We start from the raw sequence: 55,204 nt of genomic DNA, 5'->3' as shown, positions 1-55,204 counted from the left end.
CTTCTGAGGGTCATCTAAAGAGGGAAGTTGGGCCGGGTGTGGTGGCTCACGCCTGTAATCCCAGCACTTTGGGAGGCCGAGTGGGTAGGATCACCTGAGATCAGGAGTTCAAGATCAGCCTGGCCAACATGGGGAAACTCAGTCTACACTAAAAACACAAAAATTAGCTGGGCATGGTGGTGGATGCCTGTAATCCCAGCTACTCAGGAGGCTGAGACAGGAGAATTGTTTGAACCTGGGAGGTGGAGGTTGTAGTGAGCCAAGATTGCACCACTGCATTCTAGCCTGGTTAAGAGAGCAAGACTCTATCTCCAAAAAAAAAAAAGAAAAGAAAAGAAAAAAATTGGCTGGACACAGGAGCTCACACCTGTAATCCCAACACTTTGGAAGATAGGGTCTTGCTATATTGCCCAGGCTGGTCTCGAACTCCTGGACTCAAGCGATCATCCAACCTCTTGCCCTCCCAAAGTACTGGCATTACAGGCATTGAGCCACCTCTCCTAGAGATGTGGCTCATGGGCCCCGTCCTTGGTTTTAAGAAGAGACTTGCAGCCAGGCACAGTGGCTCACACTTGTAATCCCGGCACCTTGGGAGGCCAAGGTGGGAGGATCATGAAGTCAGGAGTTCAAGACAAGCCTGGCCAATATCGTGAAACCCCATTTCTACTAAAAATACAAAAATTAGCCGGTCATGGTGGCGTGGGCCTGTAGACCCAGTTACTTGGGAGGCTGAGTGAGGCAGGAGAATTGCTTGAACCTGGAAGCAGAGGTTGCAATGAGCCAAGATCACGCCACTACACTCCAGCCTGGACAACAGAGTGAGAATCTATCTCAAAAAATAAATAAATAATAAGATAAAAAGAGACTTGGAAAGCCCAAATGCTTCCTGAATTGCCCAGAAAAGAGGTGATCAGTCTTTCAGCTAGCTGACCTGAATGTTCCTGCTTCAGCCCTGTCCCTGAGGAGTTGGGGAAGGGGCCTCTGAGGTCCAGCAGTGGCTGCCATCTAGCTCTGACCCCACCCTTCAGGCTCAGAGCCCCACAGAATCAGCTCCCCGCCCCCTCCACACCCAGCTTCCCTCCCCGGTGGCCTCGGCCCCTCCCGCCAAAGGAAGTGAGAAGGGGTTGTTGTAAGAGGAACTGAAGCCAGGAGTCCGGTGAAGGGGCAGAAGCAGGGCCATGCCCAAGCCGCCCCCAAGAGCCCCTTGAACCTGCACCTCCATCACAACCCATTCCAGTGCCTCCAGGAGCCCAGACACCCACCCTCACCATGGTAAGTCCTTCAAGGGTGGGCTCTGAAAGTGCCCAAGATGAGGGGCACCAGCCAGGTACAGGTGTCCTGAGAATGACCATCAGAAATTGGGGTGAGGGGAGGGGCATGGTGGACTTTTGTGGGAGAAGGTTTCTCAGTGTGGCTCAGGTGCCCCCAGCATCCCCTACCAGGAAGCAAACTCCCATCTGAAGGTGGTGGGGATGCCAGGGTGCTAGGCAGAGATCCAAGGAACAGAGCAGGATCTGGAAGACAGACGGTGGCCCAGGGAGAATTACAGAGTCTGCAGGGACAAGGACTTGCCCTTCTTTGCTTGCAAATTAAGGGACTCGTTTCCTAGCCCAGCTCGGTACCTGGTCTCCCTGCCTAGCCTCGGGCCAGTCACTTCCCCACTGGTGGCCTCGGTTCTCACAGATGTCATATTTGGAAGTCCGTCTAGATGCAGAAGTTGTTCTTCAGGGGTCTTTCAGTGGGAACATCCTCAGGGGCTGTGGGTTCTGCCACAGAGTCTTCGACTGAGACGGGAAGCTGTGTCTTTGGTGGTGGGCTGGAGTGACGTCCTTGCTGTGCAGGTGACCGGTGGTCACGCTGCAGCAAAGGTAGGAGAGGCTGAATGCGTCCATACTACCATTGGTGGCCATCCCTTATCCCAAGACAAGGATGGCAGCCAGAGATGCTGCTGCCTGTCCAGTTTGAGGTCTGTTGATGGTGGTAAGGGTGAGAAGATGGTTGTGACCATCAGCCTATATCTAGCAGTGTCATAGCACCATAAGACACAAAGCAAGAGGTGGCCAGGGCTGGCTACAAACCCCACCCCACAGCTCTCTGCTGTGCAGACCACTTCAGCTTTCATTTCTTGTCATTCTATCAGTGAGGATGAGAGCGTGTGGCTGGGACAGCAACCACTGCAGGATTCTTGGCAGGTACAGCTTACCAGGGTGGAGTCAGGGATGTAGGGCCAGAGGCAGAGGTTGGGTTCGTCTGAGAGACAACATCTCCACCTTTCAGAAAGCCAGTGAGGGCTGGGCACAGGGGCTCACACCTGTAATCCCAACACTTTGGGAGGCTGAGGCGGGTGGATCACTTGAGGTCAGGAGTTAGAGACCAGTCTGGTCAACATGGTGAAACCCCATCTCTACTAAAAAATACAAAACAAATTAGTCAGGCATGGTGACACACTCCTGTAATCCCAGCTACTTGGGAGGCTGAGGCCAGAGAATAGTTTGAACCCAGGAGGCGGAGGGTGCAGTGAGCCGAGATCACACCGCTGCACTCCAGCCTGAGTGACTGAGTGACAGAGCAGGCTCCATCTCAGAAAGAAAAAAGAAAGAAAGAAAGAAAGAAAGCCGATGAGAAATTGGCATCTCGGAATTCACACCCAAACCATCAGCTCGAGCTCGGAGATTGGTAAGGGAATTCTTCCAAGATGAGAAGCGAGCCAGGGAGGGGCTCAGGTGCTCAAATGGGCAGGGCTTTGATCAAAAGAACACAGGAAGTGATTTGCTTCTTGAAAGAAAAGCAACCCCTCCCCAAGGAAGCCCTGTGAAATGCTTAGTCAACAGTCTGCTTGGCAGACAAGGTCTGGGAGGGGCCAACCATATCGCAGAGGAAGACAGGAGAGAAAAAGTGGAGGAGTGGTGAATGCCAGGAAGATCGCTGGGGGATTCAGTGGAATAATGTTTGTAAAGTCCTTTACAGCAGAGGTCTCCAACCCCGGGGTCCTGGACTGGTATCGGTCCATGTTCTGTTAGGAATCGGGTCACAGAGCAGAAGATGAGCAGCTAGTGAGCACGCCTGAGCTCCGCCTCCTCTCAGATTCTCATAGCATCTCGGATCGCAAACCCTATTGTGAACTGCGCACACGAGGGATCCAGGCTGCGTGCTCCTTATGAAAATCTAATGCCACTAGCCAGGCATCGTGGCTCACACCTGTAATCCCAGCAGTTTGGGAGGCCAAGGCGGGTGGATCACCTGAGATCAGAAGTTGGAGACCAGCCTGGCCAATGTGGCAAAACCCCATCTCTACTAAAAATACAAAAGTCAGTCAGTCGTGGTGGTATGTGACTATAACCCCAGCTACCCAGGAGGCTGAGAGAGGAGAATCGCTTGAAACCAGGAGGCAGAGGTTGCAGTGAGCTGAGAATGCTCCACTACACTCCAGCATGGGCCACAGAGTGAGACTCCATCTCAAAAAAAAAAAAAAAAAAGCAGAAAGAAAAGAAAATCTAGGCCAGGCACTGTGGCTCATGCCTGTAATCCCAGCACTTTGGGAGGCCAAGGCAGGTGGGTCACCTGAGGTCAGGAGTTCAAGACCAGCCTGGTCAACACGGCAAAAACCCATCTCTACTAAACGTACAAAAAATTAGCCAGGTGTGGTGGCAGGCACCTATAGTCCTAGCTACTTGGGAGGCTGAGGAAGGAGAATCACTTGAACCTGGGAGGTGGAGGTTGCAGTGAGCCGAGATCGCGCCATTGCACTCCAGCAACAGTGTGAGACTCCATCTCAAAAAGAAAGAAAGAAAGAAAGAAAATCGAATGCTCCCTTCCACTATTCATGGAAAAATTGTCTTCCATTAAACCAGTCTCTAGTGGCAAAAATGTTGGGGACCATTGCTTTACAGAGCAGATAACAGACGGTTGATCCATAGTAGCTGCCATTGGCTGGAATGACCATTCATTTCTGGATTTAGCAATGGGAATCGATGGAGGTGACGATCGCAGTAACTGAGAAGGAGTGAGCCCCAATTGCTGTGAGAGGTCATTGTTGGGTTGTTGGTGTCATCAGTCGTGCTGGTGATTGTGGCTGTTTCTTATCGCCTGGCTCTTGTGGGTGGGCCGGTGGTGGTGGTTGGTGTTTAATGCTCATTGGTGGTGGATTGTTTTCAGCTGGAAATGTTAGAGATCCTTAGTGACTGGTGGAATGACGGCCGTCAGCGGTTGCTGTTACTTGGAGACTGGGATATTGGTAGTAGCATTTATTTATTGTTGGTTTCTGGTAAGAGGATGATCAGTAATGGCGGTGCTTGTTCAACGTTGAGTTTGAACAGGTAAGGATTGATGATTGCTGGCCGGGCACAGTGGCTCATGCCTGTAACCCAAGCACTTTGGAGGCCAAGGCGGCCGGATCACCTGAGGTCGGGAATTCAAGACCAGCCTGACCAACATGGTAAAACCCCACCTTTTTTAAAAAATAAAAATAAAAAAAAGGATTGATGATTGCTGCTTTCTGGGGTTGCTAATGGAGTTGGTTATGTGTGGTTGTTGATGGCAGTATTGTTTGTTTTGTTTTGTTTTGTTTTGTTTTTGAGGTGGAATTTTGCTCTGTCATCCAGGCTGGAGTGCAATGGTGCGATCTCGGCTCACTGGATTCAAACAATTCTCGTGCCTCAGCCTCCTGAGTAGCTGGGATTAAAAGCACCTGCCACCACGCCCAGCTAATTTTTGTGATTTTAATAGAAACATTGGCCTGGCTGGCCTCAACTCCAAAGCTCAAGTGATCCACCTGCCTTGGCCTTCCAAAGTGCTAGGATTACAGGTATGAGCCACTGTGCCTGGCTGATAACTATATTATTGATAGTGGTTGGGTATTATGGGTCGGTGGTGGTGGTGTTGACTGTGGATGATTGTAAGAAGGCTGATGGTGGAACTGGTCATGGTCTCTGTCTGACATTGGCTAGTCATGGTACCATTAGGTAATTAGTAGTTTCTGTTGGACTTTGAGGACGGTAGGAGAGAGAGAGGAGACAGTCACTGGTTGCCTTTGGTGGTGATGGTAGTGATATAGGGTAATAGCAGTTGTTTCTAAGGTACAGTCACAGAGTCAGGAACAATGGCTCATGCGTGCAATCCCAGCAGTTTGGAAGATAGAGCTAAGAGGATCACTTGAGACCAGGAATTCAAAACCAGCCTAAAAGACATAGTGAGACCCTATCTCTACAAAGCGTTTAAAACTTAGCCAGACGTGGTAGCATGGACCTATGGTCCCAGCTACTTGGGAAGCTGAGGTAGGAGGATCACTTGAGCCCAAAAATTCCAAGCCGCAGTGAGCTGTGACGGCACCACTGCACTCCAGCCTGAGCAACGGAGCCAGACTCCATCTCAAAGCAAATAAATAATATACAGTCACAAAGCAGGGAGACCAGTGATGTGGCTACTTGGTCCAGAATCAGTGGCCATGAGGAAAGGCTGAGACTTAAAAGGAATTTAGGAGGAAGAATCAGTAAGACCTCTAATTGGGCACGAGCACAGTGGTTCATGCCTATAATTCCAGCACTTTGGGAAGCCAAGGCAGGTGACTCACCTGAGGTCATGAGTTTGAGACCAGCCTGGCAAACATGGTAAAACCCCATCTCTACTAAAAATACAAAAATTAGCCAGGTGTTGTGACATACACCTGTAGTCCCAGCTACTCAGGAGACTGAGGCAGCAGAATCGCTTGAACCCAGGAAGCAGAGGTTTCAGTGAGCCGAGATCGCACCACTACATTTCAGCCTGGGCAACAGTGCGAGACTCTGTCTCGGGGGAGAAAAAATGCCTGTCATTGATTGGATGCAAAGAGTGAGCATAGCAATGAATTGGAGACAGGCAGGTTTCTGTCTTGAGGGTTGGGGATCCCATCCCAGAGGATCTTCCCCACAAAGCAGGAGGGGCAAGACCAAAATGCCCCAGCTCCAGCTTCTGTGTGTAGATGTTTGAGGTGGTAGCCACAGACTCTCAGCAATCTCTAGTGATGAGACAGAGCCCAGCTCCAGAAAGACGAAGGTCCCGACATATTGGATGGTGGCTTCTGGGTAAGCAAAAAAGAAGCAGAGTCCAGCGGCCACCTCTGCACCATTCTCCCAGGGATGGGGCAAGCCCGGGAGCCTTTGGAGGTGAGAATTTTTTTTTGTGAGATGGAGTCTTGCTCTGTTACCCAAGCCGGAGTGCAGTGGCAGGATCTCAGCTCACTGCAACCTCCGCCTCCCAGGTTCAAGCGATTCTCCTGCCTCAGCCTCCAGAGTAGCTGGGATTATAAGCACCCACCACCACAACCCACTAATTTTTGTATTTTTAGTAGTGATGGGGTTTCACCATCTTAGCCAGGCTGGTGTCAAACTCCTGGCCTCGTGATCCGCCTGCCTCAGCCTCCCAAAGTGCTGGGATTACAGGCCCAGCCTGGAGGTGAGAATATTGTTGGCACAGTGCAGGGACCCAGAATGTGGCCTAGAGCCCCAATGAACTGGGGGCAAGACTCCAGGGCCACCCCCAGGCACCAGGGCAGGGTCTAGGAGCTGAGAGGTGGCTCTAGCAGCAGCTACAGCAGCTTCACTCACCTCCCGGCAACCACAGCTCACAGGACCGGTGAGGAAGGAAGTGGCTGTTTGGTGGCTGTCTTCCATCTAGAGCTCTTGTTCATCACGCCCAGAAGCAGACAGCCTGGAGCACATGGGGTGAATTGCAAAAGCTCCCTCCTCCAGCCCTTCCTCCTGGCCGACTCAAGGCCACTGTTGATGGGGATGGTGAGGAAGGCCAGCGTTGACACTGGACAGCCTTTGCTTCATTGAATCTACAGAACAGGCCCGTGAGGTCTGCAGCCCTCAATGCTCCCATTTTGTAAATGAGGAAACTGAGGCAGAGAGCTTAGGCGAGCTGCCTGAACAACCTAACGTGGACGAGGACCTTGACTTGGTGACCCCCCAAGGCCATACTATTAATAGCCACCATGGCCAGGCGTGGTAGCTTACACCTATAATTCCAGTGCTGTGGAGGCCAAGGCAGGAGGATCAGGAGCCCAGGAATTCGAGACCAGCCTGAGCAACATAGTGAGACTTTGTCTATACCAAAAAAAAAAAAAGTGTGGTCAGGCGCAGTGGCTCACGCCCATCATCCCAGCCCTTTGGGAGGCCAAGATGGGTGGATCACCAGAGGTCAGGAGTTCGAGACCAGCCTGACCAACATGATGAAACTCCGTCTTTACTAAAAATACAAAAATTAGCTGGATGTGGTGGCGGGCACCTGTAATCTCAGCTTTTTGGGAGGCTGAGGCAGGAGAATCGCTTGAACCCGGGAAGTGGAGGTTGCAGTTAGCCAACATTAAGTCACTGCACTCCAGCCTGGGCAACAAGAGCAAGACTCCATTTCAAAAACAAACAAATAAGGCTGGATGCAATGGCTCACACCTATAATCCCAGCACTTCGGGAAGCCGAGGCAGGTGGATCACCTCAGATCAGGAGTTTGAGACCAGCCTGGCCAACATGGTGAAACCCAGTCTCTACTAAAAATACAAGAATTAGCCAGGCACGCACCTGTAATCCCAGCTACTTGGGAGGCTGAGGCAGGAGAATCACTTGAACCCAGGAGGCAGAGGTTACAATGAGCCGAGATCACGCTGCTGCACTCTAGCCTGGGCAACAGAGCGAGACTCCCTCTCAAAAAAAAAATTAATTAGCCAGGTGTGATGATGCACACTTGTGCTCCCAGCTACTCGGGAGACTGAGGCAGGATTGCTTGAGCCTGGGAGATCGAGGCTGCAGTGATATCAGACCCCTGCATACCAGCCTGAGCAATAGAACAAGACCCTGTCCACAAAAAAACAGGCACCTGGACCACAACCTCCCTTCCTCCTAAAAGATGAGAGACTACCAGGGCTATGTGCAGACCCCACATGCCCTGGGTTCTCCATCCCTCCAACACCATGACTCTGCATTCCAAACAGACTAGAATCCTGGTGTCCACCACACACCCAAGGCCTTTCTGGCTGATGCCTCCTGCAGCCACCACGGATGCTGCCTGGGAAGTTCATGTTGCAAGACCTGCCTCCTACAGGAAGCCCTCCCACCTCTCCATAGTACCCTCCAGCCATGGTCTCCGTGAGCAACTCAGACACCACTTGGGGAACAGAGCCCCCACAAAGGCAGGTTCTAGGCCTGATCCACCCAAGCCTGGTCTCCACCTACCTCCATGCACAGTAGGGGCCCAGGAAGTGAGTTCACTACATGGCAAGCATCCTCCAACCCCAGAGGCGACATCGCCTTGACCACAAACCGTCCCTCCCTCCTGTGAAACTAGGAAAGTTGTCCCCGCCTGCCCCAGTTCTGCCTTCTGCCTTGGTGTACGGAGACCTCTCTGAAGAGCTGAAGGAAGAAGCCACCCGTCCTTCCTACCCCAACCACGTCAAGCCCCTAACTGCCTTTCACAAGAGCCCCGTCAGGTTGAGTCATATTCAGCTTGTGGTCAACTATGACCACAACATCTTCGTTGCATCCCCACCCCCAAGGAAGACACTTACAAACAAACAGTTTTGACTTAACCCATGGAGACTTGGGGGCCACAGAATGAGACAGATACCTGGGAGATAGGGTAGGGGGGCAGTCTCATCCCAATGGTACTTCATTCATTCATTCATTCATTCATTCAACAAGTATGTATTGATCAGACTTTCTAACACTGATGTCTTAAATGCTCTCGGGGTCACAGATGCCAGCACCTCGGTGTCCCTTTTCTCTTTGTTTGCTCATGTACTCCTCTCAGAGACCCCACACAGGGGGTCATTATGAAATCCCTTTGGTTATTGGTGGTTGTTGTCGTCATTGTTGTTGAGATGGAGTCTCGCTCTGTCGCCCAGGCTAGAGTACAGTGGCATGACCTTGGCTCACTGCAACCTCCACCTCCCAGGTTTAAAGGATTCTCCTGCCTCAGCCTCCCAGGTAGCTAAGACTACAGACACCCACCACTATGCCCGGCTAATTTTTGTATTTTTAGTAGACACAGGGTTTTGCCATGTTGGCCAGGCTGGTCTTGAACTCCTGACCTCAAGTGATCTGCCTGCCCCAGCCTCCCATAGTGCTGGGATTACAGGCATAAGCTACCGTGCCCAGCTGAATCCATTTGCAAGATGGGGAAAATGAGGCTTGGAGAAGTGAAGTGACCTCCCTAGGGTCACATAGTCAGTCAACTGTCAAGCCGGGCCTTGACCCCAATCTGTCACATGCCAAAATTTTCAACTGTCCTCCCATACCATATTCACTTGAGCAAAACCCTCTCTCCCTTCAATACAAACAGCTTGTGATATTTACAGTTGGCTGGAGCATGGAGTGTCTGGGGGCCTCTAGTGCCTGGGACAGGTAGAGAGGGAGGGAATGGTAAGAGAAGAGGGCCACTCTGCTGGATGAGGGAAGAGGGGAAGGGCAAGAAGAGGAAGCAAGCGGTCAGAGCCAGGATTGCTGGCAGGCCTAGCCAGACACAACTGACTCCAGTGAGGGGAAGTGGCCTTGGGTCTTAGCTCAGCCTGAATGGCCTGGTGGCCTGAAGGCTGGACTGGCCCCCAAAAGGGAAACGGTGGACATGACCCATCCTCTCCCCATTCCATCCTTATCTGACCTAAGCACCAACCCCAGCAACCTCTGATATAGACCAGGCTGGGACGGACAGCTTCGTGTGTCCTCCCCAAGGTCCTCTCTGCAACTGCTATGTTCCTGCTCTGTGTCCCCGAAGAGGATGCTGAATCTCTCTGTGTTGTGGTTTTCTATTCTATAAAATGGACCCAGCTGGGCTCAGTGGCTCACGCGTGTTATCCTAGCACTTTGGGAGGCCAAGGTGGGTGGATCACGAGGTCAGGAGTTACAGACCAGCCTGGCCAACATGGTGAAACCCCATCTTTACTAAAAATAAAAAAATTAGCCAGGCGTGGTGGGTGGTGCATGCCTGTAACCCCAGCTACTCAGGAGCCTGAGGCAGGAGAATTGCTTGAACTCAGGAGGCAGAGGTTGCAGTGAGCCAAGATCACGCCACTGTACTCCAGCCTGGGCAACAGAGCAAGACTGTGTCTCAAAAAAAAAAAAAAGACCCAGTGATAGAACTGACCTAAGCCAACATGTGTTAAGAGGATAAAATGGAGTAATTCACATAAAAAGCTTAGATCAGGCTCAGTGTGGTGGCTTATGCCTGTAATCCTAGCATTTTCAGAGGCCGAGGCAAGAAGATTGCTTTAGTTCAGGAGTTCAAGACTAGCCTGGGCAACGTAGCAAGACTCTATCTCTATGTGTAAAAATATACATTAAAAAAGTAAATAAAGGCTAGGCACCTTGGCTCACACCTGTAATCCCAGGAGAATCGCTTGACCTCAGGAGGCAGAGGCCGCAGTGAGCCGAGATCACACCACTGCACTCTGGCCTGGGTGACAGAGCAAGACTCTGTCTCAAAGAAAAAAAGAAAAAAAAACAGGAAACGCAGACTCGCTGACCCCACTTCTCCCCACAGCTTCTCCCTCTTCCCCTTCTCAGCCAGATCCTCACGCCTATCTATACCTCCTCACCTCCCAATCCTGCTTCTGACCCTGGGGCCCCTCTCAGTCTCCAATGAGCTCAGACACTCTTCAGGGTTCAGTCGATGGCTCCTAACCCACCCTTGTCCCATCTGGACCTGCACCACCTGGTCCCGGTTTTGCCTCTGACTTCCCTGGTGGTTCCTACTTAGTCCGTCTGTGATGGGTGTAACCTTCAATCCCTCCATGCCACTGCTCCCCAGGACTCTGTCCCCTCCCTGGTTCTTTCCAAAGCACCCCAGGGGCTCAGGGCACCCCAGTCAGCACCCCCTTCTTTTTCTCTTGTTTTCAAGACAGGGTTTCACTCCTGTCACCTAGGCTGAGCGGAATGGCCCAATCTCAGCTCACTGCAACCTCCGCCTCCTGGATTCAAGTGATTCTCCTGCCTCAGCTCCTGAGTAGCTGGGATTACAGGCACCAGCCACCACGTCCAGCTACTTTTTGTATTTTTAGTAGAGATGAGGTTTCACCATGTTGGCCAGGCTGGTCTCAAACTCCTGACCTCAAGTGATTCCCCCCCGCTCAGCCTCCCAAAGTGCTAGTATTACAGGCATGAGCCACCATGCCCAGCCAGCACCCGCTTCTTACAAAAACACCTAATTAGGCCTCCTTTAAATCCCAACATTAACCCCAGACAACGGAACACACCCGACTCCCATAGTTTCGAAAAGAATCAATGTGATTGCCTATAATGCAGAAGTTACAATAAAATGTGTATCCAAATATGAGAGGGTTAAGATCAGGCCAAGGTGTGGTGGCTCATGCCTGTAATCCCAGCACTTTGAGAGGTCAAGGCAGGTGGATCACTTGAGGTCAGGAGTTCAAGACCAGCCTGGCCGACATGGTGAAACACCGTCTCTACTAAAAATACAAAAAATTAGCCGGGCATGGTGATGAGCACCTGTAATCCCAGCTACTTGAGAGGCTGAGGCAGGAGAATCGCTTGAACCCGGGAGGCAGAGGTTGCAGTGAGCCGAGATCACACCACTGCACTCCAGCCTGGGCAACAGAATGAGACTTGATCTTAAAAAGAAAGAAAGAAAGTTCTAAGGTCAGCGGTCGAAGAAGGCCCAGGAATGCCTTCTCACCTGTACACAAGTATGAGAGTCCCACCCACAGATCACTTTTAACGCCACCACCAGCATGACCTTCAGCGAAGTGAGCTTCCAAAATGTTGACTTTGGACAGGCGTCGTGGCTCATGCCTGTAATACCAGCGCTCCGGGAGGCCGAGGCAGGAAGATTGCCTGAGCCCAGGAGTTAGAGACAAGCCTGGGCAACACAGCAAGACCCTGTGTCTATGAAATACTTAAAAATTAGCCAGGCATGGTGGCATGTACCTATAATCTCAGCTACGTGGGAGGCTGAGACAGGAGGCTCACTTGAGCCCAGGAGGTCAAGGCTGCAGTGAGCCATGACCGTGCCACTGCACTCCAGCCTGGGGGACAGAGTGAGTCCCTGTCTCAAAAACCAAAACAAAAAATCCTTCTCAGCACCAGCCCAGCCTCCTATGTGTTTACATAGATGCAGGAACCTGTCTTTTTTTTTTTTTTTTTTTTTTTTTCCCCGAGACCAAGTCTCACTCTCTTTGCCCAGGTTGGAGCGCAGCGGTGCAATCTTGGCTCACTGCAACCTCTGCCTCCTGGGATCAAGCAATTCTCATGCCTCAGCCTCTCCCAAGTAGCTGGGATTACAGGTATACACCAACACACCTGGCTAACATTTTGTGTTTTTAGTAGAGACAGGGTTTCACCATGTTGGTCAAGCTGGTCTTGAATTCCTGACTTTAAGTGATCCACCCACGTCAGCTTCCCAAAGTGCTAGGATTACAGGAGGGAACCACCTCGCCCGGCCAAGAACCTGTTCTTTGCCGTTGAATAGACCCAGGTTCACATCCCACACCCTTGGAAACATACCTGTGTCTTTAGTCAAGTGTCCTCAGGGAAGCCACTGTCCTTCTCAAGCCTCAGTCTCCCTCTGAGCTTACTCCACACTGAGATGGTGTGACGATGGCTGGTAACATCAATGATCTACATTCCCCAAATCAGGCACAGCATAGGTGCTCCGTGAGGGTTAATTCTGCTAAATGCCGCTCAGCCTGGGTCTATCCTCATGACCACTCAGGCTTGGGGAGGGGCACCAGCCCTCCATCCCACCTTGTTCCCCAAAGCAGTTCATCCTCTCCTCAACCCAAGGAAGTGGAGCTGCTACTCCCTTTTTTTTTTTTTTTTTGAGATGGAGTCTAGCTCTTTTGCCAGGCTGGAGCATGGTGGCACGATCTCAGCTCACTGCAACCTCTGCCTCCCAGGATCATGAGATTCTCCTGCCTCAACCTCCCAAGTAGCTGAGACTATAGGCGCCCGCCACCATGCCTGGCTAATTTTTTGTATTTTTAGTAAAGACGGGGTTTCACCATGCTAGCCAGGATACTCTTGATCTCCTGACCTCGTGGTCCACCCACCTTGGCCTCCCAAAGTGCTGGGATTACAGGTGTGAGCCACCACACCTGGCCTGCTTCTCCCTTTTTACAGATGAGACAATGGAGACTTAAAGCTGTATCTGTTTGCCCAGTCAGGATTAGAACCCAGATCTACCCTCATGCCAAAGGCTTATTTAATGCCCATGGGCATTTCTTGACAACCCCACCTCTAGCTGTGAGCATGTCCAGAATCTGACCATGTACTGCCACCCCGCACCCAATCAAGAATATTCTGTGGCTCCCCAGTACCCCCAGGAGAGACCAGCTTCACTTCTGCCTTACAGTTGCTCATATGGACCCTTCTGCTTCCGCCCTGCCTGTAGCCCTGGAACCCACTGGCAAACACGGTCCACTTCAAAGACTTCAATCCCAGGCTGGACACAGTGGCTCATGCCTGTAATCACAGCAGTTTGGGAGGTCAAGGCGGGAAGGTCGCTTGAGCTCAGGAGTTCAAGACCAGAGACAAAACCCTGTCTCTACCAAAAATACAAACAATTATAGTCCCAGCTACTCAGGAGGCTGAGGTGGGAAGATCGCTTGAGCCCAGGAAGTGGAGGTGGCAGTTAGCCATGGTTGCACTACTGCAACCCATCTGGCCTGGACAACACAGTGAGACCCCATCTCAAAAAAAAAAAAAAACTTCAATTACCAGCTTCATTTGCTCTGGAGGGTTTTGCTCTGAATCTGGTTTCTTTCTTTGCCTTTGTCCCTTGTTCATTTTATAGAGAAACAACTCAGCCCCAGTCTCTGCCTCCAGGAGCTCCTGGACTGAAAATGGGAAGCTTCCAGGAGGAGAGACATCTTACCTGACCATGAGTTCCCCAAATGAGGGAGCTCCAAGTTGCCATCACTCCTATCTGTCAGACTCCTCCTTTGCAAAGATGTACTGAATAGAGACAGAGTGAGCCTGGGAAAGCCAGAGTGTTTAAGGCACTAGATAAATTCGGTCGAGCTCAAAGGAGAGGGCAACCCAGGCTTCCTGGGAGAGGAGTTTTTTGGTGAGCACATGCCTCAGCCTCCTCCATGGGGCCTAAAGAAAGTGTCATCCGGGTCAGACAAGGTGGCTCATGCCTGAAATCCCACCACTTTGGGAGGCTGAGGTGGGAGGATCATTTGAGGCCAGAAGTTCAAAACCAGCCTGGGCAACATAGCAAGACCCCATCAATACAAAAAAATTTAAATATTAGTGCCAGGCATTGTGGCATGCACCTGTGGTCCCAGGAGGCTGAGGTGAGAGGATCTCTTGAGCTCAGGAGGTCAGGGCTGCAGTGAGCTATGATCGTGCCACTGCACTCCAGCCTGGGTGACAGAGCTAGACTCTGACTAAAAAAAAAAAAAAAGAAAGAAAGAAAAAGAAAAGAAAAACAGTACACAGAGGACAGAGCAGGCCGCAGCAGAGACAGCAGGGAGGCAGGGCCAGGAGTGGAGGGTGGAGCTGAGGAAGGTCACACGCAGGCACAGAAGGCAGAGGTCACAGCACATGGTGGCCTGGAGGAGCTCGAAGGGACTGGCTGGGATGTGTGACCACAAAAGAGGAGAGGTGAGAGGGGGGAAGGAAGGAGGCCGCCTGGCAGCAGTGGGTCAAAGTGGGTCAAATGTCACAGAGAAGTCAAGGACTGGCCTGGGACTGGGGAGGGGACGGGGGATGGGAAAGGAAGAGGCTGGGAGGCTGGCGGGAAGTGAGAACCGGAATACACCCATTCTCCACCAAGCTGCCCAGTCTCCCTGCTCTGCTCCCGCAGCCTGCAGATCCCTAAGTACCCTGTCCCCGCCAAGCCTGTCATCCTTCATCGGGAATAAGGGGCACTAGGTGGAGTGATGGCTGAACAGAGACCAGAGGAGAGGGCTGAGGGGCTAGGTGTGGTGGCTCAGGCCTATAATCTCACCACTTTGGGAGACTGAGGCAGATGAATCCATTGAGCCCAGGAGTTCAAGAGCAGTTGTGGCAACACAGACCCCATCTCTACAAAAAATACAAAAGGTATCCAGGCATGGTGGCACAGGTCTGTAGTCGCAGCTATTTGGGAGGCTGCGGTGTGGCGGGAGGATTGCTTGAGCCCAGGAGGTCAAGGCTGCATGGAGCTGTGATTGTCCCACTGAACTCCAGCCTGGGCGACAGAGCAAGACCCTGTCTCAAAACTTTTTATTTATTTATTTTACGGTTTTTTAGTTTGTTTGTTTTGAGACAGAGTCTCACTCTGTCATCCAGGCTGGAGTGTAGTAGCAAAATATCAGCTCACTGCAACCTCTGCATCCGGGGTTCAGGTGATTCTTCTGCCTCAGCCTTCCTAGCAGCTGCAATTACAGGTGCCCACCACCACGCCCGGCTAATTTTTGTATTTTTAGTAGAGACAGGGTTTCACCATGTTGGCCAGGCTGGTCTAACTCCTGATCTCAAGTGACCCACCCACCTTGGCCTCCCAAAGTGTTGGGATTATAGGCGTGAGCCACCACACCCAGGCTTTTTTTTTTTTTTAATTTTTTTTGTTTTCTTGAGACACTGTTTTTAGGCTGAAGTGCAGTGATGTGATCATGGCTCACTGCAGCCTCGACTTCCTGGGCTCAACTGACCCTCCCACCTCAGCCTTCAGGGTAGCTAGACCCGCAGATGTGCGCCACCACTCTTGTCTAATTTTTCTATTTTTTGTAGAGACGGTGGGGAGGTGTCTTCTTATGTTGCCCAGGATGGTCTTGAACTCCTGGCTTCAGGCAGTCTTCCTGCCTCAGCCTCCCAAAGTGCTGGGATTACAGGTGTGAGCCATTGCATCTGGCCCCAATGATCTTTTACTGTTCTCATAGTTTTGCCTTTCCCAGAATGCCCTACAGTTGGGTTCAGACAGTTCGCACCCTTTTCAGATTGGCCAGAATGCCCTACAGTTGGGTTCAGACAGTTCGCACCCTTTTCAGATTGGCCAGAATGCCCTACAGTTGGGTTCAGACAGTTCGCACCCTTTTCAGATTGGCTCCTTTTACTTAGTGATCCGTATTTAAGTTTCCCCCATGTCTTTTCATGGCTTGAGAACTCTTGTTTGTTTGTTGGGTTGAGACAGTTTCACTCTTGTCTTCGAGGCCGGAGTGCAATGGTGCAATCTCAGCTCTCTGCAACCTCTGCCTCCTGAGTTCAAGCAATTCTCTTGTCTCAGCTTCCTGAGTAAGAGGAATTACAGGTGCCTGCCTCTATACCTGGCTAATTTTTGATATTTTTAGTATCAACAGGGTTTCACCACGTTGACCAAGCTGGGCTCGGACTCCTGACCTTGGGTGATCCACCTGCCTCGGCCTCCCAACGTGCTGGGATTACAGGCATGAGCCAACGAGTTCGGTCTTTTCTTTTCCTTTTTTTTTGAGACAGAGTCTTGCTCTGTCACCAGGCTGGAGGGCAGTGATGCAATCTTGGCTCACTGCAACCTCCGCCTCCCAGGTTCAAGTGATTCTCCTGCCTCAGCCTCCCACGTAGCTGGGGTTATAAGCATGTGCCACCACACCCAGATAATTTTTGTATGTTAGTAGAGACGGGGTTTCACCATGTTAGCCAGGATGGTCTCGATCTCTTGACCTCGTGATCCCCGCCTTGGCCTCCCAAAGGGCTGGGATTACAGGCGTGAGTCACCATGCCTGGTCTTTTTTTTTTTTTTTTTTTTTTTTAAATAGAGGCAGGGCCTTGCTATGTTGCCCAGGTTGATATCCAACTCCTGGCCTCAAGCAATCCTTCTGCCCCAACCTCCCAATGTGCTGGGATTACAGGTCTGAGCCATTGCACCTGGTGTAAAAAAAAAATTTTAATGAAAAAAATAAATAAATAAAGAGGCCAGGCAAGATGGCTCATGCCTGTGATCCCAGCACTTTGGGAAGCCGAGATGGTGGATCACTTGAGGTCAGGAGTTCCAGACCAGCCAGGCCAATGTAGCGAAGCCCCGTCTCTACCAAAAATATAAAATATTAGCCAGGCGTGGTGGCAGGTGCCTGTAATCCCAGCTATTTGGGAGGCTGAGGCAGGAGAATTGCTTAAACCTGTGGGGCTGGAGGTTGCAGTGAGCTGAGATCACACCACAGCACTCCGTCCTGAGCGACAGAGCGAGACTCCATCTCAAAATAAATAAACAAGATAAAAATAAAAAGAGAGGGCTGAGGGCTGGATCTGAGCTGTGCATCTTCTGTCCGGAGACAGGGGGCGTGGCTTGAACCCTGCCAGCCTTACCCTGAGGTGGGGAAGGAGGAATGCAGGTGGGGCGGGGGAGGTGGGACAGAACCCAGAAGCTGCTGGCGTTGGTGAGCCAGACGCCTCGTCCCCATGCAGGAGCTCACCCCGACCCCCCGTCCCCCTCCAGGGCAGCAAGGAGCGCTTCCACTGGCAGAGCCACAACGTGAAGCAGAGCGGCGTGGACGACATGGTGCTCCTGCCCCAGATCACCGAAGACGCCATCGCTGGCAACCTCCGGAAGCGCTTCATGGACGACTACATCTTCGTACCCTGGGCCTAGGAGGGGGATAGGCAGGCAGGGAAGGAGTGGATGGCTGGGCCATGGGCTGGTCCATGGACCGAGTGGAGGCTGGAGGACCAGAGAGGGAGGGCCGGGAGCGCACTGGGAGATGAGACAGAGGACAGACGGAGGGACAGCGGGGCTCTGGTTGGAGGCAGCTGTGGCTGCCACTGCTCCCTCTGTCCTGGGGAAGCTTAGCCCCCGCGGGTTCCGTTTCTCTCCTTCCAGATCCAAACTTGTTTTTTCTCCTTTTCTTTTTATCTCCGCCCCTCCCCCCGCCCCCGCCCCGAGATGGAGTCTTGCTCGGTTACCCAGGCCGGAGTTCAGCCGCACCAATTCGGCTCACTGCAACCGCCCCCTCCCAAGCAAGCGATTCTCCTGCCTTAGCCTCCTTAGCAGCTGGAACTACAGGCATGAGCCACCACACCCGGCTAATTTTTTTTTTTTTTTTTTGAGTTTTTTTGTTTTGTTTTTTGAGACAGAGTTTGGCTCTTGTTGTCCAGACTGGAGTGCAATGGTGCAGTCACAGCTCGCTGTAACCTCCACCTCCCAGGTTCAAGCAATTCTCCCGTTTAGCCTTCCAAGAAGCTGGGATTACAGACATGTGCCATCACGCCTAATTTTGTTTTTGTTTTTGTTTTTTGGGTTTGTTTTGTTTTTTGAAACAGAGTTTGGCTCTTGTTGCCCAGACTGGAGTGCAATGGTGCGATCTCAGCTCACTGTAACTTCTGCCTCCCGGGTTCAAGCCATTCTCCTGCCTCAGCCTCTCAAGTAGCCAGGATTACAGGCATGCGCCACCACGCCTGGCTAATGTTTATTTTGTTTTTGTTTTGGGGTTTTTTTGTTTTGTTTTGTTTTGCTTTTTTTGAGACGGAGTTTGGCTCTTGTTGCCCAGGCTGGAGTGCAACGGCCCGATCTCAGCTCACTGCAACCTCCGCCTCCCAGGTTCAAGCGATTCCCCTGCCTTAGCTTCTCAAGTAGCCAGGATTACAGGCAAGCGCCACCATGCCTGGCTAATTGTTAGTGTTTTTAGTAGAAAAAGGATTTCACCATGTTGGCCAGGCTGGTCTCGATCTCCTGACCTCAAGTGATCCACCTGCCTCGGCCTCCCAGAGTGCTGGGATGACAGGTGTGAGCCACCGAGCCCGGCCAACCCTTTTTCCAAGAGACTCAAGGTGTATCTGATATCTCCATCTCTTCTACCTCCAAGCAGTGGAGCTCTGGGAATCCCTGGGTGGGGGCAGGATGAACGGACAGGAAGGACAAAACTTACCAGTATTCAGCATGACCCTTAACCATCCCTCAGACCTACATCGGCTCCGTGCTCATCTCCGTAAACCCCTTCAAGCAGATGCCTTACTTCACAGACCGAGAGATCGACCTCTACCAGGGCGCGGTGAGGCCGGGGCTGGGTGGGAGGCATAACCCCGAGACCCCTGGCCACCAGCCCTGGGCTGAGACCTGACCTCCCCTTCCAGGCCCAGTACGAGAATCCCCCACACATCTACGCCCTCACGGACAACATGTACCGGAACATGCTCATCGACTGTGAGAACCAGTGTGTCATTATTAGGTATGGATGGGGTTGCGGGGGGCCACAGACCCTGCTGCCTGGGCCCCCACTGAAACATCATCACTGCCCCCAGGGAGGTTATCCTGAAACTCCCCATCTGAACAGAGCCCTGCTGTCCCTCTTTGCCCTCACCCTGTTTTATTTTTCTTATCACCATCTGACTCATGATGTATTTTATTTGTTCATTCTGCTATTGTTGGTCTGTCTCCTCTAAATGTCACCTCAGGCCACGAGTGTTGGCTCACGCTTGTAATCCCAGCACTTTGGGAGGCCAAGACAAGAGGATTTCTTAAGGTCAGAAGTTCAAGACCAGCCTGGGCAACATAGCAACACCCTGTCTCTATCACGCCTGTAATCCCAGCACTTTGGGAGGCCGAGGTGGGTGGATCACGAGGTCAAGAGATCGAGACCATCCTGGCCAACATGGTGAAACCCTGTCTCTACTAAAACTAGAAAAATTAGCTGGGGGTGGTGGTACATGACTGTAATCCCAGATACTCAGGAGGCTGAGGCAGGAGAATTGCTTAAACCCAGGAGGCAGAGGGAACAGTAAGCTGAGATTACAGCACTGCACTCCAGCCTGGTGATAGTGAGACCCTGTCTCAAAAAAATAAAATGAAATAATTAGCCAGGCACGGTGGTGCACACCTGTAGTCCCCAGCTACTCGGGAGGCTGAGGGGGGAGGATTGCTTGAGCCCAGGAGTCCCAGGCAGCAACAGGCGCTATGTGCTATGATCACCACTGTACTCCAGCCTGGGCAACAGAGTGAGACCCCATCTCAGTCAATCTATGCCAGGTCTATGAGAGCAGAGATTGTGTGTGTGTGTGTGTGTGTGTGTGTGTGTGTCTCACTCTGTCACCTAGGCTGGAGTGCAGTGGCACAATCTCGGCATCTCAGCTCACTGCAACCTCTGCTTCCCAGGTTTAAGTAATTATCCTGCCTCAGCCTCCCAAGTGGCTAGAATTATAAGTACCCACCACCATATCCGGCTAATTTTTGTATTTTAGTAGAGATGGAGTTTCCCATGTTGGCCAAGCTGGTCTCAAACTCCTGACCTCAAGTGATCCGCCCTGTTCAGCCTCCCAAAATGCTGAGATTACAGGAGCCACCACACCCAGCATGAGAGCAGAGATTTTTATCTGTCTTGTTCACTATGGTATTCCCGGTACCCAGAATACTGGCAGGCATGCAGTAGGTGCTCAATGAATGAATGGTCAGTCACTAAAAAGGGCTCTTCCCCACAACCCCATCCACTGATCATTTATTCCTCTGTTCATCCCCAGTGGAGAGAGTGGAGCTGGGAAGACAGTGGCAGCCAAATACATCATGGGGTACATCTCCAAGGTGTCTGGCGGAGGCGAGAAGGTCCAGGTGAGGCAAGGGTGAGCTGGGTCACCCTCACCTACACAGCAGTGCAGCCCCGCCCATCCGCACTCCTGCCCCAGTCTGACCTCTTCCCACCCCACCTGCCTCTGCCCCCAGCACGTCAAAGATATCATCCTGCAGTCCAACCCGCTGCTCGAGGCCTTCGGCAACGCCAAGACTGTGCGCAACAACAATTCCAGCCGCTTTGTGAGTCTCTGCAGCCCTGCTTGGAGCCCTGCTCCCTCCATGCTGACCTTTATACACACACACCCACACATACACACACCTGCATTGCAAGGACAACAGCCCAGTGGAAACTCAGCAGGAAATACCTACTCCTGAATGGGACACTCACTTCCTGCTCATGGTCTGTTTTAAAAGAGAGTCCCCCATTGGCAGAACTGTGGAGGCCATGACACTCCTGTGTAACATTCTTAAATGCTCCCCTGGCTGCAGCCATGCTACATTGTTCCTATTCACATTTCAGGTCCAATTTATTCCCTTTTTTTTTTTTTTGAAACAGAGTCTCACTCTGTTGCCCAGGCTGGAGTACAGTGGCACAATCTTGGCCACTGCACTCCAGCCTGGGCAACAGAGTGAAGCCACCACACCCAGCCTCATTCCTTCTTTCAGCAATAGTTCTGGGACTCATTCTTTGTGTGGGTGCTGTGCTAGGCCCAGTGGAAGATAGGATAGGTAAACAGATCTGGATTTAGGGTCGGATTCTGTCATTGTGAGCTGTGTGGCCTGGGCAAAAAAAAAATCATCACGACTTCCTGAATTTACTCTGTTTGCTCGTCCATAAAATGAGGATGATGTTAATATCCATCTCATAAACTTCAATATTATGCCTGCACATGGAAATGGTTTAATAAATTCCATATACTCAGGCCAGGTGTAGGGGCTCACACCTGTAATCCCAGCACTTAGGGAGGCCAAGGCAGGCAGATCACCTGAGGTCAGGAGTTCAAGACCAGCCTGGCCAAAACAGTGAAACCCTGTCTCTACTAAAAATACAAAAATTAGCCCAGTGTGGTGGCGCATGCTTGTAGTCCCAGCTACTCGGGAGGCTGAGGCAGGAGAATTGCTTGAAACTGGGAGGCAAAAGTTGCAGTGAACTAAGATCATGCCACTGCACTCCAGACTGGACAATAGAGCAAATCCATCTCAAAAAATATAATAAAATAAAATATATCCCAATCGATATACAGAGCATCAACATCATCCAAAAAAGTCCCCTGATGTCCTTTTCTAGTCCATCTCTACTCCCAGCCTACCCCATATCCAACCATTCTCCTGAATTTATTTCAGTATTACTTAGTTTCACCATTCTAGAACTTCATACAAATGGAATTACATAGTGTGTGTTTTCAAATAATGATACACAGCCAGCCACAGCGGCTTACGTCTGTAATCCCAACACTTTGGGAGGCCGAGGTGGGTGGATCACTTGAGGCCAGGAGCTCAAGACCAGCCTGGGCAACATGGTGAAACCCTGTCCTTACTAAAAATACAACAATTAGCCAGGTGTGATGGCAGGTGCCTGGGAGGCTGTGGCAGGAGAATCGCTTGAACCTGGAGAACAAAGGTTGCAGTGAGACATGCCACTGCAGCCTAGCCTGAGCAATAGAATAAGACTCTCCCTCAAAGACAAAATAAAATAAAATACTGATATACACAGAAGCATGCATGAATTTCAAAAACATGTTACACTACTTTATAAAATTTTTTTTTGAGATGAAGTTTTGCTCTTGTTGCCCAGGCTAGAGTGCAATGGTGCGATCTTGGCTCACCACAGCCTCCATCTTCTGGGTTCAAGCAATTCTTCTGCCTCAGCCTCCCAAGTAGCTGGGATTACAGGCATGCGCCACCACACCCGGCTAATTTTGTATTTTTAGTAGAGATGGAGTTTCTCTATGTTGGTCAGGCTGGTCTCAAACTCCCCACCCCAGGTGATCCACCCTCCTCAGCCTCCCAAAGTGCTGGGATTACGGGTGTGAACTACCACACCAGGCCCATATAATTTTTAAAAAACAATTTTTTGGAGATGGGATTTCACTATGTTGCCCAGGCTGGTCTTGAATTCCTGGCCCAAGTGATCCTCCCACCTCAGCTTCCCAAATAGCTGGGACTATACTGCATCAGGTCATTTTATATAATTTTCTTTTAGATGGAATCTCACTTGTTGCCAGGCTGGAGTGCAATGGCACAATCTCAGCTTGCCACAGCCTCCACCTCCCAGGTTCAAGCAATTCTCCTGCCTCAGCCTCCCGAGTAGCTGGGACTACAGGTGTGCACCACCATGCCCGGCTAATTTTTTGTATTTTTAGTAGAGACAGGGTTTCACCATGTTGGCTAGGATAATCTCGATCTCTTGATCTTGTGATCTGCCCACCTCAGCCTCCCAAAGTGTTGGGATTACAGACGTGAGCCACCGTACCCAGCCCATTTTATATAATTTTATTATACAGTAAAATAAGTATGTTACATATCACCGGTGTTTCATTGTATAGCATGCTGGTATCACTTGTGTTGTTATTGAAAGGAGATGACGGAGAGGAGAAGCAGGGAACTTCTTTGCCCTCCAACCTCTGGCCAGAGCAAATTCCAGATGGTGTCACAGACCAAAGAAGAGAGACTTGTAAGGCCCTTGCTCTGGCATCAGGGAGGACGTAAGGGAGATACCCATGGTCACTGGGACCAGGAGCATCCCATGGAGACATGGAGGCCTCTGTGTTGTGGTGGAGGGACTGCGGGTCAGGTCAATACAATACAATGCCTCCACGTGCCAGGCACAGGACTGGTTATGCTGAGTGAGGGCTTGGAGCTTCACAGAGGGAGGAAAGGGCAGTCCTGGCCACGGACACAGCCTGAGCCAAAGTTAGAAACAGCTGGTGAAAAAGGCAAGCAGACCGGGCAAGGTGGCTCATACCTGTAATTGCAGTCCTTTGGGAGGCTGAGGTGGGTGGATCACTTGAAGCCAGGAGTTCGAGACCAGCCTGGCCAACATAGCGAAACCTGGTCTCTACTAAAAATACAAAAATTATCTATATGTGGTGGCAGGCGCCTGTAATCCCAGCTACTCAGGGGGCTGAGGTGGGAGAATCCCTGACCCCAGGAGGTTGAGGCTGAAGTGAGCCATGATCAAGCCACTGCACTCCAGCCTGGGCAACAGACTGAGACCCTGTCTCAAAATTTAAAATAAATAAAATAAAATATAAAATGTATGGCCGGAGACAGTGGCTCATGCCTGTAATCCCAGCACTTAGAGAGGCTGAGGTGGGTGGATCACTTGAGATCTGGAGTTCAAGATCAGCCTGGCCAACATGGCAAAATCCCATCTCTACTAAAAATACAAAAATTAGCTGAGCATGGTGGCAGGCACCTGTAATCCCAGCTACTCAGGAGGCTGACGCAGGAGAATCACTTGTACCCCAGAGGTGGAGGGTGCAGTGAGCCAAGGTTGTGCCACTGCACTTAAGCCTGGGCAAGAGAATGAGACTCTACCTCAAGAAAAAAAAAAAAGGAAGGGAAGAGAGGCAAGGCTCATAAGACGCAATCCCTAATCCCAGTACTTTGGGAGACCAATGCAGGAGGATCACCTGAGGTCAGGAGTTTGAGACCAGCCTGACCAACGTGGAGAAACCCCGACTCTACTAAAAATACATAATTAGCCAGGCGTGGTGGTACATGCCTGTAATGCCAGCTACTCAGGAGGCTGAAGCAGGAGAATCGCTTGAACCCGGGAGGTGGAGGTTGTGGTGAACTAAGATTGCGCTATTGTACTCCAGCCTGGGCAACAAGAACGAGACTCGGTCTCAAAAAAAAAGACCCATCCCCAATCCTTCCCCCACCTGCACCCCAGGACGCTGAGTTGCTGACATGGTTCTCTTGGATTCAGGGCAAGTACTTTGAGATCCAGTTCAGCCGAGGTGGGGAGCCAGACGGGGGCAAGATCTCCAACTTCTTGCTGGAGAAGTCCCGTGTGGTCATGCAGAATGAAAACGAGAGGAACTTCCACATCTACTACCAGGTGCAGGGAAGGGGCTGGGGCAGAGGGAGCCTGGTGGGGTAGACAATGGGAAGGCCACACCTGGGAGCAAGGGGCAGGGCAGATGTGGGGATCATGGGCTGAGCCAGGCAAGCACCAGATGCATGAGCATTGCACACCCTCCAGCTGCTGGAAGGAGCCTCAAAGGAGCAACGGCAGAACCTAGGGCTCATGACACCTGACTACTATTACTACCTCAACCAATCGGACACCTACCAGGTGGACGGCACTGACGACAGAAGCGACTTTGGTGAGACTCTGGTGAGCACTGGCCTCCACTCCAGACCCCAGACAGACAGACCTCACCCCGGGAACCCTCCCAAGTTACAAATTAGGAAACCAAAGCCCAGTCTGGGCACAGTTTCTAACACCTATAATCCCAGCACTTTGGGAGGCAGATCACTTGAAGGCAGGAGTTCAAGACTGGCCTGGCCAACGTGGTAAAACCGTGTCTCTACTTAAAATACAAAAATTAGCCAGGGAGGCAGGGGGAGGGGTGCGTGACTGGAATCCCAGCTACTGGGGATGCTGAGGCATGAGAATTGCTTGAAACCAGGAGGCAGAGTTTGCAGTGAGCCAAGATCATGCCACTGTACTCCAGCCTGGGCAGCAGAGTGAGACTTGATCTCAAAAAAAAAAAAAAAAAAAAAATGAGGAAAACAAAGCCCAGGTCGGGCATGGTGGCTCATGCCTGTAATCCTAGCTACTCAGGAGGCTGAGGCAGGATAATTGCTTAAACCTGGGATGAGGAGGTTGCAGTGAGCCTAGATCACACCACTGCACTCCAGCCTGGGCAACAGGGAGACTCTGTCTGCAAAATAAAAAATATAAGGCTGGGCACAGTGGTTCATGCCTGTAATCCCAGCACTTTGGGAGGCCAAGGTGGGTGACTAACCTGGCCAAAATAGTGAAACCATCTCTACTAAAAATACAAAAGTTAGCTGGGCATGGTGGCAGACGCCTATAATCCCAGCTACTAAGAGGCTGAGGCAGAGAATTGCTTGAACCCGGGAGGCGGAAGTTGCAGTGAGCTGAGATTGTGGCACTGCACTCCAGCCTGGGTGACAGAATGAGACTCTGTCTCAAAAAAATACATAAATAAAAATAAATAAAAAATATAAAAAACAAAGCCCAAAGAGGTGTAGGCACTTACCCAAGGTCACACAGCAAGTGGTTGAAAGGAGTAGGACAGGGACCCAATGATGCCCACTCCCTGAGTCTGTGCTGTGGCCCAGAAAGCCTGACCCTGGAGGCAGCTTGGAGGTTGGGATTCAAGGCACAGGTTCTGCCTCCATTTTACCCACAGAGCGCCATGGAGGTCATTGGAATCCCACCCAGTGTCCAGCAGCTGGTCCTGCAGCTTGTGGCAGGAATCTTGCACCTGGGAAACATCAGCTTCTGTGAAGACGGGAATTATGCCCGAGTGGAGAGCATGGACCGTGAGTGTGGGTGCCAGGGAAGGTGGGATGGAGGCCTGTGTGTGTGTGAACTGCATCCTCCTAGCTCAGCCCCCAGGAGGCTGAGAGCCCACGAGGACAACATTGGTCACTGGGCAAGACGGGGATAATGGGAGGCCCATGCAGGAGGCCCAAGAGCTCCATCAGCTGCCCCGTTTTTGCCCTGACCTTCACCCTGGTAGTCCTGGCCTTTCCTGCCTACCTGCTGGGCATTGACAGCGGGAGACTGCAGGAGAAGCTGACCAGCCGCAAGATGGACAGCCGCTGGGGCGGGCGCAGTGAGTCCATCGATGTGACCCTCAATGTGGAGCAGGCAGCCTACACCCGCGATGCCCTGGCCAAGGGGCTCTATGCCCGCCTCTTCGACTTCCTTGTGGAGGCAAGTGGGACTGGGGCTGGAGGGTAGGGTGGACGTGTTGGAGTCACAAACATTGATGGAGGCCGAGTGCACTGACTCACACCTACAATCCTAATGCTTTGGGTGGCCGAGGTGGGAGCATCATTTGAGGCCATGAGTTCAAGACCAGCCTGGGCAACAGAGCAAGACCCCACCTCTACAAAGATTTAAAATTAGTTGGGTGTGGTGGTGTGCGTTTGTAGTCCCAGCTACTCAGGAGGCTGAGGTAGGGGGATGTTTGAGCCTCAGGAGGTCAGGGCTGAAGTGAGCTATGATTGCACCACTGCACTCTGGCCTGGGCAGCAGATCAAGACCCTGTCTCTTAAAAAAAAAAAAAAAAAAAAAAAAAAAACTTTTGGCTAGACGCAGTTGCTCACGCTTGTACTTCCAGCACTTTGAGAGGCTGAGGCAGGCAGATAGCTTGAGGTCAGGAGTTTGAGACCAGCCTGGCCCATGGTGAAACCCTGTTTCTAGTAAAAATTTAAAAATTAGCTGAGTGTGGTGGCACATGCCTGTAATCCCAGGTACTTGGGAGGCTGAGGCAGGAGAATCACTCAAACCTGGGAGGTAGAGGTTGCAGTGAGCCAAGTTCATGCCATTGCAGTCCAGTCTGGGCAACAGAGCAAGACGCCATCTCACAATAATAAATAAATAATTAAATAAAATTAAAACTTTTTAAATATATGGAGTCAGCCTGGGTAACATGGCAAAACCCTGTCTCTGCAAAAATACAAAAATTAGCTGGGCATCGTGTCACAAACATTGTGACACAAATCCCTGACCCCAGGAGGTTAAGGCTGTAGTGAGCCATGATCAAGCCACTGCACTCCAGCCCGGACAACAGACTGAGACCCTCTCTCAAAATAAAAAAATTAAAATAAATATAAAATATAAAATGTATGACTGGTCACAGTGGCTCATGCCTATGATCCCAGCGCTTTGGGAAGTCAAGGAGGACAGATCACCTGGGGTCAGGAGTTTGAGATCAGCCTGGCCAACATAGCAAAACTTGTCTCCACTAAAAACGCAAAAATTAGCTGGGTGTGGTATTGGGCACCTGTAATCTCAGCTACTTGGGAGACTGAAGCAGAAGAATCTCTTGAATCTGGGAGGCAGAGTTTGCAGTGAGCCAAGATTGCACCACTGCACTCCAGCCTGGGCAACAGAGCAAGACTCAGTCTCAAAGGAAAGAAAAGAAAAAGCCCCTTAAGGTAGTTGCTATTATCAACTCCTTTAAAGATGAGAAAATAGGCCAGGCGAGGTGGCTCAAGCCTGTAATCCCAGCACTTTGGGAGGCCGAGGCGGGTGGATCACGCGGTCAACAGATCGAGACCATCCTGGTCAACATGGTGAAACCCCGTCTCTACTAAAAATACAAAAAATTATCTGGGCATGGTGGCGCGTGCCTGTAATCCCAGCTACTCAGGAGGCTGAGGCAGGAGAATTGCCTGAACCCAGGAGGCGGAGGTTGCGGTGAGCCGAGATCACGCCATTGCACTCCAGCCTGGGTAACAAGAGTGAAACTCTGTCTCAAAAAAAAAAAAAAAGATGAGAAAATAAAGCTGGCACATTGGCTCATGCCTGTAATCCCAGCACTTTGGGAGGCCAAAGTGGGTGGATCATGAGGTCAGGAGTTGAAACCAGCCTGGCCAACATGGTTACACACCATCTCTACTAAAAATACAAAAATTAACCTGGCATTGGGGCATGAGCCTGTAATCCCAGCTACTTGGGAGGCTGAGGCCAGAGAATCACTTGAACCTGGGAGTTGGAGGTTGCAGGGAGCCGAGATTGCGTCATTGCACTTCAGCATGGGCAACAGAGCGAGACTCCATCTCATTAAAAAAAAGAGAGAGAGAGAAAATAGAGATGCAGAGAGGTTCAAGCACAGAGTCAGCTCTGAGTCCGGGACCCTGATGCACTGACACGGTTTTCTCCTCTGAGTGACTGACTGGGGGCTGGGGAGATTGTACACAGTCTTCCTGGGGAGAGCCAGGAAGGGCAGAGCTGGGGAGGGCTGGAGGGAAATTGGCATGAGGGGACATCACCCATGAAGTTGGCCAGGCATGTGTCTAGGGAGTAGTGGGCAGGGGCTTCTCCTCTGAGTGACTGACGGGGCTGGGGAGATTGTACACAGTCTTCCTGGGGAGAGCCAGGAAGGGCAGAGCTGGGGAGGGCTGGAGGGAAATTGGCATGAGGGGACATCACCCATGAAGTTGGCCAGGCATGTGTCTAGGGAGTAGTGGGCAGGGGCTTCAGATCTGACCGATGCCCACTGACCTCCTGTCCCCACCCACCCCACAGGCCATCAACCGTGCTATGCAGAAGCCCCAGGAAGAGTACAGCATTGGTGTGCTGGATATTTACGGCTTTGAGATCTTCCAGGTACGGCCCCTGCCTCCAGCCCACATCCCATCATCCCTGGGGCAGCACAGTGTGGCCACCAGAACTTTCAGCACCAGGACATTGAGGGAAGGACCCTTTTCCTCCTCCTGCAGAAAAATGGCTTCGAGCAGTTCTGCATCAACTTCGTCAACGAGAAGCTGCAGCAAATCTTTATCGAACTCACCCTGAAGGCTGAGCAGGTGGGCAGCCAGGAGGCCAGGGATGGGATGGGGGATCCTGGGGTGGAGGTGGGGTGGAAGGACCATGGGGATCCCTTAGCAACTAGGGGACACCCCAGCCCTCCCCACCATGTTCCCACCTCTCTCTGCCAACCTGCCCAGGTTCCTTCTGCCTTTAAAACTTTGGGAAGGACCTTGCCTCTTAGTTCATTCATTCAGCAATTATTTATTGAGCACCTGCTGTCTGCCAGTAACTATTTAGGGTGCTTCACGACACAGCCATGAACAATAAAGCAGTAGTCCCTGCTGTCTTAATTTTGCCCCTCCCCCAGAAGCAGAGCCTGAGGCAAGGATTGAGGGACAAGTGGTTTTTCTGTGAGGCAATCCCAGAAAGCTCCAAGAGAGGAATGAGGAAGTGAGACAGGGACTTTTTTTTTTTTGAGACAGGATCTCGCTCTGTTGTCCAGACTGGAGAGCAGTGGCGTGATCACAGGTCAGTACAGTCTCTACCTCCCGGGCTCAAACCATCCTCCCACTTCAGACTCTCAAGTAGCTGGTACCACAGGCCCAGGCCATCATGCTTGGCTGGTTTTTTTAAAACTTTTTTGTAGAGTCGGGGTTTCACTTTGTTGCCCAGATTGGCCTTCAACTTCCAGACTCAAGCAGTCCTCCCACCTTGGCCTGCCAAAGTGCTGGGATTACAGGCATGAGGTAACATGCCCGGCCCTGAAACAGGGATTTCTTTAAAAAGAGAGAGAGAGAGCCACAGTGACGCACACCTGTAGTCCCAGCTACCTCGGAGGCTGAGGTAAGAGGATCACTTGAGCCTGGGGGTTCAAGGCCAGCCTGGGCAACATAGTGAAACCCCCTCTCTATAAAAAATATAAAAGTTAAGCCAGGCGTGGTGGCTCATGCCTGTAATCCCAGCACTTTAGGAGGCCAAGGCAGGAGGATCATGAGGTCAGGAGATTGAGACCATCCTGACTAACATGGTGAAACTCCATCTCTACTAAAAATGCAAAAAATTAGTGGGGCATGGTGACGCATGCCTGTAGTCCCAGCTACTCAGGAAGCTGAGGCAGGAGAAACACTTGAACCCGGGAGGCAGAGGTTGCAGTGAGCCAAGATCACGCCACCAGACTCCAGCCTAGCAACAGGGCGAGACTCCGTCTCAAAAAAAAAAAATATTACCCCGTCATAGTGGTGTGCTCCCGTGGTCCCAGCTACTCAGGAGGCTGAGATGAGAGTATCACTTGAGCCCTGGAGGTCGAAGTTGCAGTGAGCTAGAATTGCACCACAAAGTTCCAGCCTCGGTAACAGAACAAAACCCAGTCTCAAACAAACAAACAAGCTGGGCGTGGTGGCTCACACCTATAATCCCAACACTTTGGGAGGCCAGGGATCATGATGTCAGGAGTTCGAGACCAGTCTGACCAACATGGTGAAACCCCATCTCTAATAAAAATACAAAAATCAGCCAAGCATGGTTGCATGTGCCTGTAATTCCAGCCACTCAGGAGGCTGAGGCAGGAGAATTGCTTGAACCCAGGAGGCGGAGGTTGCAGTGAGCTGAGATGGTGCCATTGCACTCCAGCCTGGGTGATAGAGCGAGACTCCTTCTCAGAAAAAAAAAGAGCCCAAATAGGGTGTTAATGAGCAAATTTTGCTGTGGGCAACTGGAGCACAACTGCACTGGGACCCAAGGAGACTTCATAGAGCACGCAGAGAATCGAGGGAGCTGGAGTATTTATCCATCTGCTCCTGTTGATTATTGGTCAAGGGCTGTCGAGACCAGATGTCATTCCCTGGCACTTCCAGCCTGACCCACACAGAAGTGATGGGCTTTGTTGCCAGAGACAGTCCGAAGTGATGAGATGGAGGAGAGAGGACATGGGGGCAAGGGTGGCCACACCTCATTCACTGCCCCCCACACCCACCGCCCTTTTCCACCCCCAGGAGGAGTACGTGCAGGAAGGCATCCGCTGGACTCCAATCCAGTACTTCAACAACAAAGTCGTCTGTGACCTCATCGAAAACAAGCTGGTGAGGGCTGGGTCAACTTTGGCGGGGGTGTCTCACCGGGCCCCTGAGCTGAGTCTGGAAGACAGAGGGGCCAAGAGAGTTACGGGATCTTCACACCCCTCTCTACCCTACACTCAGGCCCTCCAGCAGACAGAACACAACCCCTCTGCCCTTCATCTATTCATTTCGCCTACCTGTCCACCTTTCTCTTAACCACTCAATAAACATTCCCCCGGGTACCCCAGCTTAGAGTCAGAGGAGTCAAATTTGCAGATTCCATGCCGGGCAAGGTGGCTCATACCTGTAACCCCAACACTTTGAGAGACCAAGGCAGGCAGATCACCTGAGGTCAGGAGTTCAAGACCAGCCTGACCAACGTGATGAAACCCTGTCTCTACTAAAAATACAAAAAATTAGCTGGGTGTGGTGGCAGGTTCCTGTAATCCCAGCTACCTGGAAGGGAGGCTGAGGTGGGAGGATCGCTTGATCTTAGGAAGTCGAGGGTGCAGTGAGCTATGATTGCACCACTGCACTCCAGCCTGAGGAACAGAACAAGACCCTGTCTCAAAAAAGTTAAATTTAAAAAGTAGTTAGGCTGGGCATGGTGGCTCACGCCTATAATCTCTGCACTTTGGGAGGCTGACGCAAGTGGATCACCTGAGGTCAGGAGTTTGAAACCAGCCTGTCCAACATGGTGAAACCCCATCTCCACTAAAAAAATACAAAAGTTAGGCCAAGCATGGTGGCTCATGCCTGTAATTCCAGCACTTTGGGAGGCGGAGGCAGGCAGATCACAAGGTCAGGTGTTCAAGACCAGCCTGGCCAACATGGTGAAACCCCATCTCTACTAAAAATAAAAAAAAAATTAGGCAGGCATGGTGCTGAGTGCCTGTAATCTCAGCTACTCAGGAGGCTAAGGCAGGAGAATCACTTGAACCCAGGAGGTGGAGGTTGCAGTGAGCCCAGATGGTGCCACTTAACTCCAGCCTGGGCGACAGAACGAGACTGGTCTCAAAAAGAAAAAAAAAAGCCAGGTGTGATGGTGCATGCCCATAGTCCCAGCTACTCGCAAGGCTGAAGCAGGAGAATCACTTGAACCTGGGTGTTAGAGGCTGCAGTGAGCCGAGATTGCACCACTACACTCCAGCCTGGGCAACAGGGCAAGTCTCTGTCTCAGAATAAATAAATAAACAAATAAAGGGCAGGTTCCCCTGCCAAGGGATTTTAGTCTGGGGCCTGAATCCCATGAGGGGTCCCCACCGACCTCCGCACCCCAGCAAGCTTCCACAGGAGTCCTGCACACACCCCTGTGCCACCTCCCCCTCCACCAGCCGTTTCATCGGTGACCCCCGCAATGCCTTTTGTGCTTGTATTTGGAAGCCCCTGGAGCCATCCCCGCCCAGCAAGCTGTAGCTCCCTCCACTCCTCCACCCCCTCCCTTCCCTAATCTCCGGGCTGACGAGCTGTGCTGGGGGTGGGCAGCAAGGCAGACCAAACTGAGCCACCCCTGGCTCCTGCACACCCCGCAGAGCCCCCCAGGCATCATGAGCGTCCTGGACGACGTGTGCGCCACCATGCACGCCACAGGCGGGGGAGCAGACCAGACGCTGCTGCAGAAGTTGCAGGCAGCTGTGGGAACCCACGAGCATTTCAACAGCTGGAGCGCCGGCTTCGTCATCCACCACTATGCTGGCAAGGTGTGCCCCCTTCACCAATCCTCCCCTGTGCCTCCTCACAGACCCTCAGGACTCAGGCTGTAACCCCCCACCCTCCAGCACCCAGGCTGGAAAGAGCCTGCTATGACCCTCAGCCCGGGCTGTAGAATTCCACCGCCCCCCTGCCTCAACCCACTTCTTGCTAACCTGAACTACAGACCCTTCCCGCTGACCTCCCAGGAACTCTCTAAGCCCCAACTTGTCTGGACTCCACCAACACCATGTTCCCTGGGCCAGGGCTGCAGAAATCCACTGGCCCCTGATCCAGGCCACAACTTTCCTTACTAACACTTCGACTCTCCTAACAGAGGGAACAGAATTCCACCCCCCACCCTGCCCCATTAACCCCAGCTTGGGCACCAGACCGCCTGTGCTCACAGATAAGCCCCAATGTGAGTTGTAACTTTGCTTCTAGCCCCTGACCTTTGCCTGTCCTCTCCTTCTACTTGGAATGCTTTCTGACCACTTTCCCAGGAGGCTCGCTGCTACCACGTCCTGTTGCCTTGAGGTCTTTGTTCAAGTGTCTCTTCTTCAGAAAGGTGGCTCCAAATGTCACCATGGAAAACAACCTTCCTCTCCATTTTCTTTCTTCCTTCAGACTTTTTTCTCTCCATATTATTTTGCACAACTCCACACACTGCGTTTATTTCTCAAAGTCTTGCACTGATACAGAATGCCAGCTTAGGAGCCCAATGAGACTGTTTTGTTCATAGCTGTGTTGCCAACAGTGCCTAGAACAGCAGGTGGCACACAGGAGGCTCTTGGACTATCATGCATGAGTGAATGAATGGACCAATGGCCTTAGATACTATGTATATAGTATAGACAGCAATGGACAATGGCCTTAGATACTATGTATATAGTACAGACAGCAATGGACAATGGCCTTAGATACTATGTATATAGTACAGACAGCAATGGACAATGGCCTTAGATACTATGTATATAGTACAGACAGCAATGGACAATGGCCTTAGATACTATGTATATAGTACAGACAGCAATGGACAATGGCCTTAGATACTATGTATATAGTACAGACAGCAATGGACAATGGCCTTAGATACTATGTATATAGTGTAGACAGCAAGGACACAGGAAGCAGTCCCCCACCTTCTGATCCCAATTTGGAGAGGAAATCCCCAAAGCCCCCAGGCCCCTCCTGTGAGCCACCAGCCTTCAAAATGTGCTGAAGCCCACTACAGACCCCTACCCAAGGCTACAGAAATCCACTGGCTTCCACCATGCCCACAGCCCCGCTCTCCAGAGGACAGGACTATAGACTTACAGGCAGTGATCCGATAATCTCACAACATGAGCAGCAGATGTTCCTAGGAGCGCCCCTAAAATGGGCTGGAGATGCCGGGAGCGGCGGCTCGTGCCTGTAATCTCAGCACTTTGGGAGGCCAAGGTGGGTGGATCACCTGAGGTCAGGAGTTTGAGACCAGCCTGGCCAACATGGAGAAACCCCACCTCTACTAAAAATACAAAGATTAGCTGGGCATGGTGGCACGTGCCTATAGTCCCAGCTACTTGGGAGGCTGAGGCAGGAGAATCACTTGAACCCGGGAGGTGGAGGTTGCAGTGAGCCAAGATCGAACCACTGCACTCTAGCCTGGCAACAGAGTGAGACTCCCATCTCAAAAAAATTATATATATATATATAATACGTGTGTGTGTGTATGTGTGTGTGTACTCAAAAAAAAATCAGCTGGGTGTGGTGGCAGATACCTGTAGTCCCACTTACTCGGGGGGCTAAGGCAGGGGAATCACTTGAACCCAAGAGGTGGTGGTTGCAGTGACCCGAGATTGCCACTGCACCAGCCTGGGCAATAGAGTGAGACTGTCTCAAAAAATAAAAGCAAACAAGCAGAAAGGGCTGGAGCTCCCATGTTCCTGCAGTCAGGGTTGCAAAAGCCCTGCTTGGAACTACAGGGAGCCCCCAGCTTTGGTAGCAGCCCCAGCCCCCAACCCTGGCTGAAGCCCCGGCAGGGATTCGCTAAGCCAGAGCTATTACCCTCCTGATACAGGCCCCCACACTGGCTCCTGACTGACCAGGTCAGAGATACCCAATCTAACTTCTGACTCCCAGGGACCCCCCCACCCAGGCTACAGCCCCTCAACCCACCAATCTGAGCTACAACTGTCATCGCTGCCCCGGCCTCTGATGCAGGCAGCAGCTCTCTTCCCACTCATCTAGGTTGTAGCCCCCACCTCTCCTCACCTTTGATCTGGGATACAGCCACGATCCTCTAACCTCAACTTGAATATCAGCCCTCCACGGAGCCTGACTCCTATCGCCTGAACTGTAGATACCCCGAAACCAGTGCTGTAGACACTCCCTGATCCTTTCACCCCAGAGCAGGTCCCAGGAAACCCTTGACCACCTGGGCTGTAAGCACCCTGCGCCCACTCTCCCACCCAGGTCTCCGTCCCTCACTGTCCTCAGCACTGCCTCCCTCCAGGTCTCCTACGACGTCAGCGGCTTCTGCGAGAGGAACCGAGACGTTCTCTTCTCTGACCTCATAGAGCTGATGCAGACCAGTGAGCAGTGAGTGGTCCTGGGCATGGGGACCTCCAGCTACAACCCCCTCCAAGGGGATGGGGGGAGGACCGGGCACCACCTCATCTTCCCCAGAGCTGCCATCTCACCACAAACCTTAGAGGAGTGCTGTGTGGCCAGGATGGTGTTTCTATGGACTAGTTCTGTAAAAAGTGACTCCAGAGACCAGGCACAGTGGCTCACGCCTATAATCCCAGCACTCTGGGAGGCTAAGGCTGGCAAATCACCTGAGGCTATGAGTTCCAGAGCAGCCTAGGCAACATGGCAAAACCTCGCCTCTACCAAAATTATAAAATCATAAAAATTAGCCAGGCGTAGCGGCTCACACCTAGCAGGTAGATCAAGACCATCCTGGCCAACATAGTAAAACCCCATCTCTACTAAAAATACAAAGATTAGCCGGGTGTGGTGGCACATGCCTGTAGTCCCAGCTACTGGAGAGGCTGAGGCAGGAGAATAACTTGAACCCAAGAGGTGGAGGTTGCAGTGAGCTGAGATTGCACCACTGCCCTCCAGACTGGTGACAGAGCGAGATTCCATCTCAAAAAAAAAAATCAGATTCAGATAGTTCTGAATCTGATTGTTCAGATTCTGATAGTTCAGAATCAGATGCAGATTCTGATTCTGTAGGTCTGGGGCGGACTTTGAGATTCTGCTTTTTTGTCCTCGCAGAGATAAGTAAGGTCTATTGTCGTAGCTTAGTGCAGTGGCGCAATCACAGCTCACTGCACCCTCCACCTCCTAGGCTCAAGGAATCTTTCCATCTCAGTCTCCTGAGTAGCTGTGACTACAGGCATGTGCCACCACACCCAGCTAATTATTCTTTTTCTTTTCTTTAGCTCTTTTTTGTAGGTAATGCTGCTAAATTAATTAATTTATTATTATTATTTTTGCTGGCAGAATAGACAAGTTTTAAAAAAAAGAATTAAAAAAACTTTTTTGAGACAGGGGTCTTGCTACATTGCCCAGGCTGGTCTTGAACTCGGGACCTCAAGTGATCCTTCTGCCCAGGGAGATTCCACGTTGGAAACAAGTCCCAAGGATGCCCAGGTTGCTGGTCCAGGAACCACATGTCAAACACTTTGAGGATCCCTGTCTTACTACTTATACCTAATGCTACATTCTTTTTTCTTTCTTTCTTTTTTTGAGACAGAGTCTCCCTCTGTCACCCAGGCTGGAGTGCAGTGGAGTGATCTTGGCTCACTGCAACCTCTGCCCGGGTTCAAGCGATTCTCATGCTTCAGCCTTCTGAGTATTTTTAGTAGAGACAAGGTTTCACCATGTTGGCCAGAATGGTCTCAATCTCTTGACCTCATGATCCACCTGCCTCAGCCTCCCAAAGTGCTGGGATTACAGGTGTAAGCCATTGAATCTGGCCTGTAAAAAAAATATTAATGAGGCGGGACATGGTGGCTCACACCTGTAATCCCAGCACTTTGGGAGGCCAAGGCAGGCTTGGTTAGGAGTTTGAGACCAGCTTGGCTAACATGGTGAAACCCCATCTCTACAAAAAATACAAAAATTATCCAGGCGTGATGGTGGGCACCTATAATCCCAGCTATTCGGGAGGCTGAGGCAGGAGAATTGCTTGAACCCAGTGGCAGAGGTTGCAGTGAGCCAAGATCACGCCACTGCTCTTTAGCATGGGCAACAGAGCAAGACTCCATCTCAAATATATATATATATATACACATATATTTTTTTAATGAAATCTCTTATATTCTATTGTTGCAGCCTATATGCTTTTTGGACTGCAGTGTGTATTTTAGCACAGCACATCTCAGTTTAGACAGGCCACATTTCAAGGGCCTCAATTTGTCACGTGACCAATGACTGCCATAATGGGAAATACAAAACCAGAGCTGTGGTTCTTTTTTGGTTTTTGTTTTCTCTGAGTTTTTTTGAGACAAGGTCTTGCTCTGTCACCCAAGCTGGAATACAGTGGCACGATGTCACCTTCCTGGCTCAAGTGACCCTCCCACCTCAGCCTTCCAAGTAGCTGGGACTACAGGTATATGCCACCGAATCCAGCTACTTTTTTTTTTTTTTTTGAGACAGAGTTTCACTGTTGTTGCCCAGGCTGGAGTGCAATGGCACGATCTCAGCTCACTGCAACCTCCACCCTCTGGGTTCAAGCAACTCTCCTGCCTCAGCCTCCTGAGTAGCTGGGCACCTATAGGTGCCCACCACCATGACCAGCTACTTTTTGTATTTTTAGTAGAGACGGGGTTTCACCATGTTGGGCAGGCTGGTCTCAAACTCCTGACTTCAGTTGATCCACCCATCTCAGCTTCCCAAAGTGCTGGGATTACAGGTGTGAGCCACCGCACTCAGCCCTGTTAACCATTTTAAAATGTACAATTCATCCATGCTGTTCCCTCTCTGTGGCAAAGAAAAATAAAGGAAATAAATATGTAAAGTAAGGCTGGGCGTGGTAGCTCATGCACTTTGGGAGGCTGAGGTAGGTGGATCACGAGGTCAGGAGTTCAAGACCAGCCTGGCCAGCATAGTGAAACCTGTCTCTACTAAAAATACAAAAATTAGCCAGGTGTGATGGCGCACACATGTAGTCCCAGCTACTCAGGAGGCTGAGGTGTGAGAATCACTTGAACCCAGAAGTTGGAGGTTGAAGCAAACTGAGACCATGTTACTGCACTCCACCCTGGGTGACAGAGTGAGACTCTCTCTCAAAAATAAATAAATTAATTAAATTAAATTAAATGTACAATTCAGTGGCATTAAATACATTCACACATTGGCTTGAGCCCAGGAGTTCCAGGCTGCAGCCACTATGATCACACCAATGCCCTCCAACCTGGAGGACAAAGTGAGACGCTGTCTCAAAAAGCAAACCAAGGCCGGGTGCAGTGGCTCTCGCCTGTAATCTCGGCACTTTGGGAAGCTGAGGCAGGTGGATCAACTGAAGTCAGGAGTTTGAGACCAGCCTGCCCAACGTGGTGAAACCACGTCTCTACTAAAAAATACAAAAATTAGCCAGGCATGGTGGTGTGTGCCTGTAATCCCAGCTACTTGAGAGGCTGAAGCAGGAGAATCACTTGAACCCAAGAGACAGAGGTTGCAGTGAGCTGAGATTGCACCACTGCACCCCAGCCTGGGCAACCGAGTGAAACCATGTCTCAAAAAAAAAAAACCCCTCTGTCTCTCACCCATCACAGCTCCCATCCTCACTGAGAGAACATTTCACCTTGGGGCATTGAGGCTGCCCTGCCTCTGGAGGTGGGTATCCCAAGGTCCAGCCACACCTCCAACTCCTCTTCTCCCCTCCCCCACCCAGGGCCTTCCTCCGGATGCTTTTCCCCGAGAAGCTGGATGGAGACAAGAAGGGGCGCCCCAGCACCGCCGGCTCCAAGATCAAGGTGGGCCTGGGGTGCATGACAGAGGACTGGGCATGGGGGGGGCTGAGTCCCACCCTACCTGGGGTCCAGACTCTGTTTCCAGACTCTCGTTCCAATGCCTGTCTCTCTACCATCCCTGGGGCTTCTGCCTCTGTGACCTCATCTGATCAGCAAGGTCTTCCTCCAGTTCTGGGTTTAGGGGGCTTGGACCAGCATCTTAGAGTCTCCATCAACTCCTTAAATACAGAAGTGGACCATTATCCTAATGAATTTTTGTTTGGTCTTTTAGACATTTACCATTTTTTAAATTTGTGGTAAAATATGACTCACATCTGTAATCCCAGAATTTTGGGAGGCCAAGGCAGGTGGATCACAAGGTCAGGAGATTGAGACCATCCTGGCCAACATGGTGAAATCCCATCTCTACTAAAATGCAAAAAAAAAAATTAGCCAGGCATGTTGGCACATGCCTGTCCTCCCAGCTACTTGTGAGGCTGAGACGGGAATTGATTAAACCCAGGAGGCAGAGGTTGCAGGGAGCCGAGATCATGCCATTGCACTCCAGCCTGGATGACAGAGCAAGACTCCATCTAAAAAAAAAAAAAAAAGGGTGGGCACCGGACCTGGGAGGCTCATGGCTATAAGCCAAACAAAAAGAAACTTTGGGATGCCCGGAGTGCCAGGTGGCGGCAAGCGGTGGACTTTTCTGCAGGGCCTTTAGGATTTGCAGCTCCAGGAAGCGAGATGTCGAAGCCGCCACCCAAACCAGTCAAACCAGGGCCAGTTAGTCTTCAGAGCGCTGTGTACGTTTGAATCCAGAACTCCAGATGAAGTATACTTTGAGGAAGGTGATATTATCTACATTACTGACATGAGCGATACCAGTTGGCAGAAGGGCACCTCCAAAGGCAGGACTGGACTAATTCCAAGCAACTATGTGGCTGAGCAGGCAGAATCCGTCAACAATCCATTGCATGAAGCAGCAGAAAGAGGCAACTTGAGCTGGTTGAGAGAATGTTTGGGCAACAGAGTGGGCGTTAATGGCTTAAAGTGGGCGTTATGGCTTAGACAAAGCTGGAAGCACTGCCCTTATACTGGGCTTGCCGTGGAGGTCACAAAGATACAGTGGAAATGCTATTTACTCAACCAAATATTGAACTGAACCAGCAGAACGAGTTGGGAGACACAGCTTTGCATGCTGCTGCCTGGAAGGGTTATGCAGATATTGTCCAGTTGCTTCTGGCAAAAGGTGCTAGAACAGACTTAAGAGAAGACGCTGGCCTTCGACATGGCTGCCAATGCTGCCTGTGCGTCTCTCCCGAAAAAGAAACGGAACGGATGCAGTCCGAACATTAAGCAATGCTGAGGACTGTCTGCGTGATGAAGACTCAGGTTCATTCCTTTCTGGAGCTTTGAGAGCTAAAACTTCTGTTGCTTTTGCCATTCCAAAACTTTGTCTTTGCCAGGAGAGTGTTGGTAACTCTAAGCAAAGTATATATGAACACAGCAATATTGCACTATGTTTGAGTAGAGAGTGTAAATGAATTGTTCTGACCTTTGGTTTGCCAATAAGTGACTGGATTCTTGGCCGTGGGAAATACATTTACGTTCACCAGAGTAGAACAAGAAGAGATTATTTCTATTTATCAAGCTAAAGGAATTTTAAGATTTTTTTCCTTTAAAACAAATCAGGATTTTTTTTTTATTTAGTTAAAGTGCTTTACCTCAAGGGTTGAGATATTTTGAATGGATTTTTCAAGGGCGGGAAATGCTTATTATAATTATAAACCAAAATACTTAACAGAAAGTCATCAGCTATTCTGACAAAAATAAACATTTTGAGAGACTTTAAAAAAAATCTTGGCCAAGCGCGGTGGCTCGCGCCTATAATCCCAGCACTTTGGGAGGCCAAGACAGGTGGATCACGAGGTCAAGAGGTCGAGAGCCTCCTGGTCAACAAGGTGAAACCCTGTCTCTACTAAAAATACAAAAATTAGCTGGGCATGGTGGTACGTGCCTGTAATCCCAGCTACTTGGGAGGCTGAGGCAGGAGAATTGCTTGAACCCAGGAGGCGGAGGTTGAGGTGAGCCAAGATTGTGCCACTGCACTCCAGTCTGGGTAACAACAGCAAAACTCCGTCTCAAAAAAAAAAAAAAAAAAAAAATCTTAATAAATATCCAATCATTTTTTTTTTTTTTTTTGAGCTGGAGTCTCACTCTGTCCCCTAGGCTGGAGTGCAGTGGCATGATCTCAGCTCCCTGCAACCTCTACCTCCAGATTCAAGCGATTCCCCCACCTCAGCCTTCCCAGTAGCTGGGATTATAGGCACGCAGTACCATGCCCAGCTATTTTGTATTTTAGTAGAGATAGGGTTTCACCATGTTAGCCAGGCTGGTCTCCAACTCCTGACCTCAAGTGATCCACCCGCTTCAGCCTCCCAAACTGCTGGGATTACAGGTATGAGCCACCATATCCAGCCTATCCAATAATTTTTTTTTTTTGAGATGGAATTTCACTCTTGCTGCCCAGGCGAGATTGACTCCCTGCAACCTCCGCCTCCTGGGTTCAAGCGATTCTCCTGCCTCAGCCTCCTGAGACATGCACCTGTAGTTTCAGCTACTCGGGAGGCTGAGGTGGAAGAATCCCTGGAACCTGGGAGATGGAGGCTGCAGTGAGAGGAGATCATGGCACTGCACTCCAGCCTGGACAACAGAGTGAGACTTTGTCTCCAAATAATAATAAAAATAAAATAAAATGCAAAACCCAAGGCTAACTTCTCAGGCATACACACAGTTCCCTACTTCCAAAGTACCTGTGAGCCAGGCGCAGTGGCTCACACCTGTAATCCAAGCTACTCTGGAAGCTGAGGCAGGAGGATTGCTTGAGCCCAGGAGGTTGGACCTGCAGTGAGCCATCATGGCACCACTATACTCCAGCCTGGGCGACAGAGCAAGACCCTGTCTCAAAAAAAAAATACTTGGCCAGGAACGGTGGCTCATTTCTGTAATCCCAACACTTTGGGAGGCCAAGGTGGATGGATCACCTGAGGTCAGGAGTTCATGACCAGCCTGATCAACATGGCAAAACCCTATCTCTACTAAAAATACAAAAAGTAGCTGGGTGTGGTGGCGCACACCTATAATCCCAGCTACTGGGAGGCTGAGGCAGAAGAATCTCTTGAATCCAGAAGGCAGAGGTTGCGGTGAGCCAAGATCACACCATTGCACTCCAGCCTGGGTGACAGAGCAAAACTCCATCTCAAAAAAAAAAAAAAAACCCACCACCCAAGGTACCTGTCTCTCCAAAGGACAAAACGAAATGCTCTTTCAAGGGCTCTGTTACTCAGTCAACAGACAAACTTTTACTACTAAGCACTTACTATGTGCCAAGCTAAGTGGTAAGTGTGGCAGACGTGAGAGCTCGTCATCCTGGGTTCGAGAGTCAGGCAGACACCCCACATCAGTCCCACTAGTGTGGTATGCACAAGTTGAGGTGAACACAGCCCGGGGACATCTGGTCCCTGTGGCCTACCTGTTACCAGCCCTCAGCCACCCCCAGTTTGTCTCTGTCTCCTCAGACTGTATCCAGGGTGGGGAAAAGAGAGGGGCCAGGGGGTCCCATCTCTGTGCCCCCCCACCCACCCATCTCCACTTCTGCCCCAGAAACAAGCCAACGACCTGGTGGCCACACTGAAGAGGTGCACACCCCACTACATCCGCTGCATCAAACCCAACGAGACCAAGAGGCCCCGGGACTGGGAGGAGAACAGGTGACTTCCCAACCCATCCAAGACTCGTCCCCTCAGAGCCCTGCGGTTACCCCTAGAACTGACCGAGACACTTCCCTGACCTCCTGTAGGATGACCCAGGGACTAGCACAGCCCCCCCCCCGCCACCCCCACCTGCGAACTGACCTCAGAAGGGACCATCAGGATAAGATCCCTCCCCCCAGTCCCCAGGATGACCCCTGAAGTCCCTCCAGACCACAGAACTTACCCCCCAAACTTCCCTCAGCATGAATCCAGAGCCCCCCAGATCCCCCACCTCCAGCACCTCCCACCCACCCCCAGAACTGGTGACTATCCCCCCGGCCCCCTGAGCAGGGGACTCAGTCTACCCTCCCCACCAGGGTCAAGCACCAAGTGGAATACCTGGGCCTGAAGGAGAACATTAGGGTGCGCAGAGCCGGCTTCGCCTACCGCCGCCAGTTCGCCAAGTTCCTGCAGAGGTGAGGAGCCCCCCCACCCCCACCCTTGCCACCCTTGCGATCAGAACGCCCAGCAGGCCCTGTCTGCTCCAAGCACTCCCACACTCCGGCCCTCCACCCCCAGGTATGCCATTCTGACCCCCGAAACGTGGCCCCGGTGGCGTGGGGACGAACGCCAGGGTGTCCAGCACCTGCTTCGGGCGGTCGACATGGAGCCTGACCAGTACCAGATGGGGAGCACCAAGGTCTTTGTCAAGAACCCAGAGTCGGTGAGTGCGTTTTAGGGACAGACAGAGAAGGAGGGAGAGGGACAGAGAGAGACAGAGATTGAGAGAAAGATTGAGAGATTGAGAAAGAGATTGAGAGCGAATGACAAAGGGAGACTGACAGAGAAATTGAGAGATTGAAAGAGAAACTGAAAAAGCAATTGAGAGATTAATAGACTGAGAGAGACTGAGCGAGAGATTAAGAAAGACTGCGAGTGAGAGAGAAAGAGACTGAGAGCTCTGGTCGGCCAGACTAAGTGGCTCATGCCTGTAATCCCAGCACTTTGGGAGGCCAAGCTGGGCAGATCACAAGGTCAGGAGATTCAGACCATTTGGCCAAGATGGTGAAACTCCCATCTCTACTAAAAACACAAAAATTAGCCAGATGTGGTGGCATGTGACTGTAATCCCAACTACTCAGGAAGCTGAGGCAGAAGAATTGCCTGAACCTGGGAGGTGGAGGTTGCAGTGAGCTGAGATCGTGCCAGTGCACTCCAGCCTGGGTGACAGAGTGAGACTCTGTCTTAAAAAAAAAAAAAAAAAAAGAGAGAGAGAGAGAGAGAGAGACTCTGGAAGAAACAGACCAAAAAATTTGACATAGAACAGAAAAAAAGCAAAATGAAACCAGCATCAGGCCAGGTGTGGTAGCTCATGCCTATGATGCCAGTGCTTTGGGAGGCTGAGACAGGAGGATGGTTTGAAGCTAGGAGTTCAAACCAGCCTGGGAAACACCCTTGGCTAATTTTTGTTTTTTGTTTTTTAATTTTTTATAGAGACGGGATCTTTCTATGTTGCCCAGGCTGGTCTTGAACCCCTAGGCTCAAGCTATCCTCCCACCTAGCCTCAAAAAGTGCCGGGATTAGAGGCATGAGCCATCGCACCAGCCTGTATTTGCAGTATTTCCCATCTTCACTAATTGATATTGTCCCTTTGATCACAGTTTCTCATTGAATTAGAATGTTTCTCAGGCATCTGCCCTATTCCACTTAATTGTTCTATTCTCTGACAGGCACGCCGTTGTTTTTATTACAATGGATTTACGATATTTTAATATCCAGTAGTTTATTAAAAGTAGGTGGTTATATCCAGGCTGACCTTGTTCACCTGCTATTATTCCAAATGAAAAGACATTCCTCTCAGAGTTTGCACTTTGACTTGCTCTAATGTAATTCATTCTCTAACTCACCTCTGGCCTAGACTCTTACAACTCAAAACCCTTTCCTCTGCTTTCTGCAAAATCTTCCTTTCTGGGCCTGCCATGCATGGCTGTGCAGGTTGTACCCTACTCAACCACACAGTCACCAGTCACAACACGTCCTACACATCAGATTTTTTTTTTTTTTTTAGATGGAGTTTCTCTCTTGTCGCCCAGGCTTGGAGTGCAATGACATGATCTCGGCTCAGCTAATTTTTTTTTTTTTTTGTATTTTTAGTAGAGACGAAGGTTTCACCATGTTGGCCAGGCTAGTCTCAAACTCCTGACCTCAGGTGATCCGCATGCCTCAGCCTCCCAAAGTGTGAGATTATAGGCATGAGCCACTGCACCCAGCCAGATGTTCGTATTTACTGTATTGTATTGGTTTTCCAAGATGCACACTGGTTCCCGTTTCTACCATCTCTGACACTGGGGTGAACCTTATATGGATGGTATAACTATCTGTACTAACAGTGTGAGAAACCGTGATGTTATACTGTTTCTGGCAAGGGCACACAAGTGGAAAGTGGCACAGCTGCAATCTGAAGCTGGTGACCCACTGTTACATTATAATGCAGAAGTGTATACCCCACATAGGGAGGTCCAGTCATTTGCAGGATGATAAAAATGTTTCCAGCTGGGCGCAGTAGCTCATGCCTGTAATCCCAGCACTTTGGGAGGCAGAAGCAGGCAGATCACTTGAGGTCAGGAGTTCGAGACCAGCCTAACCAACATGGTGAAACCCCGTCTCTACTAAAAATACAAAAAAATTAGCCGGGCATGTTGGCTTGCACCTATAATCCCAGCTACTCAGGAGGCTGAGGCAAGAGAATTGCTTGAACCCAGGAGGCGGAGTTTACAACGAGCCGAGATCACGCCACTACACCAGCCTGGGCAACAAGTGCAAAACTCTGTCTCAAAAAAAAAAAAAAAAGTTTCTAGCCTGGGCAACATGACAAGACCACATCTCTACAAAAAATAAAATTAGCTGGGCATGGCGGCTCACAGCTGTAGTCTAAGCTACTGAGGAGGCGGAGGTGGGAGGATCACTTGAACCCAAGAGGTTGAAGGTGCAGTGAACTGTGACTGCACCACTGCACTCTAGTCTGGATGACAGAGCGAGACCTTGTCTTTTTCTTTTTTTTTTTTTGAGATAGGGGTCTCGCTTTGTTGCCAGGCTGGCATGCAGTGGCACAATCTCGGCTCACTGCAACCTCTGCTTCCTGGGTTCAAGCGATTCTCCTGCCTCAGTCTCCCAAGTAGCTGGGACTAGAGGCGCATGCCACCATGCCCAGCTAAGTTTTTACATTTTTAGTAGAAACAGTGTTTCACCATGTTAGCCAGGATGATCTCTATCTCCTGACCTTGTGATCCACCCGCCTCGGCCTCCCAAAGTGCTTAGAATACAGTCATGAGCCAACGAGGTCAGCTGGTTTTTTCTTTTTGTTTTTTGAGAACAGCTCTTGCTCTTACCCAGGCTGGAGCGCAGTGGCACGATCTCGGCTCACTGCAACCTCTGCATCCTGTGTTCAAGTGATTCTCCTGACTCAGGCTCCTGAGTAGCTGGGACTACAGGGGTCTACCACCACACCAGCATTTTTTTTTTTTTTTTTTGTATCTTTAGTAGAGACGGGATTTCACCATGTTGGCCAGACTGGTCTCAAATTCCTGATCTCAGGTGATCCACCCGCCTTGGCCTCTCAAAGTACTAGGAATGACAGGCCTGAGCCACCATACCCAGCCCCTTTTTCTTGTTTAATAAGTGTCAACAGAAAGACCCCATCTGTCAAAAAAATTAGCATGTGTATGGGTGTGGGTGAGCAAAAGCATTGTGAGTAGGGTGGGCCCAGGGAAACTGGGAACTGCAGCCTCTGCGGAAACACCAGGACTCACCCACATGCCCACCCAACCCCCACCCAGCTTTTCCTCCTGGAGGAGATGCGAGAGCGGAAGTTCGATGGCTTTGCTCGAACCATCCAGAAGGCCTGGCGGCGCCACGTGGCTGTCCGGAAATACGAGGAGATGCGGGAGGAAGGTGAGAGGCTTTGGGTGAAAGGCTAAGGGCAGGGACACCTGGATCTGGAGGAGCTGTGTCTCGAGCTCTGGCCTCCGCCCTCGGTCCCTGCAGCTTCCAATATCCTGCTTAACAAGAAGGAGAGGAGGCGCAATAGCATCAATCGGAACTTCGTTGGTGACTACCTGGGGCTGGAGGAGCGGCCGGAGCTGCGTCAATTCCTGGGGAAGAGGGAGCGAGTGGACTTCGCTGATTCGGTCACCAAGTACGACCGCCGCTTCAAGGTGAGGCACTAGTGGGTGGGCATGGCAAGACCCTGGCTGCAGCGTGGCACCCTCACCTGGCCTAGACGCACCTGCCCACAGGCATACATCCCCCAGCCTAGATCCATCCATTCCATCACAGGTATACCCTCACCTGGCCCAGACACACCTGGTCACAGGTATATATCCCCCAGTCTAGATCCATCTGTTCCATCACAGGTATACCCTCACCTGACCAGGCACACCTGCCCAGGCATATCTGCCCAAAGGTATGCATTTAAGTACGGCAGACACAGCTGTCCATCAAACATGCACTTGTAGCCTAGATATACCTGTCAGATACACCCTCACATGGCCAGAGGCATCTGTCCACAATTATACATTCATCTTGTCCAGAAGCCCTGGCCACCCTCATCTATCCTAGACACGCCTATCCAAGACACACCTATCCATTAGGTACACTCTCCCTTTAACCTGGCAATTAGATATACCTTCACCTGGCCCAGACACACCTGTCCTTAGGTACACTCTCACCTAGTCCATAGGTACATGCTGTCCACAGAAATATACCACCTGACCCGTGCACTCATGGTTGGCATAGACAACAGGGCACCTCTACCAACAGACACATCCTCTTCTGGCCCAGACAGCCCTGAGCACAGGTGTACTCTAATCACCTAGCCTGGACATTTCTCTCCACAGGTACACCTAGGACATAGCCTGTTTACCCTTAGCTGTACCTGAGCAAGCCAGGTACACGCTCACTTGACCCATATCTCATGTCCCAGTCCCCTAGCCCAGTAACTCACCCTATCCCCACCTTGGAGAGGCCTATGTGTGGCAGGTACCTACTGAGATAACCTATATATCATCTTTACCTTTACATATTCTCATATGGCCTGGACACCCTCACCTACCTTGGACAAGTTTATGTGGCAGGTGCATCCTCACATGATCTGTACAACCTCACATACCAGACATACAGTATTGGATGCCTTCGCCTGATCCACACACCTGCTTTGGACAGGTCTATGTGGCAAGTATGCCCTCTTGGCTGACCTGTAAGCATCACCTAAAATATTTTCACCTACACAGGTTTCCCCTCTAGACCTAGAGGACTCTGACCATGGCCAGTGCAACTGGCCTTCACAGTCACACTTCTACCAGGTACACCCTCACCAGCCTTCCTGTACAAACTCAGGGTTCAGATACACACCTGCTCATTCCCTCTCATGATCCAGATACCTGACTTATACACCCTCACCTGAACTGTAATGCCTTTATGTGAGTTGGCTACAGCCACATGACCAAGCACTTTCACCTGGTCTAAGTGCTCTTCTCTGGCCCAGGCACCCATGTCTAGCAGGTGCCTAACCTACCCAGCACCCATTCAGTGACCCAAACACCCTTTTCTAGCCAACCAACACATTCCCACCTGACCTTCTGTGTTTTTTTGTTTGCTTTTTGGAGATGGAGTCTCACTCTGTCACCCAGGCTGGAGTGCAGTGGAGCGATCTCAGCTCACCACAACCTCCGCCTCCCAGGTTCAAGCGATTCTCCTACCTCAGCCTGCCAAGTAGCTGGGACTACAGGTGTGCACCACCACGCCTAGCTAATTTTTGTATTTTTAGTAGAGATGGGGTTTCACTGTATTGGCCAGGCTGGTCTCAAACTCCTAACCTCGTGATCCACCTGTCTTCGCCTCCCAAAGTGCTGGAATTACAGGCATGAGCCACCATGCCCAGACTCTCCTTCTGTTTCTTATATAACAACTCATGACCAGGCACAATGGTGCACACCTGTAATCCCAGCCCTTTGGGAGACCAAAGAGAACAGTTTGCTTGAGCTCAGGAGTTCAAGTCCAGCCTGGGCAACAGAATAAAATCCTGTTTCTACAAAAAATACCAAAATTAGCTGGGCATGGTGGCGTGCACCTGTGATCTCAGCTACTCAGGAGGCTGAGGCAGGTGAATCGCTCAAGTCTGGGAGGTCGAGGTTGCATTGAGCTATGATGGCACCATTGCACTCCAGCCTGGGTGACAGAGTACGACCCTGTCTACGAAACAGACAATTCATACACCTTCACCCATATTCATACACATCTCATCCTGCTCACCTGACCTGCCAGCACCATCCCTCTGCCTGGGGTGGACCCTCTGTGGTCAGACTGGCCAGGCTGCATGCCCTGAGCTCCAGCCACTGGCCTCTAATAATGCATCCCCACAGCCCATCAAGCGGGACCTGATCCTGACGCCCAAGTGTGTGTATGTGATTGGGCGAGAGAAGGTGAAGAAGGGACCCGAGAAGGGCCAGGTGCGTGAAGTCTTGAAGAAGAAGCTGGACATCCAGGCTCTGCGGGGAGTCTCCCTCAGGTGAAGCCAGGTCCCTAACTGCCCCACAGTCACTCTCACCTGTCCCCTAGCTGCCCTCATTCTAGTGACCCCATCTGTTACCCTGAGAATCTTATCTGGTGACTTGCCTGTAGCCCTCTCTTAGCCCCACCTGTCATGTTCACCTATGGTCATGATCCTTACTTGCCGATAGCTTCTGTCCTGCACCTTACCCTATTTTTTTCTTTTTTGAGATGGAGTCTTCTCTTTGGCCCAGGCTGGAGTACAGTGGCACAATCTCAGCTCACTGCATTTCCACCTCCCGGGTTCAAGACATTCTCCCGCCTCAGCCTCCTGAGTAGCTGGGAATACAGGCACCTGCCACCATGCCTTGCTAATTTTCTGTATTTTCAGTAGAGATGTTAGCCAGGATGGTCTCGATCTCCTGACCTCGTGATAAACCCGCGTTGGCCTCCCAAAATGCTGGGATTACAGGCGTGAGCCACATCTTACCCTCTTACTGGACCTCACCTGGCTCTCTTCTGTAACCACCTCTCCCACTCCTTGCCACTTCCCCATTTTTCTCCCACCTGGTCACCCCTCACTTGGCCCTTAACTGACCCTTCCCTGAGTCCACCTTCAGCCACCTTCACCTGTCAGTCTTACCTGCCCTTCTCACCTGTGCTCTCACCTGTGTCCCACCTGTCCCTGTCACCAGTGTCCCACCTGACGCTCTCATCCGCCCCTCCCCAGCACACGACAGGACGACTTCTTCATCCTCCAGGAGGACACTGCCGACAGCTTCCTGGAGAGCGTCTTCAAGACCGAGTTCGTCAGCCTTCTGTGCAAGCGCTTCGAGGAGACGACGCAGAGGCCCCTGCTCCTCACCTTCAGCGACACGTACGGCCTGCCAACCCCAGCACCATCTCGGGGGGCCACCAACCCCAGCACCATCTCGGGGGGCCACCAACCCCAGCACCATCTCCGGGGGGGGGGCGCCAACCCCAGCACCCTCCCGGGGTGGTCTCAGTGTGGTGTACTCCCTCCCGCCCCAGCACGGGTTGGGTGTGACGGGGACCGCGGTCAGCGCCCCCAAGCTTTCCCCTCTCCCCATAGACTACAGTTCCGGGTGAAGAAGGAGGGCTGGGGCGGTGGCGGCACCCGCAGCGTCACCTTCTCGCGAGGCTCCGGCGACTTGTCAGTGCTCAAGGTTGGCGGCCGGACCCTCACGGTCAGCGTGGGCGACGGGCTGCCCAAGAGCTCCAGTGAGTCTGCGCGGAACTAGGGCAGAGGGGGCGGGGAAGAGCGGACCAATGAAGGCTTCGGGGGCGGGGAGGGGGCGGGGCCAGCGAGGTTGGTCAAAAGTGAACAAAGACCAGGAAGGGGAGGGTCGAGAGAGGAGGGACAGAGAGAGGGGACAGAGAGATGGGGAGAGAGGGGAGGGCAGGGAGATGGGGGAGAGAGAGCAGATGGGGGAAGAGAAAGAGGGGAGGGAGAGAGTGGGGAGAAGGGGGAGAGAGAGGGAAGAGAGAGCAGAGAGAGGGAATAAGGGGAGAGAGAGGATGGGGCGGAGGGAGAACGGAGAGAGAAGGGGTGAGGGAGGGGAGAAAAGGGAGGCAGAGGCGGGGGAGAGGATGGGAGGGAGGGAGGACAGAGCGGGAAAGGGGAGGGGGAGGAGAGGGGAGAGAGAGGAGAGAATACAGAGAGAAGAGGGAGAGGAGGGGGGAGAGAGAGAGGGGAGGGGTGAGAAGTAGGGAGAGAGGGGAGAGAGGAGGAAGAGGGGAGATGGGGGAGAGGAGAGACTAAAGAAAGGCCGCAACCAATGAATGGCCCAAATGTGGAGGAGGGGCATGGCCATGGAGAAAACCAATTAAAACAGTGAGGCTCGGCCAGCGAGGCTGGACCAGAATGGGCAACAGCAAGGAAGGGGCGGGTCTAGAGAGAGAGAATGACAGTTAAAGAGAAGGCATGACCAATGGGGAGGGACCAGAGGGGTGTGGCCAGAGCGGCAACTTGGAAAGAGATAGTGGTGAAGTCGTGTCCTAAAGTGGGCGGGCCCGAAGAGCAAGGCCACTGATGGGTGAGGCATTGGGGGCAGGGCCAATTACTGGGCAGAGCTAGGGTACCCCAGAATGGACTAGGCTTGTGGGTGGGGCCAAGAGCCTGGTCTGTCCATTACACAAATCCCTGACACACTTCTTTCAGAGCCTACACGGAAGGGAATGGCCAAGGGAAGATCTCGGAGGTCGACCCCGGCCCCTACCCGGCCGGCCCCTGGGCCCCCCAGAGGTGAGGAGCTGCTCTCTTGCTATCTTCCCTTATCTCTTGTGGGTCCCATGGCCTAAGCCAGACCTTCAGGAAATGAAATCTAACAAGCACACTTGACCACTCGCTTCTCTGTCCAGAACTCTCATCATAGCTCCCCATCTCCCACAGAATAAAGGCTAAGCTTGGTGTGGCATTCAGAGCCCTTCAAAACCCAAACCCAGCTAACCACTGACATCTTCTCTCCTCCCACCCAGCACTCCAGCCCTGAAAACTACATCTTTTTACTTTTTTTCTGAGGTGGAATCCCACTCTGTCTCCCAGGCTGGGGTGCAGTGGTGCAATCTCGGCTCACTACAACCTCTGACTCCTGGGTTCAAGCAATTCTCCTGCCTCAGTCTCCCAAGTAGCTTGGACTACAGGCACCCACCACCAAGCCTGGCTAATTTTTTGCATTTTTAGTAGAGACGGGGTTCCACCGTGTTAGCCAGGATGGTCTCCATCTCCTGACCTCATGATTTGCCTGCCTCAGCCTCCCAGAGTGCTGTGATTACAGGCATGAGCCACTAGGCCCGGTCTAAAAATTATTTTCAAATGATCTGGGCCTGGTGGTGTGTGCCTCAGCTGTCTCAGAGGTTGAGAGGAGAGAATATCATAATACTAAGAGTTGGAGGCTTTCTCAAATCCTCCTAGCATCACCCTGATACATGTCCTCATCCTTATTCCTGCCATAGGCATGGATCGCAATGGGGTGCCCCTGTCTGCCAGAGGGGGCCCCCTGCCCCTGGAGATCATGTCTGGAGGGGGCTCCCACCGGCCTCCCCGGGGCCCTCCGTCCACATCCCTGGGGGCCAGCAGACGCCCCCGGGCACGGCCGCCCTCGGAGCACAACACAGAATTCCTCAACGTGCCTGACCAGGGCATGGCCGGGTAGGTGGGGGCGAAGGGCAGCCCCAGGAGGCAGGCAGGGGATAGGGGAGTGTCTGGGGCTGTGACTTGAACTTCCTGTGCCCACAGCATGCAGAGGAAGCGCAGCGTGGGGCAACGGCCAGTGCCTGGTGTAGGCCGACCCAAGCCCCAGCCTCGGATACACGGCCCCAGGTGCCGGGCCCTGTACCAATACGTGGGCCAAGACGTGGACGAGCTGAGCTTCAACGTTAATGAGGTCATCGAGATCCTCATGGAAGGTGTGTGTACCAGGACAGAAGCTGGGGTGAGGGGAGTGGTGACATAGCCAGGCAGACCCCCCCCCACGGCACACCCTCCCCTCAGGAGAACAGAGATAACAGACGGGTGAGGTGGCTCATGCCTGTAATCCCAGCACCCAAGGCAGGAGGATCACTTGAGGACAGGAGTTTGAGACAAGCCTGAGCAACATAGCAAGACCCCATCTCTACAAAAAATTTACTTTATGCTGCTTATAAAGACAAAAAAAAAAAGAAAGAAAAAAATTTACAAAAAAAAATTTTTTTTGAGATGGAGTCTCACGCTGTTGCCAGGGTAGAGTGCAATGGCAGGATCTCGGCTCACTGCAACCTCCACCTTCCGGGTTCAGGCTATTCTCCTGCCTCAGCCTCCCTAGTAGCTGGGACTACAGATGTGTGCCACCACACCTGGCTAATTTTTGTATTTTTAGTGGAGACGAGGTTTCACCATGTTAGTGAGGATGGTCTCAATCTCTTAACCTCATGATCTGCCCACCTCAGCCTCCCAAAGTGCTGGGATTACAGGCGTGAGCCACCGCACCCAGCCCCAAAAATTTTTTCTAAAGAGTAGAGATGGCTGGATGCAGTGGCTCATGTCTGTAATTCCAGCACTTTGGGAGGCCTAGGCAGGCACATCTCTTAAGCCCAGGTGACCAGCTTGGGGAACATGGCAGAATCTTGTCTCTACAAAAACCAAAATTAGCCGCAGTCTTGGCTCACTGCAACCTCCACCTCCTGGATTCAAGTGATCCTCCTGCCGCAGCCTCCTGAGTAGCTGGGATTACAGGCGCCTGCCACCATGCCCGGCTAATTTTGTTGTATTTTCAGTAGAGATGGGGTTTCGCCATGTTGGCCAAGCTGGTCTCTCAAGTGATCCACCTGCCTCGGCCTCCCAAAGTGCTGGAATGACAGGCCCGATATGGGGAAGAGCTGGATGTGGGTGGAAGGAGATGGGTGCCGGAAGAACACAGCAAATGCTCTAGAAATTGACAGAGTGTGACTCACTGGCTTGGAAAGACCATGTCTCCCTTCCTCCATCCCTGTCTTCCTTCTTTCCTTTCATCAGCAGACAACTCTCTCTGTTCAGCCCCTGCCCTGTGGCAGGTCAAGAACATAGAGCTGGGCCAGGTGTGGTGGCTCACACCTGTAATCCCAGCACTTTGGGAGGCTGAGGCAGGAGGATAGCTTCAGCCCAGGAGTTCAAGACCAACCTGGGCAACATAGGGAGACTCCATGAACAAGGCAGACAGAGCTGGCAAGAGAGCCTTCTCCAGGACTAGCTAGGGGCACCTCAAGCTTTCCTCTCTCCCACAGATTCCTCAGGCTGGTGGAAGGGCCGGCTTCATGGTCAGGAGGGCCTCTTCCCAGGAAACTACGTGGAGAAGATCTGAGCTGGGGGCCTGGGATTCTGCCTTCTCTTTCACCCACCTGTCTGCCTGCCTGCCTGCCTGGTGGGGAGCCAGGCCCTGCCAATGAGAACCTCGTTGACCTGGGCTACCTTGGCCTAAAAATCCAATCCTGTGGTCTCCAGCCCTGCCCAGGCCATGGGTCTGTGGGTCCCTGGTGCAGCCCCCCTGCCCCTGGGCCCTAGTCTTCCCCCAACACCACACCAGCTGCCTGTTCTCCATTACTGCATGTGTCAAATGGGACTAACAGCAGAATCTACCTCCCACCCGCCGTGTGAATAAGAGATAAATCTCAAGTCCTGTGCTATTGGCAAAGCACTGGGCACAGTTGCAGGGAGGGGTCCTTGACAAGTGTGACTTTGCTCATTTTGTCATCACTAAGGCAATAAACATTTGCCAGGTGAAAGCATGAGTGAACTTACTGAGAGGATGAACTCTTAGTAAGTTACAAGGACGAACTTACAAGGATGATGTTTTCACAACCCTGTGAGGTAGGAGCCATGAAGGACTCCGTCTTACAGGTGGAACAATGGAGGCTCAGAGAGGTTCACTGACCCAAGACTGCACAGAGCCATCCTTGCATTCATATGTGGCTACAAAGCTTGAACTTGTCCCAGTTTCAGCCAGGCGCAGTGGCTCGCACCCGTAATCCCAGCACTTTGGAAGGCCGAGGTGAGCAGATCACCTGACGTCAGGAGTTCAAGACCAGCCTTGCCAACATGGTGAAACCCTATCTCTACTAAAAATACAAAAATTAACTGAGCGTGGTGGTGGGCACCTGTAATGCTAGCTACTCGGGAGGCTGACGCAGGAGAAATCCCTTGAACCTGGGAGGTGGAGTTTGCAGTGAGCTGAGACTGTGCCTTTGCACTCCAGCCTGGGCAACCGGAGCAAGACTCCTTCTAAAAAAAAAAAAATTAAATTAGCTAGTGTCATGGTGCATGCCTGTATTCCCAGATGGCTGCAGTGAGCTATGATTACAGTGATGTACTCCAGCCTCAGCAACAGAGCAAGACACTGTCTTTATTTTTTTCTTTCTTTCTTTTTTTTTGAGATGGAGTCTTGCTCTATCACTCAGACTGGAGTGCAGTGGCATGGTCTCGGCTCACTGCAACCTCCACCTCCCAGGTTCAAGCAATTCTCTGCCTCAGCCTCCCCAGTAGCTGGGATTACAGGCACCCACCAACACACCCGGCTAATTTTTGTATTTTTTAGTAGAGATGGAGTTTCACCATCTTGGCAAGGCTAGTCTTGAACTCCTGACCTCGTGATCCACCTGCCTCAGCCTCCCAAAGTGCTGGGATTACAGGCATGAGCCACTGTGCCTGGCTGAGACCCTGTCTTTCTAATAACAATAATAATTATTATTATTCTAACTTTCTAATATGGACACCCACTCCATGCTCAGCCGCTCAAAGAGAAGCCAGTCCAGGAGAGACGGGGGAGACTGGTGAAGTC

General features: G+C 51.4%; 1 protein-coding gene and 1 pseudogene across 3 annotated transcripts; both read left to right on the top strand.

Moving 5' to 3' along the window:
- The first annotated feature begins 1,147 nt into the window (after positions 1–1,147).
- MYO1F (myosin IF) lies at positions 1,148–54,152 on the top strand. Of its 3 annotated transcripts, none has more exons than XM_035284717.3 (28): positions 1,148–1,272; positions 17,378–17,515; positions 18,837–18,926; positions 19,009–19,103; positions 20,389–20,476; positions 20,588–20,677; positions 24,372–24,503; positions 24,648–24,782; positions 25,828–25,960; positions 26,161–26,357; positions 28,680–28,760; positions 28,874–28,960; positions 30,896–30,982; positions 32,491–32,658; positions 35,142–35,227; positions 38,535–38,616; positions 42,259–42,365; positions 42,725–42,823; positions 42,927–43,071; positions 46,184–46,298; positions 46,392–46,561; positions 48,767–48,912; positions 49,624–49,770; positions 49,987–50,135; positions 51,076–51,159; positions 51,870–52,065; positions 52,153–52,322; positions 53,655–54,152. In XM_035284717.3, the coding sequence occupies exons 1-28, from the start codon at positions 1,270–1,272 to the stop codon at positions 53,729–53,731; spliced, it is 3,297 nt and encodes a 1,098-aa protein (XP_035140608.2). In that variant the 5' UTR covers positions 1,148–1,269; the 3' UTR covers positions 53,732–54,152. The 3 variants fall into 3 exon arrangements, 2 of the variants coding, with proteins under 2 accessions (XP_035140608.2, XP_035140607.2); XM_035284716.3 differs by lacking the exon at positions 1,148–1,272 and adding an exon at positions 14,497–14,589; XR_013531041.1 differs by lacking the exons at positions 1,148–1,272; positions 51,870–52,065 and adding an exon at positions 14,497–14,589.
- On the top strand, positions 39,193–40,256 carry LOC144580835 (osteoclast-stimulating factor 1 pseudogene; annotated as a pseudogene).
- Positions 54,153–55,204: the final 1,052 nt, after the last annotated feature.

Source organism: Callithrix jacchus, chromosome 22 (genome assembly GCF_049354715.1).
Source record: "Callithrix jacchus isolate 240 chromosome 22, calJac240_pri, whole genome shotgun sequence".
In the NCBI taxonomy this organism is placed as follows: domain Eukaryota; kingdom Metazoa; phylum Chordata; class Mammalia; order Primates; family Cebidae; genus Callithrix; species Callithrix jacchus.
This window is presented reverse-complemented; position numbering and strand designations above follow the sequence as displayed.

Bases quoted from the DNA above. Each gene is read 5' to 3' on its own strand.
- MYO1F (XM_035284716.3), top strand. From the start codon at position 14,530: ATGGTGGCCTGGAGGAGCTCGAAGGGACTGGCTGGGATGTGTGACCAC. The intron at 14,590-17,377 runs GTGAGAGGGGGG...GTCCCCCTCCAG, and splicing joins GTGACCACAAAAGAGGAGAG to GGCAGCAAGGAGCGCTTCCA. The intron at 50,136-51,075 runs GTGAGTCTGCGC...CACTTCTTTCAG, and splicing joins CGGGCTGCCCAAGAGCTCCA to AGCCTACACGGAAGGGAATG.